Raw genomic sequence first — 72,089 nt, 5'->3', positions numbered from 1 at the left:
CTGACTCAGGAAGTAATTCATAAGCCGTTTGCATTGACAAGTATGCAGCAATACGTTGGCGTGAGGTCTGCTGCTAATTCCTGTTGTTGCTCTAAAGGTAAATTTTGTAACATGGTTGGATTTCAGGCTACATTTTTTAATGACTCGGGTTCATGCAGGTACGCGAGCTTTGTCCTATCATCCATTTCACTCGGCGGAACTTTGGCATCTTTATGATAAATACTGGGAGTTTTAACAACAATCATTTTCCCAGAAGTGCAAAGGACTTTAATTCGTTCTCCCTTAATCTCCGAGACTTCGCCGTCTATTCAAGTTGTTAGACGGTGTGGCTAGTGATCGAGAGGGGGGGGGGGGGTGAATAGATCACCTCTTTTAAATTTAACGGATTTGAAATTTTATCAGAGTTTTCAAAGTTGGCGGAAAAATCAGTCCCGAATCGACTTCCGTCTATTCTGAACCGCTACTAGAAAGCCGGACACACAAGTTTGATTGCTGGATTTTAATGAGAATGACATAACCAATTCACACCAGAATTTTAACTAATTGAATGCACTTATCATTAAAGTCTATTTCCAATGAATAAAATCTAGCTAACCGTTTTATCAAACAGTTGGTGTGTATGTGATCAATGATAAACAACAATGGAGTTTGATTAAAGTTTTCTTGCCACTGCTGTCTTGAAAAAGAAACAATCACCACACACTAACTGAAATTGCGAAAACAGTTTGAAAAACGTAAAGAGGAGTAAGGTAAGAGTACGATACGCAGAGATTTGGTAAGGAAGTTCCCCACGTCGTCCTCGCGTGTGGGTACGTCTCCCTCTCAATTTCAAATGAAATTGAGAACTTTGATTATCATTTATTGCCGAATCCGTTGATACAAGGTTATGATACAAAGACAGAATTCTAAACTCTAAGAACCTCTTCTTGTATAAACCTTCACTTGATCTGAGCACGATCAAGATTTTCCTGCACAAAGTTGCAAACAATTCACCGGTTCCACGACCTGCTTGCGAAATCCCCCGATCTCCAAACGCAACGCTGCGGCTGAATATGTTCTGCAAATGTGACTCCCAAACCCTCAAGAACACTCCAGTTCTTGAAGGACAAACCAGTAGGTTTTTCCTAGAAACCCCCTTCAATCTTCGACTCAGCTAGATCCTCGATCGTTCCACTGTAAACCACAGCTAGATCCTTGATCGTACCACTGAACGTTATCTCGATGCTTCTTTAATCCAAAGAACAAGAATGGTTATGTGTAAATGTTCTTGAAGAAAAGTGATTGAGAAGATGAAGAAGATGAAGTCTCTTTCAGGTTTCTAAATGCTCTCAAAACAATTGCTCCAACACTGCTTTTGATCTTGTGTTCAATTGTTTTCCCTCAATGAATTCGTGTTTGCACTTCTGTTGTAACCTGTCTTTTATATGCTGCAAAACAGTTGCTGTTATAACATGAAACAGTTTTATGTATTGATGCATAAGGGTGTGTATCGATGCATACTGTAAGTTGTGTGAATTTTTGGTGAAATTTATTAATCATGTATCGATGCAAAATTCGTGTGTATCGATGCATGTGATTATCTCACTGGTATGTATCGATGCCTAATGCGCATGTATTGATACACAGGCTGTTTCAATTGGTCATGTATCGATGCAGGGATCGTGTGTATCGATGCATAGAGTATTTTGTCTTCCATGTATTGATGCATGACTCGTATGCATCGATGCATACTGAACAGAGAGGTTTTGTGATTTATCACATGCTGTATGTATCGATGCAGAGGCTTTATGTATCGATGCTTACTGACATAAGATGCATTTTAATTGTTATTTAAAGGTAAGTATCAATGTCGGTTTATATGTACAGTTATGCAACAATAGAGTGGGATGAAAAACATAATAAAACACACATGTATCATGTAATGCAATGCACAACCAACATTTGGATGATGATCACACAATTTGCTATCATTAAAATTAATTCAAGGTAAAGAATTCTCTCCCAAACTCCCCCTTTTTGATGATGGCAAATTCTTGGCAAGATGTGTGATACTCCCCCTGAGTTTGTGCATATCTGCATTTTCTCCCCCTTTGTCAACATCAAAAAGAGGAAGAGACAAAGTTATCAAGGTAGCATAGTGTAGCAGGACATGGCAAACAATGGATAACAGGCTATCAATCACAAAGAATGAAGCATCAAAGTAAAGAATCATTCACAAAGAATGAAGAATAAGGGCAATAACAATAGAGATAAACAGAATTAGAAAGGCGTTTTAAAGATACGAACGAGTTTAAGAGTTACATAAGCTAAACCATAGTGTGCAACAAAAGAAAAGCTAGAGCAATAGGAGATGAAATGCTATGAGATGAAATGCAGGTGGGTTAATTTGGATTGTTGCCACCACAGGACTCCTCATCATGTCTGTCAGGATCTCGGTAGCTTGGCGGAGGCGGAGGAGGAGGCATTGTGTCTGGATTTTGGCCCATGAAGGAGTATTGCCTAAATCGGTTCTGAACTTCAATGCTTCTAAAACTGTCCATAATCCCAGGATTTTCACGGCAGTCATCCATAAAGCCGGACATTTCGTTGTAGAACACTTGATGCCATTTAACTAAGTCTTGGTGCCAAGCGTGTTGATTGTGATACATCCGTGTATGCTCATCATGCCAGTCCCGATGCTCGTTGTGCCATTCAGATTGTTGAACATGCCAGTACCGTGCTTCTTCATGGCGTTCTTTGTTGACAATTTCCATCTGTTGAAGCATATGAGTGATGTCCGCATTTGGTGTTGAGGCTGAAGTACCACCGGAGAATGGAGGGGCTGTAGGTTCAGGTACGTAGTTGGTGGGAGACCACCTTCGTGGCACCCAATCTCCCCAACCAGTATTGGCTTCAGCTTGTGGTGCATCTGTTTCAGCCGCATCCTGCATCTCTTCATCAGGCTGATCTTCAGCAACATGGATGCGTTCCGAAGGCATGTCAAAATTGTAAATTCTGGTTTTGGATTTTCTTTCGAAGAAATAGAAGCATTTGCGTTCCTTGTCCCACCGATATCCCATATGCGATAGAGTGGCAGAGTCAAACTCTTGAGCTGCAGATGGAGATAGGAGAGGCACAATAGGTATTGCCACTTTCCAAAACTTAAGAATTTTCATTATTTCAGAGGCATACCCTAGAGCCACAGTTTTGGAGCTGTCTCGCACATAAAATAGACGTTTTACAAAGTAGTTCGCCCAATTTAAGAGAATCTTATTTTGCAGAATGTAGAGAATATGTATGCTAGGCCTATCCAACCGAGTGTGGCCACTGTTGGTTGGGCGCAGAATGTGTGTAATGATCCAGTGAAGAATACGCGGAGTTTGTTTGATCATACCTGACGTGACGTGTTCATCTTCACTCAACGGTCTATCAATCTTTAGGATAGAAGAAGTAAAATCTTTCATGTCAAATTCAGGATCAAAGTGCAGGTCATGCCAGGACTTGACAGCCATCGACGGAAGCGGCATTTGAAACACCGTTTCCCAATCAGAGGCTTCAAAGGTATATGTTCTGACTCCGATAGAACACCGGAACATATAACCTCTACCAGTTTGTAAGCCAGCATAAAAGATCTGAATGAAATCCTCATGATACTCATCCTTTGTGGACAGAAACGACCCAAGTCTTTGTGCTTGTAAGAGTTCAACCACTTCATTTAGGTGTAGGTGAATAGCATCTGTTTTATCAAAGACGTGAGGTTTCATGACTAACCTTGTCTTGAAGGACTCTTCAAATTCAGCAGCAACAGCAGGATGAAGTAGCTCTAAGGCATTTGAAGGAACTTCAGGTGGTTGGTGGGATGTACCGGCTGTTTCCTTTCCCTTTCCTTTTCCTTTGGCTCTGGCTGGAATAGTGCGTGGAGGCATGGTGATGTGAGATTTAGGGTTTTAGAGAGAGAGTGAAGATGAGGAGGATTAGGGTTAGCCACTGGTTTTGGGGTTTTTGAGGGCAGATGAGATGAAGTAATGAGATAGGAAGTGATATGATTGGCTGATGTGTCGATGCATGAGAGAGAAAGAAATGCATTTAATTCAGATAGCATCAGTATGTATCGATGCAGAGGGTCATGCGTCGATGCCAAATATTCACAATTGGCATGTGTATCGATACATGCGATGGATGCATCGATGCATCCTGAAGCAGTTTTTAAAAATTTGAATTTCAGAATGTATGGGTCGATGCATGCTTCGTTTGTGTCGATGCATACTGATGCTGAACCAGTTTTTAATGAATTTTAATGCAGTATGAATATGCATTATGCACTGTCATGATGATTATGCTCAACAGAGATTCAGAAGTCAAATTGTTAGTGTGCACACAATATGGACAAGGAGTATATGCAAACAAATTTTAGATCAACTAGAATAAGAACATTTGTTCTAACATACACAATCACTTAGCAATAAGAAAATTGTAGAAAGGATTGATATTACCTCTGTTGGAGAACTCTTGTGATGGATAATTGACATCTAAAACAGCTCTTATCAACCATGGTGAGGCATAATATAATTAAGAGGTAACATGCTTATGACATCAATTGAGAAAGATCTAGGACTCCCAATTCGCGACGAATGTTGAAGAAAGGTTCCGTTGCCAATGGTTTAGTGAAAATATCAGCAAGCTGATTTTTGGAATCAACGTGCTCAAAGATAACGTCTTCTTTTTCAACATGATCACGAAGGAAATGATGTCTAATCTCTATGTGTTTAGTGCGTGAGTGTAAAACGGGGTTTTTAGTAAGGTTTATGGCACTAGTGTTGTCACATTTGATAGGAATACGTTTGAGTTGAATGTTGAAGTCTTGTAGTTGCTGTTTCAGCCATAAAATCTGAGCGCAACAACTACCGGCGGCAACGTATTCTGCCTCTGCAGTTGACAAAGCCACAGAAACTTGCTTTTTGCTATGCCAACTGACCAAGGAGTTTGAAAACAGGTGACATGTACCACTTGTGCTTTTCCTATCTGATTTGCAGCCAGCAAAATCAGAATCGGAGTACCCTACTAAGCTACAATCACTTCCTTTGGAATACCAAAGCCCATATTTAGGTGTTCCGTGAAGATATCTAAATATGCGCTTCACCGCTTTTAGGTGCGATTCCTTAGGATTTGATTGATAGCGTGCACACATACAAACACTAAACATGATGTCAGGTCTAGAAGCAGAAAGATACAAGAGAGATCCAATCATACCTCTGAATCTTTTGACATCTACACACTTACCGTGCTCATCCTTATCTAGATTTCCGTTGGTAGGCATTGGGGTGTCAATCGATTTTGAGTCATTCATTCCAAAGCGCTTGAGTAGTTCTCTGCAGTATTTTGTTTGACATACTGCTGTACCCTCATCAAGTTGTTTTATTTGCAGTCCTAGGAAGTAGTTCAGCTCCCCCATTAGACTCATCTCAAATTCACCCTGCATAACCTTAGAAAATTCTTCGACCAAGTGTATGTTAGTTGAACCAAATATGATATCGTCGACATAAACTTGAACTAAAAGAATGTGCTTCCCTTTGTGTTTAATAAAGAGAGTATTGTCCACTTTACCTCTTGAATATCCATGATCAATTAGGAATTTGCTAAGCCTTTCATACCAAACCCGAGGGGCTTGTTTAAGGCCATACAAAGCTCGTTTTAATTTGTAAACATGATCTGGATTTTCAGCATTTTCAAAGCCGGGAGGTTGTGAAACATATACTTCTTCATTTATAACACCATTAAGAAAGGCACTCTTTACGTCCATTTGGTAAAGCTTAAAATCCTTAGAACACGCATAGGCAAGCAAAAGACGTATAGCTTCAAGGCGAGCAACTGGAGCATAAGTTTCCTCATAGTCTATGCCCTCCTCTTGGTTATACCCTTGTGCTACTAAACGTGCCTTGTTCCTAGTAATCACTCCGTTTTCATCAAGCTTGTTCCTAAAAACCCACTTAGTGCCTATGATATGATGATCTCGCGGACGAGGGACAAGTTCCCAAACGTCATTTCTTTTAAATTGATTAAGCTCTTCTTGCATGGCCATGAGCCAAAATTCATCAATCAAGGCCTCTTTGGCATTCTTAGGTTCTACTTGTGAAACAAACGCGAAGTGGGAACAAAAATTACTTATCTTAGAACGAGTCATTACTCCCTTTGAAATGTCTCCCAAGATGTTGTCAATGGGATGGTCTTTTGAGGATCTCCAAGCTGTTGGAAGATCATTCACTTCAGCTGTCTTTTCTTCCTCAATTTCTTCATGACTAGTATCTTCCTCCTTCATATGGGCAGCTGTTTTGGACTGATCAGTTTCCTCAACAGCTTCCTTGAGTATGTCTTCTGTAGATACACCTGCGTCATCAAAAGAAATACCTTTTCCGACATTTTTCGGATAAGACTCATCAAAAGAAACATGAACAGATTCTTCAACAGTAAGTAAACGCTTGTTATACACTCTATATGCTTTACTTGACAGTGAGTAACCAAGAAAGATACCTTCATCCGCTTTTGCATCAAACTTCCCAATGTTTTCCTTACCGTTATTCAAAACAAAACATTTACAACCGAATACGTGAAGATGTGACAAGTTTGGCTTTCTTCCTTTCAAAAGTTCATAAGGAGTTTTGTTTAAAATAGGGCGAATTGAGATTCTGTTTAGAACATAACAGGCCGTGCTGACAGCATCAGCCCAAAAGTATTTTGGTAATCCACCCTCATTGAGCATTGTTCTTGCCAACTCCTCTAAAACACGATTTTTACGCTCCACAACGCCATTTTGTTGTGGAGTGCGAGGGGCTGAAAAGTTATGCTCAATACCATACTTGTCACAAAACTTCTCAAAGTGGTAATTTTGAAACTCACCACCATGATCGCTACGAATTGTAACTATTTTGGAGTTCATTTTGTTTTGGGACAGATTTGCAAAATTTTTAAAGGCAGAAAAAGTTTCATCTTTGCTATGAAGGAATATAGTCCAAGTGAATCTAGAGTAGTCATCAACTATTACAAAGCCATAGTAATTTCCACCTAGGCTCTTTGTCCTAGAAGGTCCAAAGAGGTCCATATGGAGAAGCTCAAGAGGTCGTGAAGTTGAAATTACATTTTTAGATTTAAAGGACACCCTTGTTTGCTTTCCCATTTGGCACGCGTCGCATAGGTGGTCTTTTGAAAATTTTATTTTTGGTAGACCGACTACTAGATCCTTAGATACAACCTTATTTAGCAAATCGAAGTTAACATGCGCTAAACGTCTATGCCAAAGCCAAGAATCATCATTCAAGGTGACTAGACATTTAGTATTTGTTAAAGGTACATCAAACAAGTCAAGCATATAGATGTTGTTTACTCTTACACCCTTAAACACAATGTTTTGTTCAACATGTTCAATTATGCAGCAAGTTTTTGTAAACGACACTTTATAGCCCATGTCGCATAGTTGACTTATGCTTAACAAATTGTGTTTAAGTCCCTCAACTAAATGGACATTTGAAATAGTAGTGGTGGAGGGATTACCTACACTACCTTTTCCGAGTATAGCTCCTTTGTTGTTGTCTCCATAAGTGACATATCCCTTCTTCTTTGCCTTGAAGTCTATAAAGAGCGATATGTCACCGGTCATGTGCCTCGAGCAGCCGCTGTCAAGAAACCACCTTCTATCTGCGGAGGCAAGGCACTCATCCTACAACATCAAAAGAGAGAAGTTGGTACCCAATTTTCATTGGGTCCAAGTGGGTAAGTGCTAACATGGTTGCCTTTTGGCTTCCATTGATAAATACCTTTAGGGACAAGAAATCTCCTAAATTTGCATTTCTCAATGGTATGGCCAGCATGGCAACAATAATGACATAAACCATGATGATGTGTTTGTTGTTTCTTGTTCATTGAATCCTTTAGAATAAAAGAGTATTTTGCATATGGAGGATTCAATGACTTCTTAAACAACTTGGGGTCAACGGCATAAGTAACTTTAGGTTGTAGCGCTTTCTCTAATTTGACCTTAAGAGTGTTTACCTCTTTTTGCCAAATATAACAAGCGTCACAATACCTAACTCTACTACATCCGTCAATGTCAATAGTTTTTGAATTTTCTGCAATACTAGTTTTCAATGCTTCTAAATCAATTTCAGCTTTGTTTACTTTACCTTCCAAAAAAGAGAAGATATGTTTGTCGGAAGATAGTCTTTTAAAAGCATCTACAGCTTCGTTATGCAGTTTTTCAAAAGCTATTTTTAGTTCTGAAAAAGACATAGAGGAGAAATTATCGTAATAGGCTTGTTTTACCTTTTTGTCATTGTTTTTCTTCTTGTGGTAGGACAAATTTTTTGTGTGAGCCATAAGGCACAGATTTGCAGCTTCATCATCATCACTTGAGCTTTGTGTGCTTGATGAATCACTATCACTTTCCCATGCAATATACACTCTTCTTTGTTTGCTGTACCCTTTTGGCGAATCTTTTCTTTGATCCTTATACTTCATAGGGCAGTCCGTTTTATAGTGTCCGGATTTACCACAATTAAAACAGGATCCTCTTCCTCTACTCTTCTTGTTCTCTTCTTGTTTCGAATTTGTAGATTGTTTTCGAAACTTCATGAGATTTTTGTCGGAATGCTTGACTCCATTCTTTCGAATGAATCTATTGTATCTCCTTACAAACAGTCCCATTTCCTCATCATCCGAGTCTTTGTCACTACTTGAATCATTGTCGCTTTGCTCTTTTCGTGAGGACTTAGAGCTAGAGGCCACAAGAGCTATTGGCTTCTTCTCTCCCTCTTTGTCTCTTTTCTTCTCCTTTTCCTTCTTACTTTTGTTTTCATATTTTTCAAGACTTTCCAATGCTTGCTGATGTTCTTCCAGCTTCCCAAACAAGGTTGTAATCGTAAGTCTTGTTAGATCGTTGGCTTCCTTGATTGCTGTAACTTTAGGTTGCCACTCCCTGCTAAGACACCTGAGAATTTTATTAGTAGCAATTTCATTGGAAATAGGTTTTCCAAGAGCATTCAATCGGTTAGTTAGATGAGTGAATCTCTTTTGCATGTCGGAGATGGATTCTCCTTGTTTCATGCGAAAGAGCTCAAACTCTTGATTGAGTGTGTTAATGCGGGACTGTTTTACTTCAGTAGTACCCTCATGGGCAACTTCTAAAGCGTCCCACATTTCTTTAGCTGTCGTGCAATGGGATACTCGATAATACTCATCAACACCAAGTGCTGAAATTAACATGTTTCGAGCTCTCCAATCACACGACCACTTTTTCTCATCTTTCTCATTCCAATCATCTTCTGGTTTAGGTACTATGGCGCCAGCCGCATTTGTCATAGTGATTTGAAACGGACCGTTTTCAATGGCAGCCCATACTAACCTATCCACAGAATTTATATGAACTCGCATGCAGTCTTTCCAGTAGCCATAATTTTCACCGTTGAAAATAGGCGCTCTATTATACGCCCCTTTTGGTTCAGAATCCATACTGTTACAGGCAGCCACAGAGCACCAGCGAACCGGCACTCTGATACCACTTGTTAGACGGTGTGGCTAGTGATCGAGAGGGGGGGTGAATAGATCACCTCTTTTAAATTTAACGGATTTGAAATTTTATCAGAGTTTTCAAAGTTGGCGGAAAAATCAGTCCCGAATCGACTTCCGTCTATTCTGAACCGCTACTAGAAAGTCGGACACACAAGTTTGATTGCTGGATTTTAATGAGAATGACAGAACCAATTCACACCAGAATTTTAACTAATTGAATGCACTTATCATTAAAGTCTATTTCCAATGAATAAAATCTAGCTAACCGTTTTATCAAACAGTTGGTGTGTATGTGATCAATGATAAACAGCAATGGAGTTTGATTAAAGTTTTCTTGCCACTGCTGTCTTGAAAAAGAAACAATCACCACACACTAACTGAAATTGCGAAAACAGTTTGAAAAACGTAAAGAGGAGTAAGGTAAGAGTACGATACGCAGAGATTTGGTAAGGAAGTTCCCCACGTCGTCCTCGCGTGTGGGTACGTCTCCCTCTCAATTTCAAATGAAATTGAGAACTTTGATTATCACTTATTGCCGAATCCGTTGATACAAGGTTATGATACAAAGACAGAATTCTAAACTCTAAGAACCTCTTCTTGTATAAACCTTCACTTGATCTGAGCACGATCAAGATTTTCCTGCACAAAGTTGCAAACAATTCACCGGTTCCACGACCTGCTTGCGAAATCCCCCGATCTCCAAACGCAACGCTGCGGCTGAATATGTTCTGCAAATGTGACTCCCAAACCCTCAAGAACACTCCAGTTCTTGAAGGACAAACCAGTAGGTTTTTCCTAGAAACCCCCTTCAATCTTCGACTCAGCTAGATCCTCGATCGTTCCACTGCAAACCACAGCTAGATCCTTGATCGTACCACTGAACGTTATCTCGATGCTTCTTTAATCCAAAGAACAAGAATGGTTATGTGTAAATGTTCTTGAAGAAAAGTGATTGAGAAGATGAAGAAGATGAAGTCTCTTTCAGGTTTCTAAATGCTCTCAAAACAATTGCTCCAACACTGCTTTTGATCTTGTGTTCAATTGTTTTCCCTCAATGAATTCGTGTTTGCACTTCTGTTGTAACCTGTCTTTTATATGCTGCAAAACAGTTGCTGTTATAACATGAAACAGTTTTATGTATTGATGCATAAGGGTGTGTATCGATGCATACTGTAAGTTGTGTGAATTTTTGGTGAAATTTATTAATCATGTATCGATGCAAAATTCGTGTGTATCGATGCATGTGATTATCTCACTGGTATGTATCGATGCCTAATGCGCATGTATTGATACACAGGCTGTTTCAATTGGTCATGTATCGATGCAGGGATCGTGTGTATCGATGCATAGAGTATTTTGTCTTCCATGTATTGATGCATGACTCGTATGCATCGATGCATACTGAACAGAGAGGTTTTGTGATTTATCACATGCTGTATGTATCGATGCAGAGGCTTTATGTATCGATGCTTACTGACATAAGATGCATTTTAATTGTTATTTAAAGGTAAGTATCAATGTAGGTTTATATGTACAGTTATGCAACAATAGAGTGGGATGAAAAACATAATAAAACACACATGTATCATGTAATGCAATGCACAACCAACATTTGGATGATGATCACACAATTTGCTATCATTAAAATTAATTCAAGGTAAAGAATTCTCTTACACAAGTGATAACAGAACCCTCCAACCAAACATGGGTTTCAACTTGGAGCAATAACAGCGGCAGGGACTGATGGACTTCCAGCTTTAATCAACCTCTTGCCGAATCCAGAGCAATTTTAGCCCTTGCCGTCCATGACAAAGGTTCTCCATCTGTACTGCAGAGAAGTTGGTTCAAGTCTCTATTTTCATCTTTTCATCACAGTTTTCTGTTGTAATAAACTTATTGTTCAACACTGCATAATAGGCTTCCATGAAACCTTCCTGAGCGATTTTTATTAGCCAATAATGAAGTTGACCGGTTTTGTTAACTAGTTCTTGTTTATCATCATCTGTCATTTGGTTTCTAAGGAAGTCTAGAACTGATAGCTGCTGTTGCTCAAGCCCATTGGCTTCAGATTTTAAAGTAAGTGATTCCAGCAGGTTTGTAGCTTCTTGAAATCCGTCACTAGATGACTTTTCATCTCTTAGTCTTTTGTCAACATCCGTTGCTTTTGCGAGAGAAACAGCAACATCTAAAACCCACTTTTTCTATCTGCACATAGGCTGAGTCTTGATTTGGCACTTTCTAAATTCTGAGCACTGACTGTCCTCATGGCCTGTTGTACTAAGAAAGAACCTCTTTCCAAAGACCCCTCTTTGTATATAACCGGCTTATTATTTCCTATTGCTTCTCCACCTTACTTTCATGTTCTACATGATATTTAGTTGAGTCTTCACTCGTTTTTTAGAAGCATTACTATCGTCCGGCCGAGGAATTTTAACAAAAGGACAAACCGGTTTCACATTGATTTAATACCACAAGGGCAGGATGTAGAGAGACGAAATGGGAAGAGGGATTTGATTGTTGTTGTGTTCTTCAACCTTTGGTCTTGTTTGTGAGAGAGATGTGTGATGATTTCTGAGAAAATTGTGGACTGAGTTTGCGGTTAATAATTTGTTGTAGATCCTCTGCTTCAACATTACTTACCAAAACTTCCAAAGCGGCAGTGCATTTGAGAAAACTCATTTCTTTGTGTTTTAGGTCTTTCATGTATTCATATGATGATGTTTTAAGGTTATTAATTAATCACTTTCCATGAAAATGACGGTTGTGAGTGAGTGGATGTGGTAAAAATGAATGAAGTAATGAATATGTGTATGGATGAATGGAAGCTTTCCAATGTGAAATGAAAAAAAAATGTGAATGCAAATTTGATCATGATATATAAAAATAAAAGATGGTATATAGATGGAATCTCCTTGAAAGGGAAAATGATGTTCCATGAGAGACAAAAGATGGATTGAATTTAGACATGAGAATGACATTCCAACTGATTCTATCAAAATTTATCAAACATCTAAAGCCAAATAGAGAGGTAAAAATCTAATAATCATAGAATGGAAGGTAGTGGCAATGTCTAAAAAATCCGTGTAGGTGGATAGATTCATGACCAGATGAAATGGTCATGAGGAGGAAAGAAAATGAATGATTGATGGAAAAATTTTCAGGACCAAAATCGGGGTATGACAGTTGCCCCTATTTAAACATATTCCAAGCAGAGGAAAATGAAACAAAACTTTTCATCGGATCGCAGTGGGGGATGGTTAAATACTATGGAGACCCAGATTTTGATCCTGAAAAATGCAAATGTTATGATATGATATGCATGGATGCGTGATTCTTTATATTTTTTTTTTGAATTTGTCTGTTAGGGACACGGTGAACTTTCAACAGGAGATGTTACAACAAACAATCCAATCAGTGGGGAGCTCTGATGGCCCACAGGGAAATAGACAAAAAATGTACAGCCAATTCGCTGGGGATAACAATCCTGCTTGAGAATCAGACACACACTGGGGAGTAATCAAAGTGAAAGTTGACAAACGACACTTATAATACAAGAGATTTCGGCAGTAAGTTCACACATGACATACTAAATTCGGAATAAGAAAAATTTCTGCAACAGGTTCATACATGACCTGATAACACTGACAATCATAGAGAAAGATTCTTCAAAACAGGTTCGTACATGACCTGGTAACACTGAAATAAAGGCTCAACAATAGGTTCATACATGACCTGACAATGTTGGGGAATATCAAGAAGTTCTGACAGTAGGTTCAGACATGACCTAACAAACTTAGAAAAATTCAAAAAGAGTATATCGACAGGTTCATACATGACCTGATGACAAACTTGAACATTTTGAGAAAATTTCCACAACAAGTTCATACATGACTTGACGATATTGGAACAAAAGGTTCAACAACAGGTTCATACATGACCTGGTAAAACTGGAATAATCAAAGGAAAAGATTATTAAAAACAGGTTCAGACATGACCTGGTAATACTGGAATAAAGGCATCAACAGCAACAGGTTCATACATGACCTCACAATGCTGGGGCAATCAAAGAATTTTCTGACAGCAGGTTCAGACATGACCTAACAAACTCAGAAAAATTCAAAAAGAGTATATCAACAGGTTCATACATGACCTGATGACCAACTTGAACATTTTGAGAAAATTTCCACAACAAGTTCATACATGACTGGATGACACTGGAAAGATTCTTCAAAACAGGTTCAGACATGACCTGGGAATATTGGAATAAAAGCTCAACAGCAACGGGTTCATAAATGACCTGACAATGCTGGAACATCCAACGAATTTTCAACAACAGGTTCATACATGACCTGATAAAACAGGAACATTCAAAGAATTTTCAACAACATGTTCATACATGACCTGACGACGCTTGACTATTCAAAGAATTTCGATTAACAAGTTCATACATGACCTGACATCACTTGGAAAAAAATCAAAGGGAGTTTTACCAATAGATTCATACATGACCTGAGAATATTGGAAAACATACAAAGCAACATCATTGGAGTTTTCTAACACAAAAACCTCGAAGCTTCTGGGACTTCCTCAAGATGATGAGTCATACATGACTTTCACGGAACCATCAGGAAAGACAGGGTAATTAAACTCTCTGTACGTGCCGACAACAATTGGACTTTTGACCGTAAGTAATGGACTACAACCAACTTTGCCAGCAACAACTGGACTTTGACCAAAAGCAATGGACTACAACCAACTTTGCCAGCAACAACTGGACTTTGACCAAAAGCAGTGGATTACAACCAGCTTGCCAGCAACAACTGGACTTTGACCAGAAGCAATGGATTACAACCAAACTTCATATATCAATTACAAATGTACTTACAAACAGACTGGTAGTGATGCCAACGACGATACTAGCGACAACTGGTCTTTGGGTCAAGGGATAACAATCACCAACGTGACCTGGGTCAATGCAAAATGAGCACAAAGTACATTTCGGCTATGCATGGTTTGGATTTTGCTTATATGCATGATGTATGAATGATCATAAAATGCAAATGCTAACAATATACAGACTGAACATTAGGGAAAGCTTTATGGAGGTACTGAATCTTCAACACCAATAACTCAACCAAAGGAGTGAGTAAATGCATCAGAGGAGGATCTATCAAGCTGAACAGTTACAACTGGCCCAATAATCCTTCCAGAGAATGATAAATTTGTGCTCTCTGGAGATAGATATTGATTATCCAAAGGGAGTCTTGCAACTTGAGACTTGCGGGGAAAGACGAAAGATTTCCTTTTAATATTTCCACATGTCAAAGCAAAAATTGTGTTTCTCAATATGTTGAAAAATTCTTTTTTTGAGTTCAAAATTTCATTATTAACAAATAAATGACATTTTGTATAACAAAGAAAATCAGAGAAAAACAGCAAATGATAGAATTTGATGGGAAAACTTGTATTTATTCAAGAATGGTAGCACGCAAATGGCGTAGCTCCATGGAATGTTACAAATTTGAAAATGGCAATAGGGAAAGGTTTACATTGAATCACAATGACTACTACTATCCCTAATAACAATGACTCCATGAGACCTCGCTTCTGAAGGGAGTAACTAGATTGATCTTTCATTTTTAGCTCTTCTGTGTTGATCAGTGACGAACCGATGCAGTCTATGCCTCTTGTCCCTAATTTTTGCCTGGATCACCCTTTCGGGTTTTCAATCCACCGGGACGCTCCTTTTTGCCTAAGTCGCCCTTTCAGGTTTTCGACTTAGCGAGCTACCATTTTTTTTATCCCTAACTATTGCCTGGACCGCCCTTTCGGGTTTTCAGTCCACCGGGATTTGTCAGGCATAGTATCTTTTGACTGCATCAGAGTTCACAGGGTGATTGAGCTCTTCGCCATCCATAGTTGTGAGAAATAGAGCACCTCTAGAGTATGCTCTCTTTACAACGTATGGGCCTTCATAGTTGGGAGTCCACTTCCCACGTGAATCTTTGTGTACTGGCAAGATCTTCTTGAGCACGAGATCTCCTTCCTTGAACTCTCGAGGACGGACCTTTTTGTCAAATGCCTTCTTGATTCGTTGCTGGTACAATTGTCCATGGCACAGAGCGGTCATACGCTTCTCATCAATGAGATTAAGTTGATCATAATTGTTTTGGATCCATTCAGCTTCGTCCAGCTTGGCTTCCATCAATATTCTCGTTGAAGGTATCTCTACTTCGACTGGGAGAACTGCGTCCATCCCATACACTAAGGAGAATGGGGTTGCCCCTGTTGAAGTGCGGACTGAGGTTCGGTATCCATGCAAAGCAAAGGGTAACATCTCGTGCCAATCCTTATAAGTTTTCACCATCTTTTGCAGGATCTTCTTGATATTTTTGTTGGCAGCTTCAACAGCACCGTTCATCTTTGGACGGTATGGAGAAGAATTATGGTGGTCAATCTTGAAACTCTCACATAATTCTGTCATTGTCTTATTGTTCAAGTTTGAACCGTTGTCGGTGATGATCTTGCTTGGGATTCCATAGTGGCAAATAATCTCCTTCTTGATAAAGCGAGCAACCACATGTCTCGTCACATTGGTGTAGGAAGCAGCCTCCACCCATTTAGTAAAGTAATCAATGGAAACCAGGATGAAGCGGTGACCATTGGAAGCCTTAGGTTCTATAGCACCAATCATGTCGATGCCCCACATTGAAAAAGGCCAAGGTGATGTCAAAACATTCAGCAGTGTTGGCGGTACATGCACCTTATCAGCATAAATTTGGCATTTATGACAATTTTTTGCATAGGTGAAACAATCGGGCTCCATGGTCAACCAATAATAGCCAGCTCTCAAAATCTTCTTGGCCATGGCATGTCCATTAGCATGGGTTCCAAAGGATCCTTCATGTATCTCCTTGATTAACATGTCTGCTTCGTGTCTATCCACACATCTGAGCAGAACCATGTCATGGTTTCTCTTGTAAAGCACATCATTGCTCAAAAAGAATTTGGACGATAACCTCCTCAGAGTTTTCTTATCCAACAATGTAGCATCTTCTGGATACTCTTGATTTAGAAGATATCGCTTGATGTCATGAAACCATGGTTTACCATCAGTTTCTTCTTCAATCAGCTGACAGTAAGCAGGCTCATCTCTTTGTTCGATTCAAATAAGCGGAGCTTCATTATGGAATCTGACTTGGTACATTGATGCTAATGTTGCCAAAGCGTCAGCCACTTGATTTTCTACTCTTGGGATGTGATGGAAAGTGATATCGCCGAAGTATTCTATCATCTTCACAACGTGAGCGCGATACGGGATCAGCTTCGCATCACGAGTTTCCTATTCTCCTTTGACTTGATAGATCACTAAGGCTGAATCTCCATACACCTCGAGGATCTTGATTCGGAGATCAATTGCGGCTTCAAGACCAAGGATACAAGCTTCATATTCAGCGACATTATTCGTACAATCAAAGCACAACCTTGCTGTGAAAGTGGTAAAGCCACCATTTGGATTCATCAAAACAGCCCCCACACCATGACCACTGTAATTGGAGGAACCATCAAATGCGAGCTTCCATCGAGATCCTGGTTCTGGTCCTTCATCTGGGCCTGGGATCTCACAATCCTTTATCACCATTATATCCTTATCGGGGAAATCAAACTTCAATGGTTGATAGTCTTCAACTGGTTGATGAGCAAGATACTCTGCTAACACACTTCCCTTAATCGCCTTCTGGGTTACGTACTGGATGTCGTACTCTGACAAAAGCATCTGCCAACGGGCAAGTCTTCCAGTCAAGGCAGGTTTCTCAAAGATGTACTTTATTGGATCCATTTTCGAGATCAACAAAGTAGTATGGCAAATCATGTACTGCCTCAAACGATGAGCGGCCCATGCTAGCGCGCAACAAGTTTTCTCCAAAAGCGAATATCGACTTTCACAATCGGTAAACGTTTTACTCAGATAGTAAATAGCATGTTCTTTTCGACCAGTTTCGTCATGTTGCCCCAGCACGCATCCCATTGACCCTTCAAGCACAGTCATATACATGATTAATGGCTTTCCTGGGACAGGTGGAATTAAAATAGGAGGCTCTTGCAAGTATTGACGAATCTTCTCAAAAGCATTTTGACAATCAGAATTCCATTCAACCGCTTGATCTTTTCGAAGCAATTTGAAGATAGGCTCACACGTGGCCGTCATGTGTGAGATAAACCTTGAGATGTAATTCAAACGTCCAAGGAAACCTCTGACCTCTCGCTCGGTGCGTGGAGCAGGCATTTCTTGTATAGCTCGGACCTTGTCAGGGTCTACCTCAATTCCTCGTTGACTAACGATGAAGCCAAGCAACTTCCCCGAACGGACACCAAATGTGCATTTTGCAGGGTTTAATCGTAATCTAAACTTTCTGAGGCGTTCAAACAGCTTCTTCAGATGGCTCATATGATCTTCTTTATTCTGAGATTTAGCGATCATGTCATCAACATAGACCTCTATCTCCTTGTGCATCATATCATGGAAGAGAGTGACCATAGCTCTTTGGTAAGTTGCCCCAACATTTTTGAGACCGAAAGGCATTACCTTGTAGCAAAAAGTCCCCCAAGGGGTGATAAAAGTGGTCTTCTCCATGTCATCTGGAGCCATCTTGATTTGATTGTATCTCGAAAAACCGTCCATAAAGGAGAAGACAACAAATCTTGCAGTGTTATCTACCAGAGTATCAATGTGTGGTAGAGGGAAATCGTCCTTTGGACTAGCTCTGTTCAGATCCCTATAGTCAACACACATCCTCACCTTGCCATCCTTTTTAGGCACAGGTACAATGTTAGCTACCCATTGTGGGTACTTCGCCACTGCGAGAAAACCAGCGTCAAATTGTCGTTTGACTTCTTCACGAATTCAGAGCCATATCTGGTCTTGTTCTTCGGAGTTTTTGTTTTACTGGCGGGCATTCTGGCTGAAGCGGGAGCTTGTGCTCAACGATGTCGGTGTCCAAACCTGACATATCCTGGTATGACCATGCAAATACATCCACATATTCTTGTAGCAGCTCGACTAATCTCTCTTTGACGCATGCTTCAAGTGTGGTGCCGATTTTGACTTCTTTCTTCTCTTCCTCTGTGCCAAGGTTGATTGTTTCCACCGGTTCTTCATGTGGCTGAAGGGCTTTGGACTCGTGCTCGAGCAGCCTTGCCAGTTCGTCGGGGATGTAACAATGTTATTCACCCTCTTCTTCCGCTTGGTAGACAGGGGAGTCAAAGTTATGAGAGGTAGTAAAGTCATTGGATTCAACGGGGTTATCGTTTATTCTGCATGTTTGAATGATTGATTTCTTTTAGACAAAGTAAAAATAAAAGATGCATAAATGAAAAGTTTTTTTTTTGTTTTTTGAAAAGATTGCCATTTTCTTAAGAGAAAGCTGAGTAAATGAATAAGAATTTAACAAAATGTCTTTTATTCACTGATAATGATTATTTGAAAATGAAAAGGGGCCCTACATCATGATCCATTAGCCTTGGGCAGAGCTAAGGATTTGAAAGGAAAAAACAACAATTATTACTTTGACAAAGGAAAAATTTCGGGGATCTCAACCGCCTTCCAGTTGTTCAAAGTTGTCTCACACCGGTAAACCAAACATGGCTCATCTTCATTTGCGGTGCTGTCTTCAATTGCATTGACCTGATCTCCATGAATGAATCCTGTGCTAAGGAATACTTCCTGGATGCTTCGGGTGTTGTCCTTTGTAGGGACTCGGGCTCCTTTCGCAGCGGAAGGCACATATCCCAGACCAAAGCGATCATGCTTCTCACGAATATCAATAAGTTGACCCCAACCTTCAGGGTTTCCTCCTTCAATACTAGACTTTGCGCTTTTCAGAGAAGCGAAAGATGAACAAGCTTTCCCAACAGGGCCCTTCATTTCCACAAAAGTGGCATTGGCTATTTCAAGAGCTTGGAAAGAAGTTTCCAAAGCGTCCTCATCAACCTCGATATATCTGAAGGATGAAAGGTGACTGACCACAAAGTCTTCTTCTCCAGAAATGATGATTAGTTGATTGTCCACCACAAACTTCATCTTTTGGTGTAAGGTGGAGGTAACTGCCCCTGCAGCATGAATCCAGGGACGCCCCAATAAGCAGCTATATGCTGGATTAATATCCATGACTTGGAAATTAATTGGGAATACATGAGGGCCAATCAATATGGGCAATTCAACCTCTCCAATCACTGTTCTCCTGGAACCATCAAAAGCTTTTACTACCAAGGCACTAGGCTTCATAGCTGGTCCTTGATAAGATAATTTGGCGAGTGTTCTCTTTGGCATAACATTCAGCGAAGATCCAGTATCAACCAACACTCTCGCCAAAGCATCATCTTTGCATTTCACCGAGATATGGAGAGCACGGTTGTGATTTTGTCCATCCTCAGGTAATTCTTCTCCACTGAAGCTCAAAGTATTGCAGGCTGTGATATTTGCAACTACTCCATCAAATTGGTCTACTGTTATGCTTTGTGTTACATGAGCTTGAGCAAGCACCTTCAACAAAGCTTCCCTATGGGCTTGGGAGCTCAATAACAGAGACAGAATAGAGATCTTAGATGGTGTTTGATGCAGTTGATCCACCACTTTGTAGTCACTTCTCTTGATTAACTTCAAGAATTCAACAGCATCTTCGGATTGGACCAATTCGGGTTCTTTAGTGGGAGCTGTAACCGTTGATTCCTTATTTGGCCCTTGAGGAGTCACATTGAATTCAGGCGTATAGATTCGACCACTACGGGTCATTCTGCTCATTCCTGCAATATTTGTGACGACTTCACTTACAACTTCTGTCACCTCAGCGTCTGAACTTCCTTCAACAACCTTATCCACAGCAGTAATCTCATATTTCCAAGGCACAGCCTTGGTGCTCTCGTAGGGAAAAGGTGTGGGCATACATATTTCAACAGGCGACGGATGACTATTCTCAGGCACCACCTTTCTGCTATAGTAAGGGATTTCCGCTGGTTCGGGTAAATTGAAACAAGGTTCAATTACCAACACGTCTTCGTTCTTCACAGCACTGGATATTTGAAGCACTCCTTTATCCATCAGATCTTGAATGTTGTCTCGTACCACCTGACATCCCTTCGGGTATGTGGCACACTCTTCACAGTTGTCATGATCAACATTAACTAGGCCGGCTTCCACCAGTCGGGCATGGAATGCTGCCAAAGGGGTGTTAACATCCTCCACCTTCTCAACCATAACAACAGTAGATGCATCTTCAATGGCGTTCACCGCAGGATCTCCATGGGGAGGAAGAGGATTGTTCTTCACATTCGGTCCCATGTCCTTAAAAGACAAGATCTTGCTTTCAATTAGCTCACGAACCCTATGCTTCAGAGTGTAACAACCCTCTAAGTCATGCCCGGGGGCACCTTCATGAAAAGGGCAGTGTGCATTAGGGTTGTACCACGGAGGAAGACGATCAGGTGGAGGTCCCATAGGTCTGGGAACTACCAACCCCTTTTGCAACAAGGAGGGATAAAGCTCAGTGTAGGACATTGGGATTGGATTGAAGGTCGCCCTTTCCCCTTGTCTCCTATTTTGGTTTTGAGCATTCTGCCTCGGCGCTTGAGCTCTCGTTTGTTGATAAACAGGAGCTGCTGGTGCTTGTTGATAAGCTGGCGGAGCCGCAACACGTTGTTGAACTGGAGCTGGTCGATAAGCTGGAGGCGCTTGATAAGCCTGAGCAGGTTGTTGATTGAAAGCGGGCGTCACGGCAGCCACATATGGTTGCGGAGCATACTGGACGGGATACATGGGTTGCTGATAGGGAAATGGTTGTTGAACATATTGCTGAGGTGGGTACTGTTGTGGTCTCCTTCTTGGAGGAGCTCTTCCCTGACCAACAGTCACAGCATTTGTTTCCCCTTCCTTCTTTCTAGGAAACCCTCCAGAGAACTTCTTTGGATTAGCATTTGAAGTTCCAGCTACAGCCGCCAGTTTTCCATTCCTTACACCATATTCAACACGAGCTCCTATAGCAACAAGCTCGGAGAATCCCAAAGAAGCACTTCCAACCATCTTCTCGTAGAACTGGGGTTGGACCGTGTCGATAAACAGTTCGGCCAATCTTTCTCAGCAAGAGGTGGTTCAACCTGAGAAGCCAATTTCCTCCATCTTTGAGCATACTCCTTGAAGGACTCCTTGTCATGTTGGAACATGCTCTGCAACTGTCTTCTGTCAGGCGCCATATCCATGTTATACTTGTAGTGTTTTATGAACGCATTTGACAGGTCTTGGAAACACCTGATCCTATTCTGATCCAAACTCAAATACCACTTGGAAGGAGCCCCACTCAAACTGTCTTGAAAGCAATGGATCATCAGCTTGTCGTCTTCCACGTGTGCAGCCATTTTTCGATAACACATGATGAGATGGCTCTTTGGACAAGTATGCCCCTTGTATTTGTCGAAGTCCGGGGTTTTGAATTTTGCTGGAATCACCAACCCGGATACAAGGCACATTTCTTTGGCAGCAGATCCAAAGACGTGGTCACCCTCTAAATCCCGGAACTTCTTCTCAAGGAGCTGCATGTTCTCCTTTACTTCTCTGAAATCCTCAAACCTTACTTCGTCACCAGCAACGGTTGAGTCGACAGTCTGATACATGTGGTTTTGATCTTCATAATGAGGAACATGCCTAGCATAGGCGGCTGGTGGAACCACAGTATGGATGACTGGACGTGCCTCAGTGTAAACCGGTAATGGCATGGCTTGTTGGACAGATTGCCCCATGTCGTGCACCACCTCCGCTCGGGGGACGAAGTCATAAGGTAGCCCATATGGAGGAAGGGTTGAAGGTAACGTCCTCTGAGGTGGGACTTCTACTGCTGGGCCCGTGGTCTCTGAAATCACGGTCGCTTGTGGAATCTCAAACCTGAAGGTTAAAGCTTGCAGCATCTCTCGCATCTGGGACATGCCTCCTTTGATTTCGTCTAGTTCAGCTCTAACTCGGGCGCTCTCTTGTTCTTGTTCAGCCATTCTCTGTCTTGCTCTGGCGCGAGTATTATACTGGTGTTGAAAATTCAGCGTGAAACTGTTGGAAGAAAAGGGCGGAGAGAGACTCTTTTTTTTTTTTGAAAATGTATGAATGCATGTATGGATGCATTTGTTTGCAAAACTCTTAGTTATCTTTATTATTTGTTCAAGCAATGTTAGAATATAAGAATAACATGTAATAATTGAGAACTAAAATGACAACTTCCATTAATTAAAATCAGATTCGAATACAAAGAGATTTAACTTCAAGTACACATGATTCGAATACAAAAGGATTTAAACACCAACAATTCAAATTCAAGTACAAGTAAACTTAAGTTCTGTCTCAGCTCTTATGATCGTAGTCAGATCTGTGGTGAGCTCATTCATCATTTTCTTGATAAACTTGACGAAGCTGAAAACTTGAGGAGGCGTGTTTTCTGGACACATACACCAATCCGCTTCCTGGAGTTTTTCTGGGAGTTCCAACATGTTGAGGTTAACAAACCTAGCCAAGTTGCGAAACTTGCCATTCCATTCAACATAGAGCTCTTGGAGTTTCTTGATGACCTTTTGATCTTCATCTAAGCTTGCTCTAGCCTCTCTATACAACCTCTTCCAGTACACACAATCATTTTTTAGGAGTAAGTATGCTGCATCACCTTCTTGGCTCTCCAAAACTGCAAACCTCCTAGTAGCTTCTTCCAACTGGTTCCTGAGATGGTGACAGTTTCTTTCAGCTTCTTCCTTTTGGAGGATCTCACGAGACAATTTTTCCTCGCATTTCTTCAGAGCGTCCCTCAAGTCACGGATTTGTGCCTCAAAGTCAAGCTTAATTTCTTTTTTATCCATAAGAGATTTATCCAACAATCTCCCTAACTCACAGATCCTATACTCAGCTTTCCTGAGCTCTTCCTTCCTGGTTCGGATCACTGATGTGGAACCCAATAGGATATGATCAAGATCATCTTTCTGGTCTTCCAATAGCCTAGCTCTCTTGTTGCTATCCTCGAGTTCTTGGGCTTTTCCCTTACGTTCCTCTTTCAACTTCTGATTTTCCAAGATAACTCGGTTCATCCGAATTCGTAATTCAGTATTCTCCAATTCGAGCTCCTTAACCTTAGTAACGAGTTTCTCCATGTCCTCAGGGAGTATGGGCTCGGGCTCAAGAGTTTTAGGAAAAGCTTGAGCCTTTAAGATAAATGGCAACTGGATTTCCTCGACTCTTTCTTTCACCCATTGAGTGTAAGGTTCTTTGGAAAGAATGTTTCTTTTTCCAAACTCTTTACCCTTTCTTACAACCTTTAACCAAGCCTTTCGTACTGCTCTTACATCAGGATTGCTTGCTTGGATGTCAGAGAGCACAAATGGCTGTAAGTCCTTTGCGTCAGGAGGGCCATCCATGGAGTAACCGTGTTGTAATCGAGATAATATAGGGTTATAGTTGATGCAACCCTTGGTACCCAACAATGGTACATTAGGAAATTCCCCACAGCTGACTATAATGTCTGGGGTTTCCCACTCTCGGATATACCATCTGATAGAACTTGCGGTGAGAGAAGCTAATTTTTTAGGAGACTTAAGTTCTTTTGCCACAAAAGGACCTTCTTCGGGCATGTGTTGCATGAACCAAGTGTAAAGCAACGGAGCACAACACAACAACATTCCACCCCTCTTTTCATGTCGAGCGTGAAGGGCATAGTAAATGTCAGCTAAGAGAAATGGTACTGGATTGCCAGAGAGAAAGACTTCTATGGCTACTTGATCCACAAATTTTTCAACATTTGGGAATAGCACAATCCCATGGATCAATAATGCCAACACAGCATAGAATGCATTCCAATTTCCACCTTTTTTGAACTTTAGAGCTAAATCCTCCAAAAACATCGCGGCAAAACCTTTGCAACCCCCTTTTTCAGCCCAATTGTCTCGAACAGTCGGGACATTGATACTTAGGGCCGAAGCTATCTTCTTTGGGCCCATATCTTCTTCGAGCTTTGGAAATGGATTAAAATCTTTCAATTTGAGACCCACGATTCTCTCCACTTCTTCCAAAGTAGGAGCTAGCTGGAAATCAGCGAAGGTGAAACAGCGTAGAGGTGGATCATAATATTGTGCCAGAGAGCCGATAATTCCATAGTCAACTTTCTTATTTAGAAGGCTCAAAATTTTCCCATAGTTTTTTCCAAACTCATCACGTCTGCTGAGAGACAAATCAGAGATCAAACCCTTCAGACTGTCCAACCTAGGTTCCTTGTACTTAAGCGTGAAAGTGTGTCTTATTGAAGTTGTCATTTTCAAGTTCTCAATTCCTGAAATAAATAAGAGACAACTAAGAGCTTGCTTTATGATGTTGATGCAAATGTATGAATGTAATGCATTTTTTTTGTATAGGTTCAATAGGCTTAAGGCATGGATAAGTCTGATTGCTTTATATAGAACATGGTTCTCACCAGGTATGGTCTAAGGTTTTTTCTTTTCAAGGTTCCTAGAGTCATGGATCCATTAGACTGTTTGCTACCTGCGGCAACTTACTTGCCGGGCATCAACTCCATCTAAAGAATCTACTCTAAGTGAGGTTCTCGCATCGATCCAACGAGAAATACATCTCGCAGACCCACACTACGCAACCATCTTTCCTAGTTGGACAAAGAACTAAGGTTCTACAAATGGTTCTCAGAGTCATGGATCCTAAAGAAAATATCGAAGCTTACGGCAACTTACTTGCCGAGCGACAACATCCTTTCAAGAATCTACTCTAAGTAAGGTTCTCGTACCGACCCAACGAGAAATACATCTCGCGGACCCACACTACTCAACCTCGTCCTATCTTATGTTTTTTCTCGAGACTCGGGTAAAAAGTCTTTCCCACAAGGTTTGCAATCAGAATATACAAGTACCAAACCATAGTCGAACCAATACAACAAATTCATATCAATATGACAATAGAGATAGTAACAACAAAAAAGAAAAGCCACCTAGGTAAACAAACAAAGGCACACAAACGACCTAACTAGGCTTGACTCACTTAGGGATTTGAGTTGTCCCCAGCAGAGTCGCCATCTGTCGCACCTCGAAAAAATGGGGATACGACTTCAAAGCGAAGCGCGATCGCACGCTCGCAATGATGGACTGAACAGAGTCGCCACCGAACTTTACTTATTCCCAAAAAGGAAAGGGGAAATATCGATAAAACCCAAGACAAAATGACAATGATTATTGGTCGTCGCAACCAAATCAGGGTTCGGGAGTCGATTACGCGAGGGGAAGGTATTAGCACCCCTCACGTCCGTTGTACTCAACGGGAACCATTAGGTCAGTTGTGTGCGTTAGTGTTAATTGAAATGTTAGGCTTTTCGAATTATTAGGTGGGAAAGAAAGAAAGGATGAGAAGAGAATGTTTTTGGATTTTTGACGAAGGACTAAACCTAAGTTTTTTATTAGTGGGCCTGACAAGATTTACAAATCCTGCTCCTACGTATCTCAAAAGAGAAGTCAAGGCTTACGTAGTTCTGGGTAGAAAAATGTTTGTTTGTCGGTCGATTTTAGCGAAAGCTACTTTGTGTCAAATCGACGAAAACATTGTTGGACTACCCAAAACAGGTGGAGAAACATTGCCTTGCATTGTTTTGAAACAAAGTACCTTTCGTTTGTGAAAAGGTTTAAGAGATCAATCGCACGGCGGCGAGGAAAGAAATTGATTGATTTGATGTGTTTTGAATAATGGCGAGAACTTGGATGAGCGAGATATACATCTCGAATCCTAGTCTCAGGAGTGCACGGTATACACCATGTTCCATTTCCATCTTTATTGAAAAAGTATTAAGGTAGGAATTAGGTATTTTGAAGTTTGAAAGACGAGTACTTGTGACCTACAAGCTCTTACAGCTTGGGTCTAATACTCGGGACTACGTCTGGACATTCCACCCAGGCAGTGTGTTTCTTTCCAATATTGCTAAGAAAATGATTCGGATATTTATGAATGTTTTGGAGGGAAGACGAATATTTATGGCTTGCAAGCTCTTACAGCTTGAGCCTAATATTCAGGATTACGACTGGATATTTCCTCCAGGTAATCTTTTTCTTCCAACTTTTATTTAGAAAACGATTTGAATATTAAATTAAAATAATCAAAGTACAGAGGTTTGAAATTATTTAAAGTTGAGTTGATGTTGTTTAAGAGCTCATTGTAAGAAGGCCCAAGAGTAAGCCATGTGAGGTTGATGGCGATGCTTAAAAGCAATCGACTTACAAGGGTATGAAAATGGGCTCGACATTGAATCGAGAATTAAGTGATATTTATCATTATTACTCTTTTTAATGTTTTTTTTTATCAATGAAATTGAGATTATTTATCATGATTGAGACCTATCTCACACATAAAAATAAATAATTCACATAAATCCCAAAGAAAGAATAATCACCTAAGTTATGTTAAAAATAAAATAATAAAAATGAATAAACAATAGAAACATGTTAGTTAAGTAGTAAGACCATATAATCAAATGTGAGAATATGAGAAAATAAAAAATGTTGAAAAACCAAGACAACACACATGGGTGTTGAACACAGGACCAAAGAAGAGGTGAGCTAATCTCCATCTCCACTAGGCCACAAGTTTCCTGTTGCTAAACTTAGGACCAACAAATAACAAAATAAGGGTGGAAACCAACTAACCGAAAAAAAAACAATAAAAGGAAAATATGGTCCACTGGATTTTGGCTTTAGAAACAAGCCCATAATACCCGTCATTAAGTAATCCCAGCTCATAAAAATAAAACGAGAAAATGAGAATAACAACGTCAAACCAAACGACCTTCTTCCCAAAGCAATTTTTTTCTCTAGTAAATGAAAATCAAACAAAATCGACCACGCCACAAACAAAAATGATGAGTCTGCAGCTCGAAACAAATCGCGATGAACATAAACACCGACCCTTTTCTCATCCTAGGGACTGGACCGAATTGATACTGGTCGGGATCGAATAAACAAAGCAACAGCATGATTCGAGAAGGAAAGTTTACCTGTTACGACGAGATCACACGGTCGAAGGGAAGGTAACGTCGTCTGTGTGAGCTTGCTCGCGTGCTACACTTGGATAAAGGCCTTGTTAATCTTCCGCCGTTTTGCCTTCTTTCCGTCGAGAACTTATTTTCTAGGGTTTTCTTAAAAAATTTCAACAGTAGCCGCTCTCTCCTATTTTCAAAAACTCCTAGAGTTTCGTGAATAGTAACCCCTTTTTATATCGGACCTCTCTATTGTGTTTGTTTTTCAGAGTAGTGGAGGCTTCGTACGGAGGATGATGGGAGTTTTTTTTTTTGTCCTTATTCAATCTCGGTGGTCCCTCCCTCAATCCTTTCCACCTCAAAACTTCACCCTTGGTAACAGGTGAAATTTTTTTTGTCTGTAGTCATTGAAACATTGTTTTTTTGAACTTGCCAATAAGTTTGTTACCGCTGTAAATGCTCACATGTCGTGATGGGAAGTTCGTTTTTACCTTTAGGAAAAACTCACTTTTACTGATGTATTGGCAAATGCTCAATTTAAACACTTTTTGACTCCTTATTTTCAAAGACTTGAGTTGAGTTTCTATTTTGATTTTTTTTGTTTTGGGTACTGACTTTTGTGACATTTGCTATTGCTTTCACCAAACAAATTGCATCAAGACTACTGGAATGGGAGCAACAACAATCACAGTTCGAATCTCAGTAATTCAACAAGTCCCACATGGAAGACCTCCGCCTTGATTTCGTCGACAACAATCGTGCATTATTAATTTCAATTTCAACGGAAAGAGGTAAACAGCAGAGCCAGCTTTTGATTCCTTTTGAAAGCATGGAAGCTAAAGAAGTAAAGGTCGCTTTTGCACTTGGAAAAATGGAGGTGATTCAAGTGAAAAGGTAGGAAATGTAACTGGTATAGGATTGCAATAATTTCCTGCTACAACCTGTTGTTGGTGCCATGTTCAACTGACAATTGCATTGCGAATTGGTAGGTTTGGCAACGGGATGCTGCAGGCTTGGTTTCTTGGTGTGCCAGCTAGTGAATAGACCATTTCACAAGGTTAGCTTGGTTTTCTCATGTGACGTTGCAGGATCATGTGAGGAGACCTTTATTGATGAAGTTTCTGACAAATATCACTCTATTTGTTTTGGAAATCTCAATATCTTATCATTTAAGCTTGTATTTTCTTCATTTATGCAGGATAGCTTTGGCTTCGAACTCTTACGCTTAACGTCGGTCTCATCGTGCGCCATTTATTGATAGGATTTAATGGAAGGAAATGCACTTCTTATACACCAGCACATACCTCCCTTGGATCAACTAGCGTCACAACTATGGCGGTGTCTATTGCATCTTGATTTTCTAGTCTTGAAGCTCGAGCCATCATCAAAACAACGGTTTCAGCATCCACTCCTTTTGCAAAAACCTCAACAAGATTTTTGTCGCAGTTAGAGCTCCAGTTCTATTACTGCAAAGATATCCATGCCTGCCATCCCTTCCATGGCTGTCACCCTCATATGCTGCCGAATTGGCATTGTCATAACATTCGATTGCAGACTGGTCCAGGACTCCCAAGGCAGCAAATTGTAAGATTTTGAGCCTTGTTCATGCTTTTCATGTACATCGTAAATTTGGTGAATTTACACCGAACTTGTCGTATCTGATGTTGTCTGCTGGTACGGATTGTTGGTTTTTTTTGTATAGAGCAATATGATTCTTTGTTCTTGAGACAACATATGTGGCCGTTTGCAGATTGTCATTATCATACTCATCATTCGTCAAATCATGGTTAGGAGAGTGTGAAGGTTTAAGTAATTCAATCATTACTCATGGTTCTCAAAACCTTTGGGAATCCGGGCACTGTTTATGTAGCTGCATCTTTCAAACATCGAAAAGTCTCTTTCCATTCTTCTTCTGTCAAATTAGACCCATGATTCCCGAGCTCTCTTAAAATTAAAATACAAATCTAAAATGCTGAGAACTCCACCAAACTGTCCTTTGCAGAAATCTCCAAGAGGAGCCATGGGAACTCCCTGCTCATGTAGTATGCGAAATGCTTGCTTCACCGGCAGATCAACATCTAAGGTAACAACCTTGCCTGACTCAGGAAGTAATTCATAAGCCGTTTGCATTGACAAGTATGCAGCAATACGTTGGCGTGAGGTCTGCTGCTAATTCCTGTTGTTGCTCTAAAGGTAAATTTCGTAACATGGTTGGATTTCAGGCTACATTTTTTAATGACTCGGGTTCATGCAGGTACGCGAGCTTTGTCCTATCATCCATTTCACACGGCGGAACTTTGGCATCTTTATGATAAATACTGGGAGTTTTAACAACAATCATCTTCCCAGAAGTGCAAAGGACTTTAATTCGTTCTCCCTTAATCTCCGAGACTTCGCCGTCTATTCAAGTGATAACAGAATCCTCCAACCAAACATGGGTTTCAACTTGGAGCAATAACAGCAGCAGGGACTGATGGACTTCCAGCTTTAATCAACCTCTTGCCGAATCCAGAGCAATTTTAGCCCTTGCCGTCCATGACAAAGGTTCTCCATCTGTGCTGCAAAGAAGTTGGTTCAAGTCTCTATTTTCATCTTTTCATCACAGTTTTCTATTGTAATAAACTTATTGTTCAACACTGCATAATAGGCTTCCATGAAACCTTCCTGAGCGTTTTTTATTAGCCAATAATGAAGTTGACCGGTTTTGTTAACTAGTTCTTGTTTATCATCATCTGTCATTTGGTTTCTAAGGAAGTCTAGAACTGATAGCTGTTGTTGCTCAAGCCCATTGGCTTCAGATTTTAAAGTAAGTGATTCCAGCAGGTTTGTAGCTTCTTGAAATCCGTCACTAGACGACTTTTCATCTCTTAGTCTTTTGTCAACACCCGTTGCTTTTGCGAGAGAAACAACAACATCTAAAACCGACTTTTTCTATCTGCACATAGGCTGAGTCTTGATTTGGCACTTTCTAAATTCTGAGCACTGACTGTCCTCATGGCCTGTTGTACTAAGAAAGAACCTCTTTCCAAAGACCCCTCTTTGTATATAACCGACTTATTATTTCCTGTTGCTTCTCCACCTTACTTTCATGTTCTACATGATATTTAGTTGAGTCTTCACTCGTTTTTTAGAAGCATTACTATCGTCCAGCCGAGGAATTTTAACAAAAGGACAAACCGGTTTCACATTGATTTAATACCACAAGGGCAGGATGTAGAGAGACGAAATGGGAAGAGGGATTTGATTGTTGTTGTGTTCTTCAACCTTTGGTCTTGTTTGTGAGAGAGATGTGTGATGATTTCTGAGAAAATTGTGGACTGAGTTTGCGGTTAATAATTTGTTGTAGATCCTCTGCTTCAACATTACTTACCAAAACTTCCAAAGCGGCAGTGCATTTGAGAAAACTCATTTCTTTGTGTTTTAGGTCTTTCATGTATTCATATGATGATGTTTTAAGGTTATTAATTAATCACTTTCCATGAAAATGACGGTTGTGAGTGAGTGGATGTGGTAAAAATGAATGAAGTAATGAATATGTGTATGGATGAATGGAAGCTTTCCAATATGAAATGAAAAAAAAATATGAATGCAAATTTGATCATGATATATAAAAATAAAAGATGGTATATAGATGGAATCTCCTTGAAAGGGAAAATGATGTTCCATGAGAGACAAAAGATGGATTGAATTTAGACATGAGAATGACATTCCAACTGATTCTATCAAAATTTATCAAACATCTAAAGCCAAATAGAGAGGTAAAAATCTAATAATCATAGAATGGAAGGTAGTGGCAATGTCTAAAAAATCCGTGTAGGTGGATAGATTCATGACCAGATGAAATGGTCATGAGGAGGAAAGAAAATGAATGAGTGATGGAAAAATTTTCAGGACCAAAATCGGGGTATGACAGCTTGTATTATGGGATTGGAAGAGTGTATTGATCTTAGGATCAAACATCTTGATGTTTATGGTGATTCGGCCCTTGTTGTTAATCAGATTAAGGGTGAATGGGAAACAAATCAGCCTGGCCTCATCCCATATAGAGATTATGCGAGGAGGATTTCAACTTTCTTTACTGAGGTTGACTTCCATCATATTCCTCGAGATGAGAATCGGATGGCAGATGCTCTTGCTACACTTGCTTCGATGATTGTGGTTAGACTTTGGAATGAAGTTCCCAATATCACTGTGATGCGCTTGGATAGACCAACTCATGTATTTGTAGTAGAAGAAGTGAAAGATGATAAGCCATGGTATTATGATATCAAGTGCTTTCTTCAGAGCCAGATTTACCCACCTGGGGCATCTGTGAAAGATAGAAAGACTTTTAGGAGATTATCAGGAAGTTTCTACCTCAATGGTGAAGTACTTTATAAGAGAAACTTTGACATGGTTTTGCTCAGATGCGTGGATAGACACGAAGCATACCTGTTAATGACTGAGGTCCATGAGGGTTCATTTGGTACTCATTCCAATGGACATGTCATGGCTAGAAAGATGTTGAGAGCAGGCTACTATTGGCTAACAATGGAGTCTGATTGCTGCAAATATGTGAAGAAATGCCATAAGTGTCAGATTTATGCGGATAAGATTCATATTCCCCCGACACTTCTGAATGTGATTTCATCACCATGGCCTTTCTCCATGTGGGGAATTCACATGATTGGCATGATAGAGCCGAAAGCGTCGAACGGTCACAAATTTATTCTCGTAGCAATTGATTACTTCACCAAGTGGGTCAACTCATATGCCATTATGGTGTGCCGGATAAGATCATTACTGACAATGGATCCAACTTGAACAATAAGATGATGAAAGAGCTGTGTAGTGAGTTCAAGATTGCACATCATAATTCTTCTCCTTACAGACCTAAGATGAATGGGGTTGTTGAAGCTGCTAATAAGAACATCAAGAAGATTATCCAGAAGATGGTTATTACGTACAAGGATTGGCATGAGATGGTGCCATTTGCTTTGCATGGATAACGTACATCTGTCCGCACTTCAACAGGGGCAACCCCTTTCTCTCTTGTTTACGGCGTGAAGGCTGTGCTCCTAGTAGAGGTGGAGATCCCATCAATGAGAGTCTTGATGGAAGCCAAGTCGACTGATGCTGAATGGGTTCAGAGTCGTTGTGACCAACTGAATTTGATAGAAGAGAAGAGATTGATTGCCATGTGCCATGGTCAGTTGTATCAGCAAAGGATGAAGAGAGCCTTTGATAAGAAGGTCAAACCTCGTGTGTTCCGAGAGGGTGACCTTGTGCTCAAGAAAGTTTTGCCTTTCGTGCCCGATTCCAGGGGCAAGTGGACTCTGAATTATGAAGGTTCATATGTTGTGAAGAGAGCCTTTTCAGGTGGTGCTTTGATACTTACAACTATGGATGGGGAGGATTTCACTCGTCCTGTGAATTCAGATGCAGTCAAGAAATACGTCGCCTAATAATAAAAACAGAATAGCTCGCTAAGTTGAAAACCAGAAAGGGCGGCTTAGGCAAAAATGAGCGTCTCGGTGGATTGAAACCCGGAAGGGCGATCCAGGAAAAAGTTAGAGACATAAAAAATGAATATGTATCCCGCTAGACTGAGCACCTCATCCTGGGGCAATCTAGGCAAAAATTAGGGATTTGGCAACTAACTGCATCCTGACAAGACTTTGTCCTACAAACTGTCATCTGTCAGAGATTCTCGCTCAATCATTGTCAACTAAAGCTTCAAATACATCAGACTCAGAGTTGGTGGAGGAATGGTCATTATGTTCAATGTAGCCCTTTTCTAATATATAATACCAATTTCAAATTTGTAAAGATCTATGGAGTCTTGTCATTTGCAGATTACCATTCCATCAAATAAATTTGAGCCTTTATCCAATTATTCGCACTCTTACTTGTTTCTATTCAACAAATGTTTTGCATGTTTTAATTGAGAAATATCGTTGTTTTAAACAAATAAATTTTTCATAACTTGTTTTTAAACAAAGTCAACATTCACAATGATGAAAGGATACTTGGGATGTCTTCAGTGCTCTCCCAAAGATGGTATGATTCCCAATAGGGTAAGACATTTGCTCATATTCCTGGCATGACGGTATCCTTTCCTCCAGAACCTTTATGGTTTTTTCCTCCCGAGCAGAATGGTTGATGAAGAGGTTTATCTTTCCTTCAGCAGAGTTGTGATTCTTCCTCCTCGGTAGATGTGATTTCGTCAGTAGTGGTGACCCTGGAGACTTCTGATTGGTGGTTGTTCCCCACAGAGTTCCATTGTCCCCTCTGATAATTTCCCCAGTAGAGTTGCTTCTACGAGGGATTTTATCTGTGCGATGATCCTGTCCCCAGCTAGAATGACTGATGTTCATTCCCCTGCAGAGATCTTTGTTTCCTGGTATCTCTTGCCCCCATCAGATTGGATGTTCTCTAGTGGGCCTGGCTTTCTCTCTCGAGATGTAGTACCAGATGTTTGTTCATCGATTGTTGGACCTGTTTGTATTAGACATGTCTGTTTTGTCAGCATTCATCATACATAAACCACACATATATGCATATAATTTTAACATTCAGAAATTCATGTTGCATTCTTTGCGATATATCTTTGTTTATTATCTCCTGCTAGTTAATAATATATTTCCCCAAGTAGGTAAATGTGTCTGATCTCCCCATGTAGAGTCAGCCCCCATAAGCAGAAAGTGTTTATCCTTTCTTCCATATTCCCCACTGAGTTATGTCCTCGTGGATGATTGTTATTTCAGTTTCATCCCAGAATATATATTGGGATGGAATTACTCCCCGGAGTTATATCCTCGTAGGGGTGAGTCTTGTTTCATCGCGCCTCTCTAGTTTGATCCTAGATCGGCTTCTTGAGTTTTCCCTGCGCTTCCCCCGAGGTTTAAATGAATGATTGCTCAGTAACTAGTAATTATCCATCTTTTCCCGGGCGGAGTCTGTGGTTTTCTACCCTCATACCGGTAGTTGTAAACCCTATTTGTATCCCCTTGCAGAGGTAACCTTGTTTTTGTTCATCCTAACCGATGACGGTTACTCTTCCGTGGTTTTCTACCCAATTTCCGGTAGATGTAATCCCCGCCCTGACGGTTATCTTTATCCAACATTCGGTATCGATATTCCTTCACTTGTGAGTATATCTCCCAGTAACCGATGATATATCTCCCGGACCATTGCCGTTGTCAATGTATCCCCAGCGGGTCATCTTTCATTTGCCGATTGTCGGTAATGATTGTTTCTCCCCTTGATTTGATCATCATTTTATACCTAGTATTTGGTATCCCGATGCCCTTTTCCTTCGGTCGATTTATCCTTCATTGACCCAATAACCGATTGTGGATAATCTTCCATGCGAGTGTGTTATCTACGTTTTGACGGTAATAGATAATATATCTCATGTACTCTTTGGGCGAAGTCTTTTGCTCTTCCCCAGTCGAGTAAGATTCGTATTCCCCTTTTGCGGAATCGAATATCCATCCTGTAATCGAGTTTGCTTTTTAGCCCTCTTTTGGATGATGAGTGTCTTGGAAATATTCCCCAATTCACGCCTTGGTTGGTCACCTATTATATGCCCAGTAACCGGTATCCCTAGTGTTTCCTGCCTCTCTGCTCCCTATTATGACTTTTTGTCCCCTGTGGAGTCAGTTTTTGCTGAGTTAAAATATACCTTTTAGGTATTCCTCAGATGATTTTGGATGTTTGATATCTCTCACCCTTATACCAGTCTTAGATATTCATTCTCCCCGAGCATGTTGTTCTATCACTCTCATACTGGTGTTTTGACCACATGTCTCCTTGAGCTTATTACCTAGTAACCGGTAATACCTCGCCCGGGTGTTTCCCCAGAGGAGTCCTATTTGGACATTCCTCAGTGGAGTCCCTCAATGGATTTTCCCCATCTGAGTCCGGATTTTCATCCGAAGTATCTGTTGTGGATAGTTCCGCTGTATTGGCATATTCCCTAATACGTACATCCCTGAGTCAGCTCGAGTCATTCCATTGATTTATGTTTCATGGGATTTCCCTCGTGTCTCTCTGCAAGTCTTAAGTCGTGACCTGCTCACGCATTTTATTCCCTTTCCTATCCCCGTTAGAGTCCCCAGAGTCTCTGTCCCATGGAGTGTATTACTCATATGGATTGTCAGTCTCTCCAGACTTCTTTTCTTCTTTGTGGACACATATCCCGGCAGATTATTATCTTTTGCATACATACATTTGCATCATGAGGTCTCTTAGGGACCAAAATTCTTCTCTTTGTTATTATTTAAGCCCATTCTACCTCGTCGAGACGAAGATTTTAACCTTCACTTCTCCGGTTAGAATGACCTTAAATAGGGGCATCTGTAAGACCCTAATTTTGACCCTAAGATCCCTCATGGCATCATAACATTGCATTTGCATAGCCTCAAGGATCATAAGCATCTTGGCTCCTTACCTTTAGGGTGGGATCCCTCTTGTGTTTGGTTTGAGATCACCAAGCATGCTTGAATTGTATATTATTTCTTTTCTCATTTTTGTTCACTAACCCAAAAGCACAAAAATATGTCACTAACATCTCTTGTTTGTAGCTTGAGCAGTCACAAGGTCAAAAGCTTCTAGGAGATCCTATGTGCATTGATATGGTCAAGAGAAGATGAAAGAAAACATGGCAATGGTTCCCAAAGCTCTCATCTATCAAATATGCCTCCCAAGTATCTCAATTCATCATTTTGATCAAAGCAAATCAAAGGGGTTTGAGGTTTGTTTCCCAAGGAAACCCAAATTAATCTATTCATCAACTATGCCTTACTCATGAAGCAACCTCAGCCCATGGTCAAATACAATCAAGGGAAGTTCTTTAATCCATAATTTCATGCATATTTGAACTTATTTGAGTGCCCTCAATCATCAATTCATCAAGATATGAGTTTTGGACTTGAGAAGTTGATCAGTCAATTCATCTGACTATTTTGAACTACACTGGGACCTAATGTTTTATGTGTTTGTCAAATGGAGATGACCCCAAGAGAAAAACTGTTCTTAAGGACCATGTGAACAACTTTCATGTTCATAAAAAATTGATTTAAATCTTGGAAGGTCATCATCCATTCCAAAACATTATAGGTCATTTTGACTGAAACCCTAATTTAGGGTTAACTTCCCAAGGACATAACTCATTCATTTTTCATGATTTTTAGGTGGGAGAAAATGCATTATAAATCTTAAGATGTCTACTTCAAATGTTATGTTGAGAAAAATTGCAAAATCTTAAAATAAATACATGTGATAATGCAAAACATTATGGGTCACTTTGGACCAAATGCAAAACATTATGGGTCACTTTGGACCAAATGATGCAAAATTTAAGTCCAAATTGATTTCCTTGAAAAGGTCTACAACTTGCATGTTGAAGATTTTGTCATTTGGAGCTTGCATCATTGAGACAGAGGGGCTTGAACTTTGGCCAATTTTGAAAATTTCACATATGCATGTTTTGCACCTTACACTTCAAGTTCAATTTTCATTAATTTCCAAGGCCCAAATGGAGTTTCGATAAACATGACATTTTTTCCTTATGCAACAAGCTTTCCAACCATTAACCATAAGGCTATGTTTCAATTTTGGAAGTATCATTTTCAAAGAGGGGAACATTTTAGTGCATTTTTGGAAACTTGATTCAATTGCCATGCATGATCCAAATACATCTCATCTGCACGTCCAAAACATATTTGGTGATGTTTAGCTTGCCATTCAAATCAGAATTGGGGCCTCCATGCGCATGTACAGGCTCATGCATGGAGGCCCTTTTCATCCATGCACACGATTTGATCATGCAACTCAGCCTTGCTCAGCTATAAATACAATGCCTTGGCCTCTCATTTCTTCAACCTTAAGGCACCCCAATTGCTGCTGAACTCAAAACTCAACCCTCACTAAAGGAACTATTGCATTTTCTCTTCAATTTTTCAGATCTGAATTTTGATTTCCTTGATCAATCTTCAGATCTCAAAGTTCCTAAACCTTCTCCTCTTGATCCATAGTGCTAATTGTTTGCAAAAGAATCCAAAGATCTTGACTCAAGTCCTTACAATTCAAAGGTTTTCTTCAACTGTATTTTGCTTCGAACCAGCTTGTATATTGATCTATTTCCTTTGTTCTTGTGTAATCTGAAGTCCTCTGCATAGAGGCAACATTATTGTGCTTTCAATTTTTGAAAATCATTGAGTTCACTTGAACACCACATAATTTCCACCTCTAATTTCTCTCAATCTAGAGATCTAGAGTGGAAATGAGTGGTACAAGGGTGATGTACATCACCCCAACTTTCGAATGATGCCTGGATCGTGCATTTTGGTTGCCTTTTGAATCTCTACAAATTTTGGACTTTGCCGGAGCTGGCCGGAGAAGACGGTGGGGCTGGCCACCGTCTGGTCTCCAGATTCAATCAGGAGCGTCCATCCCCTTTTCCAGATTGAATCTCAACCATGCCTTGTTATGACTTTTTTTGAGGTTCCATGTGATTCATTGACCTTGGTGTTTGGTGAGCGCGCGCGTCTGGACTCTCTGATCTGCCAGCTCAATTAATGAGCTCAGATCCAATGGCTCACGCTTTTTCACATTTTCCATTTTCTGATTTTAATTTCTTTTATTTCTTTTATTTCTTTTAATTCCATTTTAATTCTAAAATTCATATCTCTCTCATTATTGGTCCAAAAATTGTGAGACCAATTGCATTATTTCTCTTTTAATTTCTAGTTTCTAAAAATGATTTTTAATAATTTTTATTTTATCATTTGATATTTTTCATGAATTTTTCTCTTTTCTGGTTATTTTTAATCCATTTTAAATAGTTTTTGATATTCAAAAAATACAAAAATATTTTCTCAACCTCTTTGAATGATGATGGATCTATGAAAAATATTCTCATCAATTTATTAATTGATTTGAGATTTTAGTTCAATTAGGTTAAAAATGCCAAAAATTCACTTGGACTTGGGATAATTCACTTGGACTTTTCAAAGTTGATTTGAAGTGAGTTTGAAGTTTGACCTATCTTTATTATTTTAATTCAAGTTTGATTTTAAATATTAAAAAATGCCAAAAATATTTTATTTGTTTCTTGACTTTTAATATTCATTTTGCTTCTGTTTTCTATTGTTTGACCTTGATCCTCTCTATCTTTGGTCATAGCTTGTTGTTTATGTCATTCCATTTCATTTAATGCACTCTAATTCTTCATCTCTTTCTTCTTCTTCTTCTTCTCTCTCTTTTTTTGATCAATGAGTTAAAGATTGGTGGTTAGCATTGATTAGGGAGGTCTAATCTTCCTTGATTCAAATCTAATTTCATTTTGATCATGGATCAAGTGAATGGATTTGCATTAAGGATAGATTGCTTCCTAAATCATGCAAAGGACCTAAATCAATACAAGATCATTTCTCATCTTCTTTTTGGCATGGCAAGTTGTTGGAGTTTGATTCACTAATCAAGACCTCTAACTTATGTTGTTGCCTACATTATTATTGACCGGCCTCAGATAGTTGTGACTTCTACATAAGTCCAATTACGATTGCTTAACATAGCGCTAAATTTGCCTTATGGCACACTAACCACTAACACTAACCATTAACTATTAACATTTATTTCTTGCACTTTACATTTATTCAATTTACTATTCTTGTACATATTATTCATTTGCTTTTCCCCCATTTGCTCATTTGAGCACATGTTTATGTTAATGCAATTTGCCTTTTGCTCACTTGAGCACATAATTATGTATATATTATTGTGCTTGTGTTTTGTTTTGTTTGTTGTGGACCAAATGCAAAGAAATGGACAAATGGACTTAGTTTCTAGGACTTTCCATATGCAAATTGGAGAAAAAGGCTTTAATGTTGAAGATGGACTAGAAGGACCAAATCTCTAAACTCACTCTTGTCCATTCTTGATTTGATTCATAAGACTCTTTGATGTGTGTGTGCTTTTGTGCTAGGGGGTCCTATGAGAGATCAAATTGAAGAATCATTGCCATGTGCATCCAAAGTGAAAGATACAAGAGGCATTGGGGATCTTCTAAGAGCTTGTTTGATTATGTTGATTGCTTGAGCCTACAATTATTTTTCTTGCATATTCCAAAGGATGTGAGCTACTTGGATCATCAATATGATCTCAAGAGAGAAACTCCATTTGTGGTCTTTTTTCTTATCCCTCATCTCTTATATACTTAGGATTTAGCCATTCTTCTTCTTCCCTCCACTCTAACCCAAGCCAAAACTTTTGTGCAAACATTTAACACTTGTTTTCAAACATTAGAAACCTAAGCCTTATACTTTTGATTTTCAAACTTTCTTTTCATAACACTTATTTTGAATTGAACCTTTAAGTCAACTTTGACCATATTTTGTAAATACTTTTCATTGGTAAATACAACTCATTCAAATACTTTTGTGGTTTCAATGGCCACTTTCTTAATCAAAACTTTTCATAACCTTTGGCTCTTAGGTTTGAGTTGTCCTTGAGGTAGATGTAATACTCACCTATATCCTTAGTGATGGACAATGAGTCTTCCATGCTTATTATAGGGTTAACCCCTCACTAGCATGTTGAAGCTATCCTCACATGGTGGATTTGTGGTTTTAGGTTGAGTTTTCTCCCTTGGATAACAAAAGACCTTAAGGCTTTTGGACCAATCAATTCACCAACTTGTTTTGAGATTTTTACCCCAAACTACGAGGTTTTGATCCTAATATTTTTAAGATGGTACGTAGGCAATGGGTTTATCCATCCAAACACAAAATGTAAATAACTTGTATATTCTTTTCTCATTTTAATCAAAATCATGTTTGCACAAACAAATTTTCACAAAATACCGACCTTACAACAAATCTGAAAAGGGCTCCCTAGGAGTACCTAAGATGTTTTGGGTGCTTAAAACCTTCCCATTGCATAACTAACCCCCTTACCCCGATCTCTGACATTTTTACTAGTTTTTGTTCGCTTTCTAACCATTCTTTTGGATAAATAGAAGTGCGGTGGCGACTCGACTTGTATGGTTTACCTTGGATTTAGTCAATATCTCTAATGGTAACGAATACCTCGCTACAACGGGGTGTTCGAACTCCGCTGGAGAATAAATATAAACTCGGCTAGGGAATAATCACCAACTCAGTTGGGGATGACGGAGAAACAACCGTCTAGGAAAATCAACAAACACCATGGGCTGAACAATGTTGCTGGGGATGAAAGAGAAATTGCCCCTACTGCTTAGGGGAGAACCAATAATGCTCCACACTTAGGGCTTACTGCTTTCGAACCGCCATTGGTATTCCTTTTGAATGAAATCGTTTGCTTAGGATTAATGCTTTTTATGTTTAAGAAAACATGATTTTGATTAAAAATTTAATTTTCAAAAATGATCATAATAAAATTTAAAACTATTTGGCTGAATTAAATAAGAGTAGAAACAATTGGATAAAAGCTCAACTTTATTTAATGGAATGGTAGTCTGTAAATGACAAGACTCCATAGATCTTTACAAAGGTTGAAAACGATAATTTACATGGAAAAGGGTTACATTGAATACAATGATCACTAATCCTTCTACCAACTCTTGATATCCACTGTGCTCCTAACTGCTACTGGGGACGATGAATCAAATCCGACCGTTGTGTTCAAGAACGTCTTCCAATCTGAAGATCAGCATGATGCAGTTACTTGCCATAATCCCTAATTTCTGCATAAATTTCCCCAAGGTGGGGTACTTCAATTTATCGGGATAATTATTTCTGTTTTATGTCTCTAACTTTTTCCTGGATCGCCCTTTCGAGTTTGTAATCCACCGAGATGCTCATTTTTTCCTAAGACGCCCTTTCGGGTTTTCAACTTAGCGAGCTGTTATTCTATTTTTTTTAGGCGAAGTATTTCTTGACTGCATGAGAGTTCACAGGACGAGTGAACTCTTCACCATCCATAGTTGTAAGAATCAAAGCACCGCATGAAAAGGCTTTCTTAACAACATATGGGCCTTCATAATTAGAAGTCCATTTCCCCCTAGAATCTGGTTTGAAAGATAGAATCTTCTTGAGCACAAGGTCACCTTCTTTGAACACACGAGGTATGACCTTCTTGTCAAAAGCTTTCTTCATTCTCTGCTGATATAACCGACCATGACACATGGCAGTCAATCTCTTCTCTTCAATCAAATTCAGCTGATCATACTTGGTCTGACACCATTCAGCCTCAGTCAACTTGGCTTTCATCAAGACACGTAGTGATGAGATCTCAACCTCTACGGGGAGCACAACTTCCATACCATATACAAGAGAAAAAGGGGTTGCCCCTGTTAAAGCAAATGGGAGAATCTCATGCCAATCCTTATATGTCACAACCATCTTCTGAATAATCTTCTTGATGTTCTTGTTTGTAGATTCAACAACCCCATTCATCTTGGGTCTGTAGGGAGTAGAATTATGATGTGCAATCTTGAAGACTTTGCAAAGATCTTCCACCATATTGTTGTTCAAGTTTGATCCATTATCAGTAATGATCTTACTTGGCACACCATAACAACATATAATTTGATTATTGATAAACCTTGCAACAACTTGCTTGGTTACCTTTACATACGATGCCACTTCAACCCCTTTTGTGAAACAATGTTCGTTTGAGGGTTTAGGCTCAATCATGCCAATCATATCAATTCCCCACATGGAGAAGGGCAATGGGGAGGAAATGACGTTCAACAGTTTCAGAGGAACATGAATCTTGTCCGCATATATTTGACACCTGTGGCATTTCTTCACAAACTTGCAACAGTCAGATTCCATTGTCAGCCAATAGTAACCTGCTCGCAACATCTTCTTTGCCATTGCATGTCCATTGGAATGAGTACCAAAGGAACCTTCATGGACTTCAGTCATCAACAGGTTTTCTTCGTGTCTATCCACGCATCTGAGAAGAACCATATCGAAGTTTCTCTTGTACAAAACATCACCATTCAGGTAGAAATTGCCGACTAATCTTCTCAAAGTCTTCTTATCTTCCAAAGATGCCCTAGGTGGGTAAATCTGACTTTGGAGAAAAAATTTAATATCGTAATACCACGGCTGCTCGTCTTTGATCTCTTCAACAACAAACACATGAGCTGGTCTATCAAGACGCATCACATTCAAATTGGGAACCTCATTCCAATATTTCAGTATAATCATTGATGTTAATGTAGCAAGAGCGTCTTCCATCCGGTTTTCATCTGGAGGGATATGATGAAACTCAACCTTTGTAAAGAAAGTTAAAATCCTCCTCGCATAATCTTTATATGGTATCCAACCGGGTTGATTCGTCTCCCATTCACCTTTGAATTGATTCACAACCAAAGATGAATCTCCATAGAAGTCTAAATATTTGATTCTGAGATCAATGGCCTCTTCAAACCCCATAATGCAAGCTTCATATTCTACCATATTGTTTGTACACTTGAAAGTCAATCTAGCTGTAAACAAAAAATGTGTGCCTTGAGGAGTAATAATCACTGCCCCAATGCCATTACCATATTGATTAACAGCTCTATCAAATACTATGCCCCAACAGGAACCAGGCTCTGGCCCTTCTTCTAGCAATGGTTCACGACAATCTTTCATTTTCAAGTACAAGATCTCTTTATCAGGAAAATCATACTGCACTGACTGATAATCTTCAATCGGTTCGTGAGCCAAATGGTCAGCCAAGACACTACCTTTGATTGCTTTCTGAGATCAGTATTCGATATCATAATCTGATAACAACATCTGCCAACTGTAAGACCTCAATTTTGACCCTAAGATCCCTCATGCAATTTCATCATAAGCATTATCATTGGGATCATGACTTGGCATCCTCCTTACCCCTTTTCATTGGGTTTGTTTTGGGAGAGATCACCAAGCACTTTGTGATTATATCTTACTTGTATATTATCATTTTACTAACTAAAATACCAAAAATATGTCTTTGCATTTGTCTAACTCTTTTGTAGGTAGGGTATTGATCTCATTTGATTCATCAAGTTCACATCTAGGGTTTGAGACCCTCATGAACAAAGAGCACAACCAAGAATTGATTCAAGAATGATTATGAACATTATATATGAGTTCCAATGATCTCTACATGATATATTGATCAAGTTTTCTTCAAGATTTTGAGGGTGATTTTCCTTGGAAACCCTAGTTTGACTGAGTATGTTAAGTAACTTCTCCAACAAACTATCTCACCAATTGATCAAATTTCTCAAGGGACACTTCAAATTTCATCATATTATGCATATATGATTTACCATGAGCCAATAAAGTCAAGAGAATTGGAAATTGGCAAGTTGGTTGATGGTGGTTGGCCAGATGAATTCATCTGATAACAACTGGGTCTCCCTAGACCCTATCTCCTACACTTTTCACCATATGAAAATGATTGAAAGAGAAAACTTACTCTAAATGACATTATAAACAACTTTCATGTTGATACCTAGAGCTAGTTTTTCTTGGAAAATCATTTTCTATGTTGAAACATTATAGGTCATTTTGTCTAAACCCTAATTTGAAAGTCAACTTCCCAAGGCCATAACTTGCTCAATTTTTATGAGATGAAAGATTTCCAAGTTGAAAAATAAAATTCAATGTATCTCCTTCAACTTTTATGTTTGGAGTGGGAGCTAATTCAACTTTTTTGAGCATGTGATATGAGGTTACATTATAGGTCACTTTTGACCTATACCATTTATCAAGTGATTTTTCCAAACTTCAAAAATGCATAACTCTATAATTTCAAATCCAAATGACATGAAATTGGTTACCATTTTGAAGGTCTTTGATATAGCTACAACTTTGATGAAGAAACGTTTCTCATTTTAAGCTCATATAAAAAGTTAAGCAAGGTGGAATATTGAGATATATGGCTTGACACTTAGAAAACTTTTGATATGTCAAAAATTTCCAGACTTCCACCTCAGATTTCTCCAAGTTCCAAATGAAAAAGTGTTGAACATGAAAGTTGTTCCTCTTGATCTTACCTTTCCAAAGAGCTTAAATTCATTCATTTTGGAAAAGAAATACATAGGCTTCGCATGGCTTAAACAGGGTGACATCACTTGGCATGGATCAAGCTTCAAACATCAATGTGCATTTGACTTGCAATCCAAGCTTACTTTAGAGCATGTGATCTTCACTTATAGACCTCAAACAATCATTTCATGGGCCTATGCGCGCCCATGCATCATTGCATCACCATTTGCCAAAATTGGAAAGTGAATGTGAGTGTGCAATTATCAACCATTTTAGCTATAAATAGAGCTTCAATTGCTCAGAATTGAAAACCCAATCGCGCCAACTTTGATCCCCCATTTCAAACACTCACTTCTCAAAGGATAAGCCAGAAAAATTCTCTTGAATTTGAGCTTGAATCTCCATTGTTTTAGAATTCAATTCTCCAGGAATCCATAACTTCTAAACCATTCAATCCTTCTCCTGAAAGCATGTGGAGTGAGTCCAAGCACAAGCAAGATCAAGATCAATTAAATCCAGACCTCCATTGAAGGTATTTTTCAGAAATTTTGAACACTTCGATTCTCTCAAATTCTTGCTCAATTCTATTGATTCTTTGGTTGTCTGATGTCCTACCAATGTAGGCAAGAAGATTGAGTTTCTTTGAGGTCAAATCGAAGCAACTCAGTTAATGTACCTCAAAAATTCAACTCCACATATCTCTCAATATACTTGGAGTTGGAATGAATGGAGGTCAGATTCGAGCTCAGTGTCATTTTTTCTTCAAGATCATGTCCTTGGTTTTCATTATGGTGATGGTTCATGGTGAACCAGTCCGGTGAGATCCACCGGAGAAGAAGACCGGAGCTCTGGCTCCGGCGATGACTTGGCAAGGCTTTGAACCACATGATCCGTCCCTCACGTTTTAATCTTGATCGTTGGTGTTGATTACCCAAGTTGCAGCGCTGTTGGCTCAAGTTCATGTGGAACGCACGCTAGGGACCATCAGATCTCCCACCTCAATTAATGAGGGAGATCTGATGGTCCACATAATTTAGATTTTCTGAATTTTTATTTTAATTGCATTTTCTTCAATAATTCATATTAAATTCAATATTGATTCAAAAAATATGGGACTTTCACCAAAAAAATTCAAATATTTTTCTCTTTCATATTCTGAATTAAAATGATTTTTTGGATCATTATTAATATTTTTCATGAATTAATTGATTTTGCTTTTGTTTTTAATTATTTAAAAATATTTTAGGAATTTAGGATTTTGCTTTTTTGGCCATTTCTTTGGTGTCTTGATGAGATTTTAGGAATTTGACAAAACATATTTGATTTTAATGCACTATTTTATTATTTTTAATTAAATAAATGCCAATTAAATATTGTTGACCATTTGTATTGACTTGTATGAGTTTGCTTATTGTTGTTGGGCCTTGGTCAAGGTTGATTTAACTTTGTCAAGTTAATATCATTGAATTTAGGGGATTGTTGGAATGTACATTCCATCTCCCAAAATGAATGAATGATATTAATTTGGTAAAAGTCCTCCTTTGACCAATTTGTGATTTCGTTCATCCCCTTCCCACTTCATCTCATTCCTCTTCTTAATTCATTCATTCCATTTGGCCTATGATATCTCAAAGTCCTAATGCTAGTCGATTGAAAAATTGACATGAGTATGGATGAGATTAGGCCACACCTTTTGCATATTCTTTTTGTGTGTGGTATGTTTCATGAGCATATGCCATTATACTATGTCTCTAACATGCATTAACACCAAAATTCTATTGCCCGACCTCAAATAGTTGCGACTTCTACATAAGTCCAATTACGATTGCTTAACATAGCGCTAAATTTGTGAGATAAAAGGCTTAAGCATTCTAGTTAGTGAGATTGTAAGTCTCCCCTCTTTCATGGTATTGTGTGGAAACTTGGCCATCTTTCCTTCCTTTGGAAGATGTTTTGGTTCAAGGATTCATGCTTGTGATAAGTGGATTGAGTGTTCTCCAAAGAATGTCTTGAAACAAAAGCAAAACAAAACTAACTTCTAACCTACTAATTACTAACTTTTAAGTTCAAGCTTTTACTTTAATACAATTTACTTCTAGCACTTTATTTCATTTGCCATTGTTCATATCATTCTAATTGTTTATGTTAATGTAATTTTCACTTTGTCCATTTGGACCATATTGTGTGATATATTTTGTTTGTGTTACTTTGCTTGTTTGTGTGGTCTTTGACCATTAATGTACATAATAATAACAAAAACCCTAAAAAACCTTTGAGTGGACTGTTGGTTTGATCTTGGACAAATGGACTTAGAATCTAGGCAACCTCCCTAAGCTAAAGGACTTGGCCAATGCCAACTTGTTGAAGAACCAAGTGCTTGCAATTTAAAATTCATCTGTTACATGGGTTATCTTTGAAGAAGATCATGGAATGGATAAGCTTGGATGAGGCCATCTTTATTTGATGCCTTTATCTTCAAGATAATAGAATTGTGCATTTGTGTGTTGCTTGATTCTAAAAGTCCAAGGGAATTCTGGGTTTCTATTGAGATACTTGTCTATTGGATTGCTACCCATTTGGTCATATCTTTTAAACTCTAAACTTTTAATTTTGTACATAGGATAGTCTCTTCATCTTCTCCCCATTTCTTTAATTTCAAAATCTCTCCCTCCATTTTCAAAATCTTCTTTGTGTGAACTATTTTTGTTCTAAACTTTGACCACTTTTGCAAAGATAGAAACTTTGGCCATATGCCATTGCATTTTAAAACTTATTTTCTTCAATTAAACTTGTAAATAAATTTAACTATACTTGACTTAAACTTCCAAAAACCCAAAAAGAACTAATCCATTCAAACCATTTTCAGGCCTTTGTGCCTTTCAAACTTAAATTTTTTTAAAATCAATGCATCCACTTTGAAATTTGTATAACGAACTACGAGGTTTTGATCCCGCATTTTTATGTTGGTACATGGGCACAAGTCCGAAGGTCTTGTCAAACAAAAATATAATTAATGAATTCTTTTCTCATCCCCCATTCTATTTATTTGTAAACATCACTTTGTACAAATTACATATGCACACAAAAAGGGCTCCCTAGGAGTACCTAGGACACTTTGGTTGCTAACACCTTCCCTCTGTGTAATCAACCCCCTTACTTGTGATCTCTGACTTTTATTAGTTTTTATTTGAAAACTTCTTACTTTTTGGGTTTTGTTCGTACTTTTTCCCTTTTCCCTTGGAAACAATAAAAGCGTGGTGGCGACTCTTGTTAATTAATCTATAGCTTGTCAATTGCTTGATGATCATGAATTTCCCGCTACACCAACAGGCAATCCTCCCAGTTAAAGCAGGCTTTTCAAATATATACTTGATTGGATCCATTTTGGATATCAACCAAGTGGTATGATTCAACATATATTGATGCAAACGCTTAGCAGCCCAAGCCAATGCGCAACAAGTATTCTCTAGCATAGAATATCGAGTCTCACAAGCAGTGAACTTCTTACTGAGGTAGTAAATTGCAAATTCTTTCTTGCCAGTATCATCTTGCCTACCAAGAACACAGCCCATACTTTCTTCAAGAACAATCAAATACATGATCAATGGTCTTCCTTCAATAGGTGGAGACAAAATCGGAGGTTCAAGCAAATACTGTTTGATACTGTCAAAAGCTTTCTGGCGATCTTCGGTCCAATCACATGACTGATCTTTCTGAAGAATCTTGAATATAGGTGCACATGTCGCAGTCATGTGTGAGATAAATCTTGAGATATAATTCATGCGGCCGAGAAAACCTCTGATTTGTTTCTCAGTTTTGGGCACATGCATCTCTTGTATTGCTTTGACCTTGACAGGATGAACTTCAATACCCTTCTCGCTGACAATAAAGCCCAACAACTTACCAGAACGAACAACAAAAGTACACTTATTGGGATTCAAGCGGAGTTTATACTTCCTCAAACGCTAAAATAGCTTCAACAAATGCTCAACATGTTCCTCTTCATCAATAGATTTAGCAATCATGTCATCGACATAGACTTCAATCTCTTTATGCATCATATCATGAAAAAGAGTAGTCATTGCTCTTTTGTAAGTTGCACCAACATTCTTCACACCAAAATGCATCACTCTATAACAGAATGTTCCCCAAGGTGTAATGAGCATGGTCTTCTCCATATCTTCAGGTGCCATCTTGATCTGATTATATCCATAAAATCCGTCCATAATCGAAAAGACTTTGAATTTAGTTGTATTGTTTACCAACATATCAATGTGTGGCAGAGCGAAATCATCTTTCGGACTAGCTTTATTCAAATCTCTATAATCAACGCACATATGTACTTTTCCATCCTTCTTCGGAACAAGCACAATATTGGCCACCCATTGTGGATACTCATCGGTAACAAGGAAACCGACATCAATCTACTTTTTCATTTCTTCTTTGATCTTCACTGCCATATCAGGATGAGTTCTTCTCAATTTCTACTTGACTGGCGGGCATTCTGGCTTCAACGGCAATCTGTGCTCCACTATCTCAGAATCTAAACCAGGCATGTCTTGATAGGACCAAGAAAACACATCTAAATATTCTCGAAGAATATAAATCAACCCCTTCTTAACATCAAGACACAGTCGAGACCCAATCTTGACTTCCTTCACATCATCTTCGGAACCCAAGTTGACTAACTTAATATGCTCTTCGAATGGCTGAATAGCTTTTCCTTCATGCTCAAGAAGACGAGATAATTCATCACTTACTTCTTCATCACTTTCCTCCTCGGTCTCAAACACAGGGAATTCAAAATTTGGAGAAGGATCATTGTATTCAACGGGGTTAGAAACCAACCTGCATAATGATTTGATATTTTGATTTTAGAGAAGTGAATTTGTGACCAAATATTATGCAGATGGGTAAATTATATTATTTGTTTATGTTTTTTGTGATTACCATTTTCAAAATAAAGCAAAAAGTAAAAACAAAACATCATAGATGTGGATGAATAGAATTATATTTTATTGATGATCAAATTGAAAATGCCCAAACAATGTTCACTTCTCCCTTAGGTATAGGAGAAGGATTTAAAAAAATAAATAAAAGCAATTACTTAGATCGATGTATAATAACAGGAATATCAACAGCAGTCCACTTGTTGCAAGCTTTTCCATGCGTCACAAAATTGGTGCAATCTTCCTCTTCGTCGTCCTTTAGCACAACAGCTAAGTGCTGTTCATTACCATGAATGAATCCTCCGCTACTGAAATTGAGTTGCACATCTTCTGATCTGACAGCTGATGAACCTTGTTGGAATCCTAATCTGGCTCTACTCTTGTTATCAGAGACCTCTATCATCTGCCTCCACTGATCAACACTTCCATCTTCAACAATCTTCCTTGCATCTTTGAATGAGGACATAGGTGCCCCAACTCTCTTTTCAACAACAATAGATAAGGCTTGGATTTTCCATTTACAACTAGATTTACTTTCAAGTGTACAAACAATATGGCAGAATATGAAGCTTGCATTTTGGGGATTGAAGAGGCCATTGATCTCAGAATGAGGTATTTAGATGCCTATGGAGATTCAGCTTTGATTGTGAATCAAATCAAAGGTGAATGGGAGACGAATCAACCCGGTTTGATACCATATAGAGATTATGCGAGGAGGATTTCAACTTTCTTCACAAAATCCTCCTCGCATATGCTCTTGCAACATTGGCGTCAATGATCACATCCCTAGAGATGAAAACCAGATGGCATATGCTCTTGCAACGTTGGCGTCAATGATCATAGTGAAATATTGGAATAAAGTTCCTAATTTGACTGTGATGCGTCTTGATAGGCAAACTCATGTGTTTGTTGTTGAAGAGATCAAAGATGAAAAGTCGTGGTATTATGATATCAAGTGTTTCCTCCAAAGTCAGATTTACCCGTCTAGAGCATCTTTGAAGGATAAGAAGACTTTGAGAAGATTATTGGCAACTTCTACCTAAATGGTGACGTGCTTTACAAGAGAAACTTCAATATGGTTCTGCTCAGATGTATGGATAGACATGAAGCAGACCTATTGATGACTGAAGTCCATGAAGGTTCCTTTGGTACTCATTCCAATGGACATGCAATGGCAAAGAAGATGTTGCAAGTAGGTTACTATTGGCTGACAATGGAATCTGACTGTTGCAGGTTTGTGAAGAAATTCCATAAGTGTCAAATTTATGCAGATAAGATTCATGTTCCTCCGAAACTGTTGAATGTCATTTCTTCCACATGGCCCTTCTCCATGTGGGGAATTGATATGATTGGCATGATTGAGCCCAAAGCTTCAAATGGACATCGTTTCATTTTTGTGGCAATTGATTACTTCATAAAATAGGTTGAAGAAGCATCATATGCAAATGTAACCAAGCAAGTTGTTGTAAGGTTTATCAAGAATCAGATCATATGCCATTATGGTGTGTGAAGTAAGATCATTACTGATAATGGACCGAACTTGAATAATAATATGGTGGAAGCTCTTTGCAAAGACTTCAAGATTGCACCTCATAATTCTTCTGCCTACAGACCCAAGATGAATGGGGTTGTTTAAGCTGCAAATAAGAACATTAAGAAGATTATTCAGAAGATGGTTGTAACGTATAAGGATTGGCATGAGATGCTCGCATTTGCTTTGCACGGGTATCGTACCTCCATCTTCACTTCAACAGGGGCAACCCCTTTCTCACTTGTTTATGGTATGGAAGCTATTCTCCCTGTAGAGGTTGAGATCCCTTCATTGTGTGTGCTCATGGAAGCCAAGCTAACTGAGGCTGAATGGGGTCAGACCAGGTTTGATCAGCTGAATTTGATTGAAGAAAAGAGGTTGACAGCCATGTGTCATGGTCAGTTGTATCAACAGAGGATGAAGAAAGCTTTTGATAAAAAGGTCAGACCTCGTGTGTTCAGAGAAGGTGACCTGGTGCTCAAGAAGATCCTATCTTTCAAACCAGATTCTAGGGGCAAATGGACTCCTAATTACGAAGGCCCATATGTTGTTAAGACAACCTTTACAGGCGGCGCTTTGATTCTTACAACTATGGACTTGTCTTGTGAACGCAGATGCAATCAAGAAATACTCGCCTAAAAAAGAAAAGAACAACTCGCTAAGTTGGAAACCCAAAAGGGCGGCTTAGGTAAAAAAGAGCATCTTGGTGGATTGAAAACCCGAAAGGGCGATCGAGGCAAAAGTTAGAGACATAAAAAACAAAAAGAATTATCTCGATAAATTGAGTACCCCACCTTGGGGAAATTTATGCAAAAATTAGGGATTATGGCAAGTAACTGCGTCTTGCTGACCTTCAGTTTTGAGGATGTTTTGAGCATAACAGTCTATGTTGATTCATTGTCCCCAGCAGCTGCCAAGAGCACAATGGATATTAAGAGTTGCTAGAAGGATTAGTGATCATTGTATTCAATGTAACATGTTTCCATGTAAATTACCGTTTTCAACTTTGTAAAGATCTATGGGGTCTTGTCATTTACAGACTACCATTCTATTAAATAAAGTTGAGTTTTTATCCAATTGCTTATACTCTTATTTATTTCAGCCAAATAGATTTAAATTTTATTATGATCATTTTTGAAATTAAATTTTTTAAATCAAAATCATTTTTCTTAAACATATAAAAGCATGAATTTTAAACAATCAATTTCATTTAAAAGGAATATCAACAATGGTTCGAAAGTAGTAAGCCCTAAGTATGGAGCATTATTGGTTCTCCCCAAGCAGTAAGCGCGTTTTCTCTTTCATCCCCGACAACATTATTCCGCACTTGGTGTTCGTTGATTTCTCCAGGCAATCATTGTTCGCCATTCCCTAGTGAAGTCGCCAGCTGAGTTGGTTGATTAGTCCCCTGCGGAGTGTTTATTACCTAGCCGAGTTCATATTTGGTTTCCAGCGGAGTAAGAACAGGTTTCCTCAGCAGTTCGTGTGGTTGCAGAAGAACTTCGGTTTCCCCACCAATCGCCATCAGATTCACTCCCAGTCAGAGTTTCCTCCTGGTTTCTGAGCATTTATTTTGTGGTTATCCCCTGCGTGGTTGTCTCCCATTTGATATGGTATTGACCTAAAATTCCCCGCAGACTCGATAACAGTTTTCCTCAGCATATCTCCTCCTTCCCTAGTTAGGTGTAAGCCTTTGGGATGTTGATCTCTCTTTTCTCCAGCAGTTATCTCCCTCTTTTATGGATTGGTAGAGAATTATATCGATGATTTAAATCTGCGACATTTTTGTATCCTTTGCAATCATTTTGTCAGCATAATCATCATATATACATATACATATACAATCATATAATTTCATTATTGCATCATCACACTTGTTGATTCATTCTTTTGATTTTAATTCTCTATTATTGTGGTACTTTATCCCCATGCAAGTCTGGTGTCTGTCCTCCTTCAATTGTAGAGTGTCATCCCCTTAAGCAGAAAGACTTTAACCTTTCTCCTTTCCCCGCCGAGGTATTTCCTCGTGGATGATGATTATTTCAGTTTCATCCCAGTTGATTATCTGGATGGAACGACCCCCTTAAGCTATGTCCTCATTGGATTGAGTCTTGATTGACCGTTTATTTCTAGATCTTACCTAGATAGATGTTGTGGGTCCCCTAAGAGTTTATTATCCAGTAACTAGTAATATTCTTCTTAGTTTGCAGTTTGTTACTTCTTGCCCAATACCAGGAAAAAGTAACCTTTTTCTCCCCAGCGGATTCATTTTCATGTTTCCCCAGGAAGTATATCCTTGATATGTTCATCCTAACCGGTGATGGATATTTTATTCCTGTGTTCTGAGTTTATCCTTGGAATGTTCATCTTAACCGATGTCGGATATTCTCATCTTTGGTGTTCTACCCAGTAAAAAGGTAATTGTAATCCCTATTTTGTTCCCCAGAGAGTTAATCCTTCATATGTTCATCCTAACCGATGACATGTTTCCTTCTCTTTGCGGTATTCTGCCCTCTAACCGGTAGTTGTAAATCCTGCTTTCCTCCCCCTGTAGAGTTTATCCTTGATATGTTAATCCTAATCGGTGATGGATATTCTCTTTGATGGTATTTTATCCCGCATTTGATAGATGTAATTCCTACTTTTTGTTCAGGTAGTGTATCCTTGATATGTTCATCCTAACCTATGACAGATATCCTCCTTAACATTCTCAGGAAAGATTATTCTTGATATGTTCATCTTAACCGATGACGGATTTTTTTTCCTTTGAGTGTATCCTTGATATGTTCACTATAATCAGTGACGAGTATTCTCTCCCTTTAGTCTTCTGCCCAGTAACCGGTAGTTGTAAATCCTATTTCTGCAGTTTTCCCCAGTAAATCTATTCTTTCCCAGTAACGGGTAATGAATACACCCTCCAGGAGGCCCTCAGTGAGTCATCCTTGATATGTTCATCCTAGCCGATGATGGGTGTCCTCTCTGTCAGATCTTTATTATCTCCTTAACAGGTAGTGGATAATAGATTTCTGCTCCTCCTATGTTTAAGTTTATTTCTTCCCCAGTTGAGTTGAATGCGTATTTCCGTAGTGAAATCGCTTTTCCTGCATGATTCGAGTACTTCAGTTTTATTTTGATCTATTTGTTTCCCCTGCAGATGTTCTTTTGTTTCCCCGATTGAGTCTTTCCATTTTTATGGAATTCCTCTAGTATCCCAGTAGTTTTTGAGTCGTAGCCTGGCCTATGCACAACCTCTTTTATCCCCTCAGAGTCTCTGTCTCCCCAGTGAATTTTCCTTACGAAACTCATTATGCTCCTGCGCACTTTCGGTCTCTCTGATTTTTTTTCCTTTGTGGCAACATTTCCCCACATAGAATTTTCTTTTACATCCATATCATATGCATTATGAGGTCTCTTAGGGACCAAAATTTGTTTCTATATGTTGTTATTTAAGCCCATTCTACTGAGTCGATATGAATATTTTAACCTTCACCTCCTCAGTTAGAATATCCTTAAATAGGGGTAGCTGTAAGACCCCAATTTTGACCCTAACATCCCTCATGCAATCTCATCATATGCATTAGCACTAGGATCACACCTTGGTATCCTCCTTACCCCTCTTTCATTGGGTTTGTTTTGGGAGAGATCACCAAGCACCATGTCATTGTACCATACATGTATATTATCATTTTACTAACCAAAATATCAAAAATGTGTCTTTGCATTTGCCAAACTCTTTTGTAGGTAGGGGCATGATCACCATTGATCGATCAAGTTCATATCTAGGGTTTAAGACCCTCATTGCTAAGAGTAGCACCAAGGAATGATCCACAATGTCTCTAAGCATAATAAATGAGTCCTAATGATCTCTACATGTTATTTTGATCAAGATTTCTTCAAGAGTTTGGAATTGGTTTGCCTTGGAAACCCTAATTCATATGGGTATCTTGAGTAACTTCTTCAACAAGCTTCTTTACCAATTGATCAAATTTCTCAACGGGCACTTCAAATTTCATCATCTTATGCATATATGATCTCCCATGAGCCTAAAAAGTCAATAGAATTGCAAGTTAGCAAGTTGGTTGATGGTGGTTGGCCAGATGAATTGATCTGATCAAAACTGGGTCTCCCTAGACCCTATCTCCTACACTTTTCATCATATGAAAATGATTCCAAGAGAAAAGTTACTCTAAATGACATTCTAAACAACTTTCCTGTCGCGGTCTAGAGCTAATTTTGCTTGGAAAGTCATTTCCTATGTTGAAACATTATAGGTCATTTTGTCTAAACCCTAATTTGAAAGTCAACTTCCCAAGGCTATAACTTGCTCAATTTTCATGAGATGAAAGATTTACAAGTTGCACAATCAAATTAAATGTGTATAATTAAACTTTGAGGTTTGTAGTAAGAGCTAAATCAACTTTTATGAGCATGTGATATGAGGATACATTATAGCTGATTTTGGACCAATACCATTGAACAAGCGATTTTCCTCAACTTCAAAAATGCATAACTCACTCATCCTAAATCCAAATTATGTCAAATTGGTGACTATTTTGAAGTTTTTTGAAATAGCTACAACTTTTATGAAGATACTTTTCTCATTTGGAGCTCACATAAGAAGTTAGGCAAGGTGGAATAATTGAATATGTGACTTGACATTTAAATAATATTTTAACATGTTGAAATTTCCAAACTTCCACCTCAAAATTCACCATGATACAAGTTCCAAATGGAAAAGTGTTCAACACAAGAGTTGTTCCTCTTGATCTATGATTTCCAAAGAGTCCTAATTCATTCATTTTGGACAATGTTTGATGGGTTTGCGCATGGCTTAAACAAGCCTGTATCAGTTGGCAAGATCAATGCTTCAAATGTTGAAATAACTTTACCTTGCTATCCAAGCTTCATGCAGACCTCATTTCAATTGATTTTGGACCTAATTGGATTGCTTCATGGGCCTGCACACGCCCAAGCAAGCATGTGCATTGCATAGCTAATTTTGGAGAATTTTTCAAGTGTGCAAATATCACTTCTCATCGCTATAAATAGAGGTCCAATGCCTCAGTTCAAAGGTCCTTGCGTTCCATCTTTTCCCCCAACCTTTCAAACCCTCTCAATTCAAAGAAAAACCTGAGAAATTTCATTTGAAATTTGAGTTTGAATCTCACTGTTTGGAGATTCAAAAACTCCATTACTCTTAAGCAACTTCTACAAGCTCCATAAGCAAGATTAAACACGAATTGAATGTATTTTTCCAAATTTTTCTTCTCTTCGACTCTCTCTCAATTCTCATCAATTCTCTTGGATCCTTGGTTTTCTGAAGTCCTACCAATGTAGGCAAGAAGATTGAGTTACTTTGAGGTCAAATCAAAGCAACTCAGTTGACACAGCTCAAAATTCAACTCCACGTATGTAGCGGGGTTTTCGTTACTTTTAGGTTTATTGACTAAACCAAAAGTCAACATACAATTCGAGTCGCCGCCGCACTTTTATTTGTCCAAATGAAAGGCTAAAAAGCGAACAAAAGCCAAGTAAGAAGTTTTTCAAATCAAAAACTAATAAAAATGTTAGAGATCTAGGTAAGGGGGTTGGTTATGAAATGGGAAGGTTTTACGCACCCAAAATATCCTTAGTACTCTAAGGGAACCCTTTTTGCAAATATGTGTTGTAGGTTGGTATTTGTGAAAAGATTTGAACAAAATATTGGGGAGATGAGAAGGGAATAGATTGGATTTACAAATTTTGTTGTTTGAATGGATGAACCCATTGCCTACGTACCATCACAAAGGAGGATCAAAACCTCGTAGTTCGGGGTAAAAATCTCAAAGGTTGGTGAATTGCTTTGATCAAAAGCCTTAAGGTCTTTTGTTATCAAAGGGAGAAAACTCAACCTAAACCAACAATCCACCATGTGAGGAAGGCTTTAACATGCTAGTGAGGGGTTAACCCTATAATAAGCATGGAAGACTTATAATCCAACAATAAGGACGAGGTAAGATTTACATCAACCATTATGATAACTCAAACCTTTGACTAATGTTTTGAAAATATTTTATCAAGTGGCCATTGGAACCACAAAACAACTTGAGATGGGTTATGTTTACAAGTTAGACTTATTTACAAAATTAGGTCAACGTTGGATTAAAGTTTATTTACAATGAGTATTTATGAAAATGGTTTTGAAAAATCAAAGGCTTAAGGCCTAGGTTTCTAATTTGAAATAAAGTCGAAGTTCTGAAAATGATTTTTGGCTTGGTTAGAGTGGGGAGAAGAAGAGAAAGGCTATTCCTAAAGCATATACATATAAGAGAAGGAAAGAAAAACCCTTGGAGTTCCTTTTCTTGAAGTCATATAGAGATGACTCAAGATGCTCCTTTCCTTTGGACTTAGCACACAAACAAGCAATCAAACAATTTGAGTTCAAGCTCCTAGAATCTCCATTTGGCTTGGCTCTTAACTTGGCTACTCATGACAATGATCCTCTTTTCACAATCTTAAGATGGAATCCCTATCACACAAAAGCAAACATCAAAAAGTTCACAACACAATAAAGGGAATGGACAAAGAATAAATTTGGAGGAGAAGCCCTTTGAGATCAACTTTGAATTTTAGCATTCTAAAGGCATGAGGCCTAGTTGCTCTTTAACAAATTTTGCATTCTAAAGGCATGGGGCCTAGCTGCTCTTGAACTCCTTTAATCCTGGGTAAATCCTAATTCTAAGTCCTTTCTCCTTTTTGCATTTGGTTTACATCAAACAAACACAAACAATACAAAATAGCAATATATTTATATACAATAATGGGCTCAAATGAGCAAAAGAAAAATGACATAAGCATAAAATATGTGCTCAAGTGAGCAAAGATGAAAATCAATATGAATAATGAGCAAGAAATAAATGACATTAAAAGTAAATGGCAAGAAATTAAAAGCTCAAATTAAAGTTAGTAATTAGTAAGGTTATGTTAGCTTGTCATAAGACAATGTAGCGCTATGTTAAGCAATCGTAAGTGGACTAATGTAGTAGTCACACCTATCTGAGGCCGGTCAATAAGAATATAGGCAAAGAACACAAGTTAGAGATCATGACTAGTAAGCCAAACTCCATAAACTTGCCATGCCAAACAAAAGGGGAAGGGCCTTGTATTGACTTTTAGTTATTTACTTGACCAAGAAGCAACCTATCTTGGACACAAAACAACTCCCTTGATCATGGATCAAGTTGAGTTTGGTTTGGATCAAAGAAGGTTAAACTTCTCATTTGTCAAGACTAACTTCAAGACTTTAACTCATTGGCCATTGATGGAAAGAAAGGGATGAAGATGAATAGGAGAGGAAAAGAAGACAACAATCAATTCCAATTGATCAAATGTGAATCAAACCAACATCAATCAACACCAAACAGAAAAGAAATGAAGATAACAAGTCAAGAAGTCAACAATATTTTTTTGGTATTTTTTGAATTAAAATAAAATGCAAATAAAAAATAAACAAATAAGGTTGAACCTTAAATTCAAATCAACTTCAACAAGTCCAATTAAATTCTCATATGTTCAACATGGTCAAACAAACTTTGACTAATCTTCTCACAAATTTTTTAAACCAGAAAGTATTTAAAATCAATTAAAGACAATTAAAAATAGCATAATATGAATTAAAGTCTCAAATAATCTCAAAACAATCAAGAAATTGTTAAGACTATTTTTCATTGACTTATCATGATGCATAGATGCTATGAAAATATTTTTGGATTTTTTAAAAGTCAAAAAGTATTTTAAAATAAATTAAAACCATAAAAAAACAAGTAATTCATAAAAAATATCAAATGAAGTCACAACTTCCGGCCAGACAACAACTTCCAGCCACCAGTTGCAGAAAGATGAAACTTAACGAAAATTAAAAAGAAGGCCATGAAAATGAAGCTCGTGTGATGGATATCATCACTGTACCAATGGATCTCCCTCACTCTTCCTATATTGAGATAAATGTGAAGGAGAAAATCATGTTGTTCATACTGAAAGGTCGTGAAATGAAGAATTGAAAGCACGAATGGCTTGCCTCGAGTGTGAGGACATCAGAAAACCATAGAAACACAAGAATGCTGCATTGAATTAAGAGTTCTAGATCCAAAAGGTTTGAGATTATACCTCTGAATTGATGAACTTCTAGCCACGAATTCCCCAAAATCCTTGCTCCTCTTTGATCCTTGAGTGTAATGGAAGTGATTGGCTAAGGAATCAGGCTTTAAAACTCAGCTAATGATACTGAATTTCAAGCTCGAAAGTGTGAAATTTTTTTGAGTGATTCGTTTGGTATGGCTATGGTTTTACTTTTGCAGCACTTGGGATCTCCAAAAGGTTGCTGAATGAAGCTCATGGCGCCTCTATTTATAGGTAAATGCATCAGCTGATCACAATTCTCTCATGTGCATGGCAAATGGAATTTGAATTGCATGGGCATGTGCAAGCGTGTAGAAGGCCCAATGATGGCTGACACAACTTTCTGAGTTCATGTGAAAAGCAATTGGACGTGTACATTGGATGGAAACAACTTGCATATTCAAGTTTCATCATAAAATACCAAAATGCACATAAATGGAAATTAATTCGAAATTCCCAAATGGTAGATCCAAATGAGTATTGTGAGTAATGGTTGGAAATCCCTTTAAATAAGGAACAAAAGTCATGTTGGACAAAAAATCATTTGGCATGTGCAAATTGATGAAAACTGGCTTGGAAAATCCAAGTATAAAACATTTTCAAATCAATTTGAAAAATTTCACCAAAAACAAGCTTATTAAAGCCCCTCTATCCTTATGCTGAAACCTTCAAATGAAATAACCTCCAACATAGAAGTTGTAGATCCTTTCAAGATAGTAAATCTAGACTCAAAGTTTGCATCATTTGGATTTTCTATGACAAAGTTATGGGCATTTGAAGTTGGGTACATTTTCAAATTCAATGAATTAGGTCCAAGATGACCCATAATGTTTTGCATTATCACATGTATTTATTTTAGGATTATGAAATTTTTTCCAACATAACATTTGAATTGGACATCTCAATATTTCCAATGCATTCAATCTCACCTCAAAATCATAAAAATTAAGGAAGTTATGCTCTTGGTAAGTTGACCAAAAATTAGGGTTTCAGTCAAAATGACCTATAATGTTTTGAAATGAATGATGACCTTCCAGGTTTCAAATGGATTTTTGATGAACATGAAAGTTGTTAATATGGTTCTTAGAAACATTTTCTTATCTTAGGGTCATCTTCATTTACAAACACATCAAAAATTATATCTCATTGGACCTCAACTTAGTCAGATGACTTGACTGGCCAACTTTTCAAGGCCAAACTTCCAATCTTGATGAATAAATGACTGAAGGGCCTCAAATAGGCCCATATATGCATAAAATGATGAATGAAAGAACTTACCTTGATTAAATTTGATCAGAGGTTGAGATTGCTTCATGGGCAAGGCACAGTCAAAGCACAGTGAAATTAGGGTTTCCTTGGGAAACAATCTTCAAGCCCTTTGGGTTATCTTGATCAAATTGGAAAATTGAGATACTTGGGGAGACATATATGATGATTAGGAACTTTGTGGACCATTGTCATGCTTTTTCTCATCTTCATCTAGCCATTTCATTGGGCTTAGGAGCCTCCTAAGAGCATTGTGGAGCACATGATCACTTGAGCTTCAAAACAAAAAGAGTCAGTGACATATTTTTGTGCTTTTGGTTTGTAATCAAATAAGAAAAGAAATAATATACAATACAAGCATGCTTGGTGATCTCAAAACAGTCAAACAAGTCCCAACCCTAGGGTTAAGGAGCCAGACATGCTATGATCCTTGAGGCAATGCACTTGTGCAATAACATGATGCCATGAGGGATCTTAGGGTCAAAATTAGGGTCTTACAACGTATCACTCTATATATTCGGAGTTAGTTAAAATTGAGGTGATATTCGTGATATATGTGGAGCACACTCACTAAGGAGACAAAGACTCTAGGGGAAATAAGGTAAAAATGCGTGAGCAGGTCACGACTTGAAAACTTGTTGGGAGACACGAAGGGATTCCACGAAGATAAATCGATGGAAGGACTCGAGCTGACGCAAAGATGCATGTATTGGGGAATATGCCAATACAACAAAACTATCCACAAAGGATACATCGGATAAAAATCCGGATTCAGACGGGAACGTCCAGAAAGGACTCAACTGAGGAAGAAACAACGAGATATTACCGGTTATTGGGTAATAAACTCAAAGCGAGACATGTTATCAAAACACCGGTTACTGGGTAAGAGAACAACACGCTCAGGGAGAAAGAGTATCTAAGACCGATATAAGGATGAAAGATATCAATCATCCGAAATATCTGAGGAGGACCCAAAAGGCACATCTCAACTCAGGAAAATCTAACTCCACAGGGGACAAAAAGTCATAATAGGGAGCATAAGGAAGGAACACCAGGGATATCGGTTACTGGGTATATAATAGGTGACCAACCAGGTGTGAATTGGGAATATATCCAAGACACTCATCATCCGGAAGGAGGGCTGAAAAAGCGAACTCGACTTACAGGATGGACATTCGTTTCCACAAGGGAATACGCATGTTACTCGACTGGGGAAGCAAAAGACTTCGACTGAAGAGCACATGAGATATATTATCTACTACCGTTATATGGATAAAAAGTAGGTAACATACTCACATGGAAGATTATCCACAGCCGGTTATTGGGTTAATAAAGGATAAATCGACAAAAAATAAAGGACATCGGGATACCGGTTACTAGGTATAAAATGATGACCAATCAGGAGGAGAAACAATCATAACCAACTAAGGGTAAATGAAAGATGACTCGCTAGGGACAAATTGCCTGACAAAAGCAATTATCCAAGAGATATATCACCGATTACTGGGTGGTATACTCAAAATAAAGGAATATCAGTACCGATTACTGGGTAAAGATGACCAACAAAGAGGGGATTACATCTACCGGTTACTGGGTAGAAAACCACAGGAGGATCTCGTGGAGTTATCAACTTCCTATCAATTAAGGAAGGACATAATTCAGCGTAGGTCATAGGAATCGGGTCAAAAGTCACCCTCTTCCTCTCATAGTTGTTGGTGTTGTTATTGTTATTGTTGTGAGGCTGGTAAGCCTGTTGTTGTTGACGATGTTGCTGTTGTGGTTATTGAGCTTCTCTGAAAGCAGGTGCTATAGCAGCCACCTGGTGTTGGTCAGACATCTTTCCTCCTCACAGAGGGCCTTCTCTTAATATGGGAAGAAACATCATGAGTCTCCCCTTCTTCTTCTGGGAAAATCCTCCATATTTCTTTGTCGAATTATCCTCGCGGGACAGACTTCCTTCGCGGACTCCCTCTTCTAGCCTCATCCCAATATTTACCATTTCGGTAATGTCTGAGGGAGCACTATAAATCATGCGCTCATAGTAGAAAGAGCTCAAAGTCTTCAGAAAGATCTTTGTCATCTCCTTCTCCTCCAAGGGTGGCACTATCTGAGCTGCCAATTCTGGCCACCTCTGGGCATATTCCTTGAAGGTCTCTTTGTATTTTTGGGACATCGCCCTCAACTGATCCCTGTCCGGAGCCATGTCCATGTTCTATTTGTACTGTTTCACAAACGCCTCTCCTAGATCATTGAAAGTGAGGATACTTGCACTCTCTAGCCCCATATACCACCAGAGTGCAACACCTGTCAGGCTGTCTTGGAAATAGTGAATCAGCAGTTGATCATTATCTGTTTGGGTTGACATCTTGCGAGCATACATCATAAGATGACTTAGTGGACATGTGTTTCCCTTGTACTTCTCAAAGTCAGGCACTTTGAATTTGACTGGGATCTTCATGTTGGGCACCAAGCACAATTCAGCAGCACTCTTGCCAAACAGATTTTTGCCTCTCAGCATATTCAGTTCCTTGCGCAGCTCAAGAAATTGGTCATTCATCTGATCTATCTTTTCGTACACGTCTGGGCCTCAGATGGCTCGGAATAATAGATGGTGTCTTTAACTCGTGGCAAAGTATGCACAACGGGAGGTGGCACAGACATGACCGGGCTAGATGCCGGCATGGAAGTAAAGTGTGCCTTAGTTTTCCTTTATTTTATTTTGGGCTTTTAAAATACCACCTGCGTGTCGTGCCTCTCTTTTAATCTCTTAATGTAACTTGTTTTCTCATCTCACTCCCTCGCATGTAAAACGAGTTTCTTTTATGTAATATAATGTTATGAAGAAAGAGAAGAATTCAATATCAAAGGAGGACAACCTTGAAGATCTTGCTTGGAGAAGCTTAGATCGTTATTAGGTTAGCTTAGGTTCTCTCATTGGCTTGGGAGAACAATTGCGCTAGGGGACATAACTGTTTCATTATGTATGTTGATACATGTGAATGTATGTTGATGCATGTGAGAGACGATTTATATGATAAATAAGCCGGTGAGATCAGAATAATTGAAATTCCCTCAAATTAAATATTAAGTTTTTGCTTTCCAAGTTTTAGCACTCATCAAGACAAGTATCTAATAATGTAGGTTTCGCCTACGCGAGGTGCATGTTCTATTTTAGTAAGGTGCGATGGGATAATTTTAATATCCAATTGCTAAAACAATGGGTCAAACTTAACTAAACAAATTATAATAAGATTATATATGTTTAGAAGCAAGAGTTGGAAATGATCCATGTGATGGATTGGAATAAGGAGTTATTCACCCAACTAAAATATTCGAGAGTTGTATTAGATACAATTGGAAGGAGTTCCTACCTAAATAACCTAGTTTTGTGTAATCCGCCTACGCGGACTTAAAACAAAGTGAAATGTGGATCTCGACACACTAGAAAATCTTCCAACGGGATTTTCCGAATCAAATGGTAAGGGTCATTTGTTTTGAGTAAAATAGTGGGAGCATATTTAATTAAAGGCCTAATTAAATATGTTATTGATACTTATATTTTCATTATTTTCATGTAGATTACCATGACAACAAACACCTCTAACAACATTTTGCGATAAATCCTTGACAAGGAAAAATTGTCTGGAACAAATTTTCTGGATTGGCACCGAAATCTGAGGATTGTCCTCAAACATAATAGAAAGCTGTATGTCTTGGAGAAACCCGTTCCTGAAGAGGAACCTCCTAGTTTTGCACATAAGGCAGAAAGAGATGCTTATAAGAAGCATGTCGATGATGCCAATGAAACTTCTTGTGTCATGCTAGCTACCATTAACTCAGACTTGCAAAAGTAACATGAGAACATGGCAGCGTTCGATATGATCGAACACCTGAAGATGCTCTATCAAGAGCAAGAAAGGCATGAAAGGTTTGAAGTTTCAAAATCCCTTTTTCAAGGCAAGTTAGCTGAGGGAGCCCCTGTAGGTCCCCATGTGCTCAAGATGATTGGGTATGTGGAGAACCTTGAGAGGTTGGGTTTTCCCCTCGGAAAGGAACTTGCGACTGATTTAATCTTACAATCGTTGCCAGATAGGTTCAGTCAATTTGTCCTAAATTTCAATATGAATGATATGGACAAATCTCTTCCTGAACTGCTAGCCACGTTAAGAACTGTTGAGTAGAATCTGAAATCAAAAGGGAAGTCCATTCTGATGATCGGAAATGGAAAGAGACAGAACAAAAGACCCACCAAGTTGGGTGATAAAGGGAAAGGAAAGGAAGTTACCAAACCCAAACCCACTGTTTCTACTTTGAAGCCTAGTGGAGGCATAGCAAAGGAAGGCACCTGCTTCCATTGCAGTAAGACCGGACACTGGAAGAGAAACTGCCCAAAGTACCTAGAAGATAAGAAGAATGGAGTAGAGACTTCAACTTCAGGTATTTTTGTTATTGAAAATAATTTATCTACTTCTGCATCATGGGTATTAGATACTGGGTGCAGTTCTCACATTTGTACCAATGTGAAGGGGCTAAAAAGGAGTAGAAATTTGGCAAAAGGTGAAGTTGACCTACGAGTTGGCAATGGAGCAAAGGTTGCTACTTTAGGAACTTATGTATTGACTATACCTAGTTGTTTAATAATTCAGTTAGAGAATTGTTATTATGTACCTGCAATTAGCAGGAATATTATTTCCGTTTCTTGTTTGGACAAGTTTGGTTTTTCATTTATAATAAAGAACAATTGTTGCTCAATTTATTTAAATGATATATTCTATGCTACTGCACAAATGAACAATGGACTATATGTCCCTGATCTTGAAATGCCTATTTATAACATTAATACTAAAAGGATGAAACCTAATGAGTTAAATCCAACTTACCTTTGGCATTGTCGATTAGGCCACATAAATGAGAAACGCATTTCCAAACCCCATAAAGATAGACTCTTGGAATCTTTTGATTATGAATCATATGAGACATGCAGATCTTGTTTAATTGGAAAGATGACAAAGTCTCCATTAACAGGAAAAGGTGAAAGAGCTAATGATATTTTGGCCCTCATACATACTAATGTATGTGGACCACTGAACATACCAGCCAGAGGAGGTTTTCAGTACTTCATCACATTTACTGATGATTTCAGTAGATATGGTTATGTGTATTTAATGAAACATAAATCAGAGTCCTTTGAAAAGTTCAAGGAATTCAAGAGTGAAGTAGAAAACCAACTAGGTAAGAATATTAAAACTCTTCGATCAGATCGAGGTGGTGAGTATTTAAGCCTAGAGTTTGATGATCATCTGAAAGAGTGTGGGATCCTATCCCAACTTACTCCTCCTGGAACACCCCAATGGAATGGTGTATTTCAGAGAAGAAATCGAACCCTATTAGACATGGTCCGATCCATGATGAGTCACGCCGATCTTCCAAACTCATTTTGGGGACATGCATTATTGACAGCAGCTTACACACTTAATCGTGTTCCATCCAAAAAGGTTGAGAAGACACCATATGAGATATGGAGTGGTAAGAAACCACATATGTCTTACATGAAGATTTGGGGTTGCGAAGTTTATGTGAAATGACAAATTTCAACTAAGCTTGAGCCCAAATCTGACAAATGCTTATTTGTGGGGTATCCCAAAGAAACAAGAGGGTATTACTTCTACAATCCTTCTGAGGGAAAAATGTTTGTCGCTCGAACTGGAGTTTTCCTAGAAAATGATTTTACTTCCAAAGGAATCAGTGGGAGGAAAGTAGAGCTTGAAGAAATTCAAGAATCACAAAGCATCGATACACCTATGGAGGAATTAGAGCAGGAAACACAAGTAGTTGTGGAAGAGCAACCTGCTCAAGTAGAACAAGACCAGCGTAGGTCAAGCAGGATACGTCACTAACCTGAGAGATATGGATATCTCATAACTGATCAAGGTGATGTATTACTCATGGATCAAGATGAGCCTGTGACCTACCAAGAGGCCATAACTGGTCCCGAGTCTGAGAAGTGGCTAGAAGCCATGAAATCTGAAATGGATTCCATGTACACAAACCAAGTTTGGACCTTGGTAGAGCCTCCTGTAGGAGTTAACCCTATAGGATGCAAGTGGGTCTTCAAAAAGAAGACTGACATGGATGGTAAGGTACATACCTATAAGGCAAGACTGGTTGCAAATGGATATAAACAAATTCATGGGGTTGACTATGATGAAACCTTTTCACCAGTTGCAATGCTTAAATCTGTTCAGATTTTACTTGCTATCGCTGTATATCATGATTATGAAATATGGCATATGGATATCAAAACTGCTTTCCTTAATGGGAATCTTCTTAAGGATGTGTACATGACATAGCCTGAAGGATTTGACATACCAGAAGAAGCCCAAAAGATATGTAAGTTATAAAGATCAATCTACGGATTGAAGCAAGCTTCCAGAAGCTGGAATCTTCGTTTTGATGAAACGGTAAAACAATATGGATTCATCAAGAACGAAGATGAGCCTTGTGTCTACAAGAAGGTTAGTGGGAGCATGATCGTTTTCCTGGTATTATATATAGATGACATATTACTCATTGGAAATGATGTCCCTACCCTACAACAAGTAAAGTCTTGGTTGGGGAAATGCTTTTCTATGAAGGACTTAGGTGAAGCAACCTATATATTAGGAATCAGAATCTATAGAGATAGATCATAAAAACTGCTTGGCCTAAGTCAGAGTACGTACATAGACAAAGTGTTGAGACGCTTTAATATGCATGATTCCAAGAAAGGATTCATACCTATGCATCATGGCCTGTGTATATCAAAAACACAATCCCCTTCAACTAAGGAAGAAAGGGATCGCATGAATAAGATTCCATATGCATCTCCAATAGGATCTATCATGTATGCCATGTTATGTACTCGACCAGATGTCTCGTATGCTTTGAGTGCAATGAGTAGGTACCAATTTGATCTTGGTGATGCTCATTGGGTAGCTGTCAAGAATATCCTTAAGTATTTGAGAAGGACTAAGGACTCATTCTTGATATATGGAGGTCAGGAAGAGCTGGCTACAATTGGATACACCGATGCTAGCTTCTAGACAGATAAGGATGACTTTAGATCACAATCTGGTTATGTGTTTTGCTTAAACGGTGGCGCTGTGAGCTGGAAAAGTTCAAAGCAAGATACAGTTGCTGATTCTACAATCGAGGCCGAGTATATTGCTGCCTCAAGTGCAACAAAGGAAGATGTTTGGATCAAAAAGATCATTAGTGAACTTGGCATAGTTCCTAGCATTGTGGATCCCATTGGTCTCTATTGTGATAACAATGGTGCTATCGCACAAGCTAAGGAGCCTAGATCTCACCAACGATCCAAACACATACTTAGGCGTTATCACCTCATTCGAGAGATAATAGATAGAGGAGATGTGAAAATATGCAGAGTACCTACACTTGACAATATTGTTGACCCACTGACAAAGCCTCTTGCGCAGCAAAAGCATGATGGCCATACTAGATCTATGGGCATTAGGGGTATGCCCGATTGGCTCTAGTGCTAGTGGGAGATTGTTGGTGTAAGCCCTAGAGGCCAATACTTTTGGTACTTGTATCGAATTATTTATTAATAATAAAAGGCTTTTTCTTTATTATGTTTGTCAAATGAAGTCCCTAGAATAGCTAGTCTGTTTAATGTATCAAGTGTGACTTAATCATGAGATCACATTAAACATAAGGACACTATTCTTAAAGTATCCGTAGTCGAGCTTTATTGTGAAGTGGGATAACATTAAAGCATTAAGACTATTATGTATAAAGACTGATGATCACATCTAATGGATCATGGATAAGAAGTTATCAAGTCTTAAACATAGGTATGGATATTAAGAGTAATATTTATACTGGATTGACCCGCTATGAGAATACTATATAGAATGTTATGCAAAGTGTCATAAGTTATTCTCATGGTGATAATGGTGTATACCACCCTTCGACCTGAAACCACTATGGACCCTAGATGTTGAGTCGAGTGCCTTATTGTTGATCAAACATTGTCCGTAACTGGATGACCATAAAGACAATTGATGGATACTCCACGAAGCATGCTAAGGGACATGAGTGACCTAGATGTAATTTGCCCATCCTGCGTAACAGGATAAATTCCTATGGGCCTAATATTGAACTGGAAAAGGATGACACGGTCTATGCCTTGTGTTCAATATAGACATAAGGGAAAAATGGTAATTGTAAATATAAGTATTATCACAAAAGGATTTGTCAGATCACATGACATTTTCGTGTCTTGGGTAGCAGTGATGTGTTGCTAGATATCGCTCACTGTTTATCATGTTAAATACGTGATTTAATATAATTGTCAATGCCGCAAAAACCTACAGGGTCACACACAAAAGGACGGATTGATAAGAGATAAAGTATCTAAGGAATACCGTAATGTACGGTTCCCTTAAGTGAATTGTAGAACATTGTATGGTATGGTGTACTTAAGTAGAATACGAAATATGGTAAGGTACCACGCGCTTAAGTGATTTTGGCATATTATAAGATATGGGCCACATACAGTTGAGTGGGCTTTCTTTAGCTTGCAGCCCACACAAGTGGTTCTATAAATAGAACCACTATGTAGAAGCCTTTGTGGAGTTTCAATTTCGTTTCTCTCTATCTCTCACTCAAAGCCTTCATTCGTAGCAGCTAGCACTGAGATTGAAGTAATCCGTTCGTGTGGACTGAGTAGAGGCATTGTCATCGCTCAATGTTCGTGATCGCTCCGTAGATCTACATCAAAGGTTACAATCGCCACAAGAGGTAACGATTCTATAACTGATCATGGCCATTCATAAGGATCACTAAAGGAGAAATTTTTAATTCCGCTGCATTTTGGATCGCCCTTCTCCTTCAATGTTCAGGAGCCGCGAAAGAAGAGGATAAAACAGAGGACTCAACTCTGGTGGGGATGATCTCTGGAACAAGAGTAAACAAAGGGAAGACCTTAACCATAGTTGGGAATAAGCAAATTCAAAGTTTCCAACTGCAAGAGGAAACACCCTGCACAGGAGAAATCTTCCAGGAGCAAACAATCCTGACAAAAGAAAGATGCAAAAGAACCTGCCGGGGAGTTTCCATTAACTCTCTTGGGGACAGGTGGTTAAAACAATAAGATTCTCCGGAGAAGAAAATCTACTGGGGAATCTTATCAAGGAATGATGTAAAACTCTGTGGGGACAACCACCAACCAGACGTACGCCAATAGATACACTCCCTTCTATCTGCTGGAGAGGAAACTCTACAAAGGGGAATAATAGCATTTCTCTCCACTGGGGAAGGAAATAAACATCTTCACCACCAACTCTTAATGCTAGAAGAAATCTCCAGACTCAGAGGAGATACAAACATCAAACTCTGATCTGGCAACCCTACTAGGGACGAGCTGCAAATGCTCTCGAGGGAACTACTCTGGCTGGAGAAATTGGAAATGAATCCTTCATCCACAAGCGACATACCAGGGATACTTCTTTTTAAAATGAAATGAAAAGGGAAATAAGCCCTCCATCAACTGGCGACATCACTGGGGAAACAATTATCACATGCTTACTCTCCTGGAGATTCTTACTCAGGCTGGGGAAATACAATCTTCCTTATGAGTAAACAATCAGGATAACGAGATAAGGAATACTCTCCACTTAAAGCATATCAACTTTTATCAATCTATAAGGGATTTTAGGCCAGTCCACACAAGGGATGACAACCATATAATTGATAAAACACAAATGTTAGCGCCAGACTCTCTAGGAAGCTGATGATGTATTATTCTTTCTGCGCTCGCTGGGGAGACAACCTGAATACTGATGAAGAGGATATAAGAATGCCAGAATATGAACAAATGTCTTACCCTTTTTGGTAATCATACTATCCTTGGGAAAGCACTGAGGACATTCCACTTATCCTTTCAGTCACTATGAATGTTCATTTTGTTTAAAAAAGTTTATTCATGAAAACTTTTATTTGTTTAAAACAATGATATTTATCAATTAAAAACATGTAAACTTTTGTTAAACAGAAACAAATGAGAGTGCAAAGAATTGGATAAAGGCTCAAATTTATTTAAGAGAATGGTAGTCCGCAAATGGCGAGACTCCATGGATCTTTACAAATTTGAAACTGGTGATATACATGGAAAAAGGGCTACACTAAACATAATGACCGTTTCTACACCAACTCTGAATCCACTGTATTTGAAACTTCAGTTGATGATGACTGAGCGAGAATCTTTGACAGATGACAGCTGTAGAACAGAGTCTTGTCAGGATGCAGTTACTTGCCAAATCCCTAATTGTTTCCTAGATTGCCCCAGGGTGAGGTACTCAATCTAGAGGGATATATATATTCATCATTTTTTCATGTCTCTAACCTTTGCCTGGACCGTCCTTTCGGGTTTTCAATCCACCGAGACGCTCATTTTTGCCTAAGCCGCCCTTTCGGGTTTTCAACTTAGCGAGCTATTCTGTTTTTATTTTTAGGCAAAGTATTTCTTGATTGCATCTAAATTCACAGGACGAGTGAAATTCTCCCCATCCATAGTTGTAAGCAACAAGGTACCGCCTGAAAAGGCTCTCTTAACAATGTATGAACCTTCATAGTTTGGAGTCCACTTGCCCCTGGAATCGGGTGCGAAAGACAAGACTTTCTTGAGCACGAGGTCACCTTCTCGGAACACACGAGGCTTGACCTTCTTATCAAAGGCTTTCTTCATCCTTTGTTGATATAAATGACCATGGCACATGGCAGTTAATCTCTTCTCTTCAATCAAATTCAGTTGGTCATAACGACTCTGAACCCATTCAGCCTCAGTCAACTTGGCTTCCATCAAGACTCTCATTGATGGGATCTCTACCTCTATGTGGAGCACAACCTCCATGCCATATACAAGGGAGAAAGGGGTTGCCCCTGTTGAAGTGCCGACGGATGTATGATAGCCATGTAAAGCAAACGGCAACATCTCATGCCAATCCTTGTATGTAACTACCATCTTCTGAATAATCTTCTTGATGTTCTTGTTAGCAGCTCCAACAGTCCCATTCATCTTGGGTCTATAGGGAGAAGAATTATGATGTGCAATCTTGAACTCGCTACACAACTTTTTCATCATCTTATTGTTCAAGTTAGATCCATTATCAGTAATGATCTTGTCTGGCACACCATATCGGCATATGAGTTGATTCTTGATAAACCTCACAACCACCTGCCTGGTCACATTTGCATACGATGCCGCTTCAACCCACTTGGTGAAGTAATCAATGGCTACGAGAATAAAATGGTGATCGTTCGACGCCTTAGGCTCAACCATGCCAATCATGCCAATTCCCCACATGGAGAAAGGCCTTGGTGAGGAAATAAAATTCAGAAGTGTCGGGGGAATATGAATCTTCTCCGCATAAATCTGACACTTGTGGCATTTCTTCACAAATTTGCAGCAATCAGACTCTATTGTCAGCCAATAATAGCTTGCTCTCAACATCTTATTTGCCATGGCATGTCCATTAGAATGAATACCAAATGAACCCTCATGGACTTCAGTCATCAACAGGTCTGCTTCGTGTCTATCCATGCA

General features: G+C 38.9%; 1 protein-coding gene across 1 annotated transcript; it reads right to left on the bottom strand.

Moving 5' to 3' along the window:
- Window positions 1–18,951: 18,951 nt before the first annotated feature.
- LOC127103555 (uncharacterized) lies at window positions 18,952–22,572 on the bottom strand. The gene is made up of 4 exons (XM_051040806.1): window positions 21,688–22,572; window positions 19,786–21,625; window positions 19,180–19,647; window positions 18,952–18,962 (listed from the first exon to the last, which is right to left on the bottom strand). The coding sequence occupies exons 1-4, from the start codon at window positions 22,570–22,572 to the stop codon at window positions 18,952–18,954; spliced, it is 3,204 nt and encodes a 1,067-aa protein (XP_050896763.1).
- Between the last annotated feature and the right edge of the window lie 49,517 nt (window positions 22,573–72,089).

The sequence above is a fragment of the Lathyrus oleraceus genome, chromosome 7 (assembly GCF_024323335.1).
Source record: "Lathyrus oleraceus cultivar Zhongwan6 chromosome 7, CAAS_Psat_ZW6_1.0, whole genome shotgun sequence".
NCBI classification, from domain to species: Eukaryota; Viridiplantae; Streptophyta; class Magnoliopsida; order Fabales; family Fabaceae; genus Lathyrus; species Lathyrus oleraceus.
This window is presented reverse-complemented; position numbering and strand designations above follow the sequence as displayed.

What these genes read in the sequence shown, in the direction of transcription:
- LOC127103555 (XM_051040806.1), bottom strand. Translation starts at nt 22,572, where the DNA reads ATGGCTGAACAAGAACAAGAGAGCGCCCGAGTTAGAGCTGAACTAGAC. An exon ending in GGAGGAAATTGGCTTCTCAG is followed by an intron (nt 21,626 to 21,687) that starts GTTGAACCACCT and finishes GTCCAACCCCAG; the next exon opens with TTCTACGAGAAGATGGTTGG. An exon ending in GGTAGTAAAAGCTTTTGATG is followed by an intron (nt 19,648 to 19,785) that starts GTTCCAGGAGAA and finishes TTCATGCTGCAG; the next exon opens with GGGCAGTTACCTCCACCTTA.